General features: G+C 43.9%; 1 long non-coding RNA gene across 2 annotated transcripts; it reads right to left on the bottom strand.

The window, feature by feature from the left end:
* Positions 1 to 38,972: 38,972 nt before the first annotated feature.
* On the bottom strand, positions 38,973 to 40,523 carry LOC127321963 (uncharacterized). 2 transcript variants are annotated; one of them, XR_007864457.1, is made up of 3 exons: positions 40,434 to 40,523; positions 40,224 to 40,348; positions 38,973 to 40,087 (listed from the first exon to the last, which is right to left on the bottom strand). It is a non-coding gene; the product is annotated as an uncharacterized lncRNA (long non-coding RNA). The 2 variants fall into 2 exon arrangements; XR_007864458.1 differs by having other exon boundaries at positions 40,224 to 40,345.
* Between the last annotated feature and the right edge of the window lie 31,566 nt (positions 40,524 to 72,089).

Here is a 72,089-nt window from a genome sequence, read left to right as displayed (position 1 = left end):
TTCAAACCATTGAAACCATTTCAAATGGTCTTGCTCACAGGTTTGTAAGAGTGGCCATAATGCATGAGAGGTAACACGTCAATTTTTCTTATTCTTGTAAGGTGCTCCCCTTGCTTTACTTGAGCAAGGTTGAGGGTCAATTTAGGGTTAGATTAGGTTCAGAGATGGTTTCACACCATTTGGTTAGGGTAGAAGTGCATATGACAAGAATTGGTGAAAATGGCTATGTGTCACATATGCCTCTATGCATATGTGGCATTTGATTTTTAATTTGGCTAGGCTTGACCCAATTGATGTTGTTGAGAGTTGAAATGGTATATAGGAGTGATCCAACCATTCAATACCAGTCTTAGGGTCAAGATCCTCAATTTCACAAATTTGATATTTTGCTCTCATATGCCTCTATGGCATTATTACTTTCTTTTTACAAAACTTTGGATTGGGTTGGAGAAGTTCTAGATAAGGTTTAAGAAAGTTTTCCAATCCTCTAAATAAAGTAGAAAGGCCTAGGGTAAAGTTTTACAAAATAGCCATAGGCACATATGCCTCTTCTTAAATAAGATTTTTCCTTTTTATTTTATTTCTCAAAGATTGATGACAAGAGGGATGTGGTTTAGGGTTTAATAAGTCTTGCAATGGTTCACCACCATTTAGCAAAATAAGAAAAGGTAGGGTTCAATATTTACATATTAAGGCTATAGGCCCACATATGGCTTTTCCTTTAAGTTTCAAAATAGATCCAAATGATTTTTGAAAAGGTTAGGGTTTAGGGTTTTTCTTATTTGATTTCTTTCTCTTTTAGTTTTATTTGGTTTGTGATCTTCACTTGATCACTTCAGGGTTTTAGGGTTTATCACATAAGCATAATAACACTCATCATGGCAAAACACAAATAATAGGTAGGAGCACTAAGCATAGCACTCTATTTAAGAAAAGTTTTTGTTGGTTCTCATTTTTGGAAAAAGGAAATTCATTTTCTCTTTATTTTGAAATTTGGGGTGTTACATATTCCCTCTCGATACTAGGCTTAGGCTAGCAAGGTTATTTGAAACAAACACAAGGATGAACCGGTGCAGCAAAACTCACATAAAAGACATATTGAAAACATTATAAGACTCTACACCGTCTTCCTTGTTGTTCAAACTCAATAATAGAAATTATCTAGACCTTAGAGAGACCAAATATGCAAACCAAATTTTAGCATGCTCTATGTATTTCTTCATTAATGGGTGCAAAGTATATGATGCAAGAGCTTAAACATGAGCACAACAATTGCCAAGTATCACATTATCCAAGACATTTTAGCAATTTACTACATGTATCATTTTGCAATTCCAACCATATAACAATTTAACGAAGAAGAAACTTCGCCATGAATACTATGAGTAGAGCCTAAGGACATACTTGTCCATATGCTACAGCGGAGCGTGTCTCTCTCCCATAAAGTGAATGCTAGGATCCATTTTATTCAAACAAAACAAAAACAAAAACAAACCGACGCTCCAAGAAAAGCACATAAGATGTGATGGAATAAAAATATAGTTTCAGGGGAGGAACCTGATAATGTTGTCGATGAAGAAGGGGATGCCCAAGGCATCCCCAAGCTTAGACGCTTGAGTCTTCTTAGAATATGCAGGGGTGAACCACCGGGGCATCCCCAAGCTTAGAGCTTTCACTCTTCTTGATCATAGTATATCATCCTCCTCTCTTGACCCTTGAAAACTTCCTTCACCCCAAACTTCTCATAAACTTTATTAGAGGGGTTAGTACATAATCAAAAACTCACATGTTCAGAGGTGACACAATCATTCTTAACACTTCTGGACATTGCTCAAAGCTACTGGAAGGTAATGGAACAAAGAAATCCACCCAACACAGCGAAAGAAGCAATGCGAAATAAAAGGCAGAATCTGTCAAAACAGAACAGTCCGTAAAGACGAATTTTTAGTAAATACTTCCGTTGCTCATATCAGAAAACTCAAAACTAATGAAAGTTGCGTACATATCTGAGGAACACGCACGTAAATTGGCATATTTTTCTGAGTTACCTACAGAGAAAACAGCCCAGATTCGTGACAGATAGAAATCTGTTTCTGCGCAGAAATCCAAATCTAGTATCAACCTTCGATTAGAGGCTTCACTTGGCACAACAAAACACAAAACTAAGATAAGGAGAGGTTTTTACAGTAGTAAACAACTTCCAAGACTCAAATATAAAACAAAGTACTGTAGCAAAATAACACATGGGTTATCTCCCAAGAAGTTCTTTCTTTATAGCCATTAAGATGGGCTCAGCAGTTTTAATGATGCACTCGCAAGAAATAATATTTGAAGAAAAAGAGAGCATCAAGAGGCAAGTATGAAACAAATTTAAGCCTAACATGCTTCCTATGCATAGGAATCTTGTAAATAAACAAGTTCATGAAGAGCAAAGTAACAAGCATAGGAAGATAAAACAAGTGTAGCTTGAAAAATTTCAGCACATAGAGAGGTATTTTAGTAACATGAAAATTTCTACAACCATATTTTCCTCTCTCATAATAATATCCAGTAGCATCATGAGCAAACTCAATAATATAACTATCACATAAAGCATTCTTATCATGAGTCTCATGCATAAAATTATTACTCTCCACATAAGCATAATCAATTTTATTAGTAATTGCGGGAGCAAATTCAACAAAGTAGCTATCATTATTATTCTCATCATCAAATGTAGGAGGCATATTGTATTCATAATCAAATTCACTCTCCATAGTAGGTGGAACCAAAAGACTACTATCATTATAATCATCATAAATAGGAGGTAAAGTATCATCAAAGTAAATTTTCTCCTCAATGCTTGCGGGACTAAAAAGATCATGCTCATCAAAGCCAGCTTCCCCAAGCTTAGAACTTTCTATATCATTATCAACAATGGTGTTCAAAGCGTTCATACTAATATTACTACCAGCATGCAAATAAGATTCCATAGGTTTTTTAATTTTTGCATCAAACAATCCATGTTTTAAATCAGGAAATAGCATAAGAAGCTCATTCTTGTCCATTATGCCAAACTAGTGTAAACAAGAAACAAAAAGATGCAATTGCAGGATCTAAAGGAAATAGCTTTGAGTACTTACGGCGCCGGAAAATAGCTTAGTAGCCGAGATCCGGAGTGTGAGTACCTTTTACCTTTCCTCCCCGGCAACGGCGCCAGAAAATAGCTTGATGTCTACGCCCCCCTCCTTTTCCTCAGAGGTGTTGGGCCTCCAAGAGCAGAGGTTTGTAGAACAGCAGCAAGTTTTCCCTTAAGTGGATCACCCAAGGTTTATCGAACTCAGGGAGGAAGAGGTCAAAGATATCCCTCTCATGCAACCCTGCAACCACAAAGCAAGAAGTCTCTTGTGTCCCCAACACACCTAATAGGTGCACTAGTTCGGCGAAGAGATAGTGAAATACAGGTGGTATGAATATATATAAGCAAGAGCAACGGCACTTAAAAGTGCTTTGCCTGTGACAAGAAACAAGCGGTAGTAACGCAAAGTAGTAGTAACGCAAAGAAAAACAAAGAAACAAGCAGCGATAGCAGTATTTAGGAACAAGGTCTAGGGATTAGACTTTCACTAGTGGACACTCTCAACTTTGATCACATAACAGAATAGATAAATGCATACTCTACACTCTTTTGTTGGATGATGAACACATTGCGTAGGATTACACGAACCCTCAATGCCGGAGTTAACAAGCTCCACAATTCAATGTTCATATTTAAATAACCTTAGAGTGCATGAAAGATCAATAAGACTAAACCAAGTACTAACATAGCATGCACACTGTCACCTTCATGCTAAGAAAGGAGGAATAGATCATATCAATACTATCATAGCAATAGTTAACTTCATAATCTACAAGAGATCATAATCATAGCATATGCCAAGTACTAACACGGATGCACACACTGTCACCATTACACCGTGCAGGAGGAATAAAACTACTTTAATAACATCACTAGAGTAGCACATAGATAAATTGTGATACAAAACACATTGCAATCATAAAGAGATATAAATAAGCACTTCACTATGCCATTCATAACAGTGAATAAGTATTCTGTGAAATATAGCCTAAGAGACCCACACGGTGCACACACTGTCACCTTTACACACGTGGGACAAGGAGTCTCCGGAGATCACATAAGTAAAATTCACTTGACTAGCATAATGACATCTAGATTACAAGCATCATCATATGAATCTCAATCATGTAAGGCAGCTCATGAGATTATTGTATTGAAGTACATAGGAGAGAGATGAACCACATAGCTACCGGTACAGCCCCGAGACTCGATGGAGAACTACTCCCTCCTCATGGGAGACAGCAGCGTTGATGGAGATGGCGGTGGTGTCGATGGAGGAGCCTTTCGGGGGCACTTCCCCATTCCGGCGGCGTGCCGGAACAGAGACTCCTATCCCCCAGATCTTGGCTTCGCGATGGCGGCGGCTCTGGAAGGTTTCTCGTACCGTGGCTTTTTCGTCGAACGTATCAGGGTTTTCGCGACGGAGGCTTTAAATAGGCGGAAGAGGCGGCGTCAGGAGGTCGAAGGGGTGCCCACACTATAGGGGGGCGCGGGCCCCCCTGGCCGCACCGGCCTAGGGTTTGGTGGGCCTGTGCCCCTCCTCTGGCGGTTCTCGTGTGTTCTGGATGCTTCCGGGCAAAATAGGAACCTGGGCGTTGATTTCGTCCAATTCCGAGAATATTTCGTTACTAGGATTTCTGAAACCAAAAACAGCAGAAAACAGGAACTGGCACTTCGGCATCTTGTTAATAGGTTAGTTCCAGAAAATGCACGAATATGACATAAAGTGTGCATAAAACATGTAGATATCATCAATAATGTGGCATGGAACATAAGAAATTATCGATACGTCGGAGACGTATCAGGTCTTCATCTATGTTTCTACCCGGATCATTGGAGAACAAGGCATCATCACCTTCATCATCATCCACAACGAAATCATCATTTTCATCCCATCCATCACCCTATATTGTAATCCATTCTCATTGTGGGTTTGTACTTGAATTCACACCGTTATTCATATTCCATTCGCAAGATTATGATGATGTTCTTGATTGTCTCCATGTGTGAGTAGTCCACTACGTTCTTGGGGGAGATAGATAAACCCTAGTAGTGTTATAATATGAATGAAGATCACTTATAGCTTTGCACTATGTTTGTATGTTAGTTCTCTCTTGTGTTCTTGCATGAAGTCGACCATGTAACATTTGCCTAAGGTTCATAGGAGGGAACTACCTTCGGAAGTATGATAGTGTATACAGCAGGAAGTGACATACCGTGTGCGGTGCATTATTGTATGGAAGGAGGGGATAAGAAGGGACACACAACGCTCAACAAATAACCACAGGGTAATCCCTTAATTTTGATGGACCAATAGGTGGCTTGCCAAAGGTCATTGCGGGGGTTGTTCAGGGATGTGTTATGAGATACATATTCCAACTTCGAGCCTTTACCACATACAACGAGAGCTAAGATATGAATTATCAAGTTTATGTTCTTAGTTGATAGTAGTGGTGGAACCGACAACCCCTGAGAATATTTTAATATTATTATAGTTCAAACGTAATCTTTAGTCACATTTATATATTCTTATTCCAATAATTTCTTTACACCGCATCCTACAAAACTCTTTAAATACAAAACCTCATTTGAGATTGGAGAGATCTTTAAGTGATTTTAGATAAATAGCAACAAGGGGCATTAACATCACTACTACCAGCTCCTTGTGGTCCAATATCGTTTTTTGAAACTAGCTACATCTGATCCGTGTTCTTGCAGTTATCACTCCACAAAGGAGTAGTCCAAGCCTCTTCACAATCTTTCCCGAAGAGGTCACCGGTGAAAGAGCATGGAGCCCCCATAAATGGGCCATTTCCATACCGGACCGCCACAATTGGGCCATCCTTTAATGGGCCACTGTACTTACTACAAACATGGGCCTAAAGTTCAGTTTCGTGCCACGTGTGTTCCTGCATGTGGGCCCCAAATGTCCACGTGTCAACTGTTCATTGTGCCACATGTCGAGATGGTAGTGGGCCATCTACACACACATGTTGGTATTCCGAGTGACACGTGTCGACATACCAATGGCCACGCTCGAGGCACGTGTCAGCCTTCGAATGCAATTATACATGGACACGTGGTGGGAGGAGGTTCGTCCGGAGTGGTCAGCTAGACGACAATGATGACATCATGCGACATGACTGACATGCCAATTATTGAACTGACATAACACCTCCAAGGATGCGACCGGGGATAGAAATTCGCGACGGCCAAGGGTGTCATATCGGAGCGGGCCAGGTGGGTTCTGGGCCAGCATAAAGTCGTCATGGATATGTGAAGAACTTCCCTAACCGTCAGCCGGTCCATGTGTGACGCGAGGTTGGTCACGATCTTCTAACCCGTCAGCAACACGACTCTATTACGGTTTTTGCCCATATGGACTTGCGAGTTGTTTGTAGTGAATGTTCCATTGAGCTATGAGCAAGTGCACTATTGTAATATCCCACGTAATGGGGTTACAAAAATAGAGGAAACAGATGTGTGCATTGCATTCATGCATAGAAAATCTGGGGAATTTTCGCGCTTTAAAGTAAAACAGTCACAGTAACTGAAGTTTCACTTGACCTTGGTGGAATTGAAGTAGCTCATCAAGTCAAGCACTATAAACCTCAATGTGACTTTGCTAAAACCTTGTTTTGGGTAGAGATGATTTGATCTAAGGGGTTAGATCAAATGGAATTAAATCTAACACAACAACACTTCAATCAATGATCCATTGCTTGATATTATAACAGACCACATAATATGGTAATCCTTGCCATAACATATGAACATCCATTTAATTGGAAATCAAGTAACAATAATTGGAGAAACTATTCTTCACTTATCTTCTCCATGTCTTAAACTAATCCTTGATCCTACCATGAACCTCATGGTATTCATTCTATTTCAATCTTCAAAACAAGACAAGGAGATCAAATTTAGAAGTATATATTCTTCTCTATTCCAAATAGTTTTACATCAAACCTAAAGAGGTGAGAGTCCTAATTTATTAGAAAAGCAATGACAAACCTTAAGCTAAACCTTGGATATGCATCCAACTATTCAAATCATCATCTTTAAGAGGAACCCTAGGATATGTTCCAAGACATTTCCTAGAGAGAGAACCCATTTATTTTAACCATATATATTGGTGACCACATAATTATCTTTGGAGAATAACCTTAGGTTAGTATTGAAGTCATTCCCAAGTGAGAGAGCCCATTCATATCAATTCTAGCTTTACCTATTAATGAATAAAGGACAATCTTTGAACTAAAGTATTGGGTTGTAAACCATTTCATCTTGGAGTGGTGAGATAACCAAATACCAAGTGGAAAAAGACTATATCCATGAATTAGTGAAATAAGGAGTGGATTAATCCAACTAAGTTAGACAATTGAATCTTTAGCTCAGCAACCTAAATAAATATTAGGAGTACACCATAAACCCTAGAATAAACCATTCCTATATGAGAGAACTCAAGATATAGAGTTACACTCAAGATAGTTGAGGCAACACCTGGATTTGAGGGAGAGAACTATTCTTATAACCAGATGATCATATCATCATTGTTGAGTAGAACCCTAACATAATATCTCAGGCATTCTCCGGGGATATAAACTTTAGAGGCAACCATAGTAGTCCCATCCAAGAAAGTAAATTATAAGTACTATACCTTAGCTAAAGACAATGTTTGATCATGGAAGTGAGAACCCCATTTAATGAGAGATCCTTAGGAAGCCAAACCTTGATCATTATAAATTGAGTGATGATCATAAACCCTAAGAACTTGAGGTAATGATATCAAGAGCAAGTTGATCATGTCTAACCATGATCATGCTCTTGAGTTATGTGAGGATAAGTTAAATCCTAATAGGATAAGTAGATATAATTCACCACATGAAATCATAGGGAGGTAACTAGTAAGCAAACCTAAGATTATATCCCAACCTTAACTTGTGAACCACTGGGTGATCATAAGTAGAATACTACCACATTTAAATTCCATTCATCAATTAAAGAACCTAAGAAAACCTTAGAGTCAAACTCTATACTTTATATGATGAGAAACTATTCATCATTAGAACCAAAGTTAACTATAAAAAGAACCATATCTACTTTAGTTACTTTAACAATGGATTAAGGATAACAACAGTGGAATCAAATAGAACCAATTCTCAAATACTTAGTAATTAAAGGAGAAAAGAAACAACTAAGCAAGAAACCATATCACCTTGGTTAGGGGAGCTTAAACCCTAGCTAATGCAATATAATGTCATCCAAATTCTATAAACTAGAAGTATATCTCAACCCTAGTTTATGCATCACTATGGTGATCATAATATGAACCTAGTGCACATTTGAGTTCCAAACCACATGCCATTAGGTGAACCTCATTAGAACCCTAGAATTTCTCACAAACTACATCTTATATTTAATTATGAACCTAAGATTAACCTAGTGCTAAATTATATTATTAAGACCCATAGGTGTTGATCAACCACTTATCATTATAACCAAGACCAAAGCATGATGAGAGTAATATCTACTCCAAGTAATTCAAAGTGTTATTAAATATAATTCTAGAGCTAACTCTAAAATAGGGTTATGATAAAAATCTAAATGACCTTAACAAATAGGTGCTCACATGAAATCATATGCAACTAACCAACTTCTAAAATAAGAGGTCAAGTCCTAATGATAACTTCTAAAAATAATTGAAGTGGGAATTATCAACCATAACCAGTAAAAAAGGGAGTTGCATTCCAAATGAAAAAGGAACTTAAAGAACACCTATATTCATGCTTAATTGATATTTTGAATAAGCCCAAAAGTATGCAATATCCTCAAAATAAAATACTTGTCCAAATAGAATACTGGTACATTAGTCAGTATACTAGATCTTGATTGAATTAATATAATTACAAATACCTGCAAATAGAAATTGAATTCAAATATGAATTCAAATAGAAAATATAAAACAGGAAAAATAAAAAAACAGAAAAAGGAAAAGAAAAGAAAAAAACTCACCTGGACCTTACCTGGCACGCAGCCCAGCAGCAGCCTGCAGAGAAGCCAGCAGCAGCCTGGCCGTGGCAGCCCAGGAGCAGCCCAAGGCCCAGCCCCAAACCACAACCCAACACTGGCCCGTACCCCTTCGCTCCAGATAAACACGAAGAGGACGAGAGAGTCTTCGTCTCCTTCGTCTCTGCGCCACGAGAGCACCACGGCGCCGGTCAGCTCCACGTCCCGCGTCGTCGTCGCCGATACTGACCGCCAGCGCACGGCCGAGAAGCTATAAAGCGCGCAGGAGCCCTTCTATTTCCCCTACTCTGCTCAAATTCTGTCCCAAATGGAAACCCTAGCCCGTACGGCCTCCGGCCATCGCCGTCGGCTGGGACATCCCCGTGCCTCGCCGTGACCACCATCGGAACCGCCGTCCTCGACATGGTCTCCGTGCGCGAGGAATCGAGCCGAAGCTCCCGCCAGCGACCACGCCTGACCATCTTCTCCGACGCCGGTGGTGGCTCAATCCGGCGAACCAAGCCATCTCCGACCACGCCGTCACGCGCATCATGCTCCTGGTGAGCTCCTCGATCTCGTGGTGTGCTCGCCTAGCTCAATTTCATGCCGTAGCACCGCCGCACCACAAACCTGTCCCCGCCGCCGCGGTACATCGCCGGCGAGCACGCTCCGATGACCTATTCGGAGCGGCGCCGCCACCAAACTGCTCACCGAGTCACCCCGAGTCAAAACCGCCTGGTTCCCCGTCCGCGCGAGCCCCGAATCCTCGCCGTCGTCGGCAACTGGCCGCCGGCCAGGAGCTCCCCTGGCCGCGTCGCCTCTGTTGACCAGTCCACGCTCACGTGGCAGCCAACGTGGATCCTGGCCCACTTGTCTGTGTCTGTGGGTAGCACAGACACGTGTGTGTTTAGTAGTTTAGTTTAAATTCAATTCTAGAAAATTGCTGCAACTTCAACTGAATATAGAAAATTCGATTTAAGTCAGAAAAATGTAAATAAGATATTAAAATTCTTAGAAAAGAAAACTCTATTCAATAAAAATATAAAATGAATTTTTTTATTTTTAATAAAAATTCAATTATTTAATACTTGTTATTTAAGCCTTTAATTTTAATTCTAAATACAATTAAAATTCAGAAATTAAGAAAACATTTATAAAATAAAATAAAACCAGTAAGCAAATAAAGAAAACATGAAAACTCATTTCCTTTATTTGTTATCCCATTCAATTTCTATTAGTAGAAATTTGAACCCTAATTAATAATTACCCTAATTAGTAAATTATTTAAAAATAATAAAAAGTCAAGTTGATATTATTTTATTTTGAAGTTATTAATAACTTCAACTTCATTAATGAAGTTACTAACTTATGAACTAAATAGTAATTAGAAAACCCTAGTTCCATAAGGGAGAAAACTAGAACCCTATCATTTCATGAGGAACCCCTAAAACCCTAACTCCATTAGGAACCCTAGTTCCATTATTACTTGTGAACCCTAATTTTCTTCTAAACCTAAACCCTAGGTTAGATCATGTGATCATACTACTTTGATTTCATAGCCCCATGGTAGCAACTAAACAATTGCCATGTCTTCATAAAATAATAGAGACCCATCTCTAATACATTAGTATTACATGTGTTCATACCTAGCTGATCAAATAGAACCAACCCTAGTTCATATCTTATGAGACACCAACCCTAATCATTCCTATTTAGCACCACACCATTATGATAAACCCTAATAGTAACCATGACTGTTGTTCACCTTACATACCATACTCCACTAAACCCTACTAGTGTGAGATACTTAAGAACCATTCTATTTAGGAAACCACCATTCCTTACTTAGTGAATCCAATAACAAAACCTAGACAACCTCAACCCTAATAGATATACTTCTTATTATTTAAGAAGTATGTTCTTCAAAAGTTATTCTTTTGAAGTAAATAAAGAATCATCATCAATCCTGCTTATAAAGACCTATAAACCCTAGCCAGCTATCACTAGCAAGATAAACCAACCTTGACAACAATCTTGTATGAATAATTGCTTAGAATGCCAGGCTTAACTCAACCTTACAAGCCCTTGGTGTTGATAAATCCAACTAGGTTGTGATCCATCTACTACTTACTCCAGAAAACAATTAGAACCATGGAAAACCATAGAACCCCACAAACCTAATTATCATACTTGTTCTTTATTTAAGAACATGTTGTTCAAAAGTTATTCTTTTGAAGTATATGATAATTAATCATTAACCATGTCATATAGTGCTAAGACCAACCACTATTCATTACATGTTAGGATTATACCAAATGTTATTGTTGTGTGCCATTAGTGTTATTATTATGATATATTACAGCACCTGTTTATGATACCAAGCAACCAATCCTTAATAAGAACCTTGTTTGTGAATCACTCTAAAAGTGCAACACACCCTGAACCAATCATTACAACTCACTGATCCTAAATCATCGGGGTTAGGTCACGCTTAGAGTGATTGCATCTCATACTTATGCATTATTGCATCCTTGCCAATCTTTTAAACATCATCCTTACCGGACGATGATGCTATTTCAGAATTTGGAGTTATTGCGTATCGAAGACCTTGCCTGCATAATCTTGCAGTCAAGAAAGGCAAGTTCATCGCTTGCTCATGTCATTTGAGTATTTTTACCAAATTACTTGCATAGTACTATATTTATCACTATTCCATAAAAAGCAAAACCACTATTTTCATAACTATGAATATGACTATGTGGTGGGCAATGGAACCATGGATTGTGTTGATATGGTGGAGGTTCCATTGCAAGGGTTTATATCCATCTAGGATTAAACAACAAATGTCGTCCAGTGATTCTTGTGCCGTAATACCCGTGTTAACCATAAGATCCGGAGTGGGATGGAGTAGTCAAAAGTGTTTCCACCTCTCGTTCATCAACGGATGCTCATTACTGGGTGCACTTGATCTCGAGAGACAAGATGTAGGTGGGGGGAACCCGTAGAAGTCCCCACGGTAATGAGGTCTATGATGGGTTGCAACTGCCGGCGTAGGAATGTATGGTAGAGCCCTGCAATGTCGTCGTGGTCGGGGTCCATCCTTAATTGGTGTAAGAGGACCGGCGTGGACCCAGGGGCGGAGATTGCAACAAAGGGTGGGCGTTCGAGGTAGCGGAGGAACATGATTGGCTAGACCTTATACCGGGCCTCACACCATAGGAAGTGTGGACGGGAAGATCACCCGGTTGGCACCAAGGTTAAGATCTCTTATGGGTAAAGCAACACACCTCTGCAGAGTGTAATGAACCGTGACCTGTCACTCCCTGTTCCGGGATATGGAACTGCGAACGCTGCCGGAAAGGAACTCCATGAAGTTCTAGTAAACCGGTGAAGGCTGACGGAGATAGTTCTTCTGAATAAAAGCAACCTTTTGAAGAAATGGTTATGAAAATCTGCATTGGTATTAGACTTTCTGGTCTAATGCTGTAGCTAGTGCATTAAACACCTCTTTCCTATAATGAACGTGTTGAGTACGCTCGTACTCATCCCACTCTTAAATCCCCTGCTTAGATATGGAGGCATCAAAGGAGGATCTACAGTGCAACTCGAAGGCCGAGGAGTCAATAACTACTTCAAGGGACAGGACCCTGCCTGTCGTGGATGTGACCACGGCAGATGCTACAGGGGGTAGCACTTCGTTGATGCGAGGGGAAGGGAACATCGCCATCTACGGGTCGAGGTGCAAGAGACGCAAGGGTTTTACCCAGGTTCAGCCCCTCCGGAGAGTAAAAGGCCTACGTCCTGCTAGATCTTTATTGCTCAGTGGAGAATTATAATGGGGTGGCTCAGTCGGCGGCTACGCCGAGAGCTTACAAGGGGAATTAGATCTTGAGTAAGGTGTCCTCTAGGGTTTAAGCTCGGGGGTTTATATAAGCACCCCCGATCTAGGGTTACATGGAGATAACTCCGAATCGTATCAGTTGCTACTAATCCGGGATCCGCTAACCCTCTTGCAAGTAATCTCCCTTATCTAGTCGCGTAGATCACCCCCTTGGGGTTACGGCCCAATCGCCGCGGAGCCCAGTCGCTTGGGCGACTGACGGTCCTCCTGGGCCTTCGTCTTCATGGCGAGTGGGACTGGCGACCCACCCCCTATGGGCATATCCCCATCAGTAGTCCCCGAGCGCGGTGGTGATGAAGCGCAGATCTAGAGCAAGTCTTGGAGAGGCACAGTGAGGGATCAAGATGAATTGCCGCCGGGCTCCCGAAGATAAAGTTGCAAGCTTGGCGCCAGTCTCCAATCGTCAATGCTTGGTCAGTCAGTCGGCGTAGGCCAGTCGTTGTTTGCCAGTCGGCGTATGACAGTCGGCGTCAGCCAGTCGTCGTTTGCCAGTCGGCGCGCATTCGCCATAGAGACACGTGGAAGAGCCAACGGCTAGATTTCACGTTGACCGAGGCACGAACCGTTTGCATGCTGTTGACCGTTGGGCACGACGTGGATCGCTAACGGCTAGCTTAACGGCTATTCAGCCGGAGCCGGCGCAGATCTTGACCGTTGATTGCGGGGCGGCGATTCCGGGGCGAGTTAACGAACGGATTTCATTCTTAATCTGGGCGAGTGCGGGCGGTATAAAGGGTCGCCCCTGGGATTAGGGTTCACCACTCCCCCGCATTCTTCTCTTATCTTCTCCTCATCTCATCCTCACTCCAAGCTCCACACGCATCCATGGCGGCGAAAGGCTGGGGCAAGTCGAAGGTCACGCGGGAGTCTCTCCTCCCGTATGTCGCTTCCGGAATCATCCCGGAGTTCAAGCAAGAGCGGTGGCGAGTTCCGCCGGCGAACGAGGTGGAACCCCTCCCGCGGCCCGGGGAGTTCGTGATCTTCTTGAGCTTCCTTGACCGCGGGTTCGCTCTCCCCACCTCCGATTTCCTCCGGCAGTTGCTAGCTTTTTACAGCATCAAGGTCTCCGACCTCGGGCCGCACAACGTCCAACAGATTTCACTGTTCGTGGCGCTGTGCCAATGCTACTTGGGCTGTCCGCCCTACTTCCCACTGTGGGTGTCAATCTTCCACGGGCGGGCGACTCGGGCCAGCAAGAACAGCGAGGCGCTCATCCCGAACGGTGGGATCACCTTCCAGGTGAAGTCCGGGGAAAGCTTCATCGACATGGCGCTCCCCAAGAAGGCGCAATCGCTGTGGCGCCGCTTCTGGTTCTACGCCAAGGAGTACACTCCCCCCGGCGAGGTCTGCATTCCTCAGTACAGCCCCGAGCCCAGCATCCCGCGGCGCCTCAATGTCCGGTCGCTGCCGCGCGAGCAGGAGGAGGTGGTGAAGGAGATGCGCCAAGCGATCCAGGCGCTGAAGGATAGCGGCCTGACGGCGGTCAATATGTACAACTGCTGGCTCGGCCGGCGGCTGATCCCCCTGCGGTGCCGAGCTCACCCCATGTGGGAATACCGGGGGCAGAACGACTGCACCCGGTCGACAGCGAACGAGTGGGACGAGAGCGAGTACCGGAAGGCGCTCGCCAAGATCACCACGGCCACCTTTACCTCCTTCGAGGACGGCCTGCAGCCCTACTCCGAAGATACCCCGGCGCCTCAGGTAATGCTTTGTATGGTGACTCCGCATGGCTTGGCCGCGTTTCTTCCTTTCTGACTTGTTCTTTTGATTCGACTATAGCGCTGGCAGAAGATCGCTGACCACCTTCCCCCCCTCGCCGGGAAGGAGCCTCCGGAAATGACTGAAGGCGAGGAGGAAGAGGTAGACGACGAGGAGGAGCGCACCGAGTCGGACTCCGAGGCGCGGGATTTCATCAGACTCCCGCGCGGGTCGAAGAGGGGTACCGAGTCCTCGTCCCAGGGCGCAACTAAAGAAGAGGCGACCTCTCGCCCGGAAGTCGAGGCGGAGCCCTCCAAGGAAGGGGCCGAGCCGCTGTCGAAGCGACTGCGCCCCACTCTCCTGGAAGGTTCCATGAGGCTTCAGCGCCCCTTGAAGGACGCGATCGACGCGGGAGCTCGGGCCGGTCCAGGCGTAAAAGCGATCCCCACGGTGAGGTAGGTGCTCCTTGCCGAACTTGTTCTCCTTGCGGCTGGATTGGGTGTCGATTTACCTCGTCTCCCTGTAGGTCCAAGAAGAAGACCTTGGCGAAGCCGCCCGCGGCCGGGGTGGCGGCCACGAGGGCGGCTGAGGCGAAGAAGAAGGCCGCGGAGAAGAAGGCGGCGCCATCCGACCTTGGGGGCGCGGGGTCGGCTCCAGAAGAACCTGTCACCGCGAGCCAAGCTGAGAAGGTGAGCACCAGCCGCGCCGAGCCCACCGCCGAAGTCTTTCCTCTACCCAGCATGGTTCGCGGGGGCATGGCGAGCGCAGCGATGGGACCGGACGTCGTTCCACCCGTGGTGGAGGAGGGGTCGATGGACGTCGGGTCAACCGAGGGGCAGAAGGCGCCCGAGGTCGAAGAGAACATCGTCGAGGAGGGCGGCCTCTCGGAGCCGCTGAAGGAGCGCCGGTCCAAGGCCGCTAGGGACCGAGCCCCGCCCAGTGACGCCGACACGCGGGCGGGCGAGGTGCCGTCGACTGAGGCGGTGATGCAAGCGGAAGAGGTGACCGAGTCACGCCATCCGCCGCCTTCTACCTTGACCTTCACCGAGCTCCACACGGCGCTTGGTGAAGCACACGTGGTGAGTGTCTCTGAACTCGTAGTCTAGTCACCCCCAGTCCCCGAGGGTCGACTTGGTCTGAAAGGGCGAGTCGAGTCTCCTTTTTGTCCGTCTGTTTTTCTTTTGTTGACCTTGGCATTGTTTTTGGATTTCCGCAGGCGGAGGTTAAGCGATTGACCGCGCTCGTGGAGGAGGCGGCGCAGAAGAACCGGAAGCTGATTGCTCTGGGCAGTAAGTCATGCCCGCTCGCCGTCCTCTCTCGGTATCACTGGCCCTGACATTCGTTCTCACCGTCTTCTTTTTTTGTAGCAGAGGCGCAGGCAAAGGCTCTTGCCGAGGCTCGGGAAGGATTCATCAAGGAATCTTTCTACCGTGAAGCCGAATTCCGGGCGCAGCAGGCCGAAGAGGCCCGGTAAAGGGCAAAAGCGGAGGTGGCGGAATTGACGAAGGTCCTGGAGCAGAAGGGCCGGGAACTGGAAGACATCATCGCTGAGTACAAGGTAAAGCTGGAGGCCGCGACGGATGCGCGGGACTCCGCGCGTGGGGCTGCCGCGTCTCTACGGGAGGAGGTTGCGGCCTTGAAGCAGCAGCACGCCAAGGAGCTTGCTGCGGAAAAGGAGGCGTCCGAAGGCATCGTCCTGGCGGTTCAGGCCGAGAAGACCAACTTCGAGGCTTTCGTCAGAGAGATGTCGCGGCAGATTCTTGGTAAGTTCCTGTCTTCGCGCTTGCTGTTTACTTGCCGGGGATTCGAGTCTCCGAGCATGGCGAGCCGGCTTCGGGGGCCAGTCCCCAAGCGTGGCGAGTCGGCTTCGGGGGCCAGTCCCCGAGCATGGCTAGCCGGCTTCGGGGGCCAGTCCCCGAGCGTGGCGAGTCGGCTTCGGGGGCCAGTCCCCGAGCATGGCGAGTCGGCTTCGGGGGCCAGTCCCCGAGCGTGGCGAGTCGGCTTCGGGGGCCAGTCCCCGAGCGTGGCGAGTCGGCGCTGAAGGGGAGTTCTCATTTTTTCTCTTCCTTGTGTTGTTGATTGCAGGTACGTGCGACTTCGTGGAGACGGCGACTCCGCGGGAATGCCTGTCGACCGCGACCGCGCGTATCATCGCCTGTGCGGGGGAGATACTGGCCGCGCTCCAGTACCTGAGTCCGCGGGAGGTGATTCCGCGGGACACGCCGTCCGTCTTCAAGGCCATGTCCAACATTCCGGCCGTTGTTGACTGGCTTCGCCGCTCCTCCTGCCGTGTTGGCATTACCATGGCTCTGAGCATGGTGCTGGCGCACTACTCCGAGGGATTCGACGTGGAGGAGGTCACCGCTGGCTTCCCCTCGGATACTGGCGAGTTCGACGTTGCCGAAGTGCTGCGACTGATGGATGCGGTGCGCCCCTTTGCCGACCGAGTACTGGCGACTGCGGACTTGGAGACTCACATCCCCAGCCAAGCGGCGCCTGGGGACGCGGAGAAGGAGCCAGGCCCGGTGGACTACCCCGCGGAGCGCCTCTTCCATGCCGCGGCCGCCGGCTCGTTGTCTACGTATCCGGTCGTGCTGTACACGCCGAAGTTTCGTCACGGCGATGATGGCGTCGAGCCTGTCGTAGAGGGGGCTCCGGGGTCGTCCTCGTAGTTTTCTGAGTCCCTGCGTAAGAAGTAGCTTGGATTCCCGCGAGCGGGTGTCAGTTGTAAATAAAGTGATAACTTTTGCTTAAATATAATTCGGTGGTTGCTTTTGAATTTGCGTTATTTGTGGCGGCGATGCGTTGGAGTTGGTTCCGACTATCCATGGCCTTCAGGCCAGTCGCCTTGCGACCCCGATGAAGGCTATCGACTTGACTGTTTTCCTTTTCGAGCTGGGCGTCCCCAGTCGCAGTACGTAGTCGTTATAGTACGAATAGTGGCCTCATGGGTGGAGTAGCGGTGAGTTGTAGTTTGCGCTGTTCATATGTAGCGCGCCACTCGTCGTGGCTCGGTGAGCCAGTCGCTAGGCGACTCCAAAGGGGGTCATTGCGGGCGTATTTTCCTTGGCGAGCCGCGGGTCCGTTTTGCGGGGTCCCTAGTCGAAGTACTTAGCCACGCAATTCGCCAGCCTAAGGTAGAGGAGGGCATTGGTGTGCTGTATATCGTAGCACAAGACGGTCGCCGTGGCCCGTGGGGCTGGCCGGGCATGCGGCCCTGCTGTGGGTTCCAGTCGCCGTTTTCACCCGACGGCGTAAGGGGTGGTGGGTGGCCGGACCTGGTGTTGCGTCCGGTCACGCCGCCAAGCCCTTGTTAGCCCGGCTACTTGGCCGATTGTGGACTTCGCTCTTCCAGCAGCGGCGACCGGAGGTCTCTCAGTGCCTAGTCGCTTATCGCGGCGACTGGGCCGGTATGTACCGGGATGAGAGATGGGGATATCTGGCGGGTGAAGGAGAGGCAGTCGAAGCTGGAGATCAAAATGGTCGGCGATTTTTATTAACCTCTGAATTTGCGGGCTACATTTTTGTCCTTAGGTATAAAACCGTCGGAGGAGGTTGACGTTCCAGGGGCGCTCCACCTCTTTGGTGAGTGGCTCGCCTTTGTCGTCCTTGCGGACGTCGATGAGGTAGTAGGAGTCGTTGCCGAGTACGCGGCTGACGGCGAACGGTCCTTCCCAGGGGGGGGGGGACAGCTTGTGCATGCCTTTCTTGTCCTGGATTAGCCGGAGTACCAGGTCGCCGACTTGGAAGGAGCGACTCCGAACACGGCGACTGTGGTAGCGACGGAGGTCCTGCTGGTAGATGGCAGTTCTGGAGAGTGCGAGGTCTCTGGCCTCGTCGAGGAGGTCGACGTCATCTTGGCGAGCTCGCTCGTTGTCTTTTTCGGCATAGTTGGCGACCCGAGGCGAGTCGTAGGCGATGTCCGTAGGCATAACGGCTTCGGCGCCGTACACCAGGAAGAAAGGCGTGAAGCCGGTTGACCTGTTAGGCGTTGTGCGGATGCCCCATAGTACTGAAGAGAGCTCCTCTGCCCAGCAACCGGCTGCGCGCTCCAGGGGCACGACCAGGCACGGTTTGAGTCCGTGAAGGATGCTCTAGTTTGCCCTTTCTGCTTGGCCGTTCGACTCAGGGTGGGCGACTGAGGCGAGATCGAGTCGGATGCCCTTCTCTTCGCAGAAGTCAGCCATTTCCCCTTTGGCGAAGTTGGTGCCATTGTCGGTTATGATGCTGTGAGGGTAGCCATATCGATAGATAAGCTCGCGTAGGAACTTTGTGGCTGTCTTCCCGTCGCACTTCTTTATGGGCTTTGCTTCTACCCATTTGGTGAACTTGTCCACCGCAACCAGGAGGTGAGTATATCCGCCGTGGGCCGTTTTGAATTTTCCCACCATGTCCATGCCCCAGACGGCGAAGGGCCAGGTGAGGGGAATGGTCTTCAATGCCGATCCTGGCATGTGCGACTGGCTTGCATACTTTTGGCACCCGGCGCACGAACGGACGAGGGCGATTGCATCTTCGTGGGCTGTTGGCCAGTAGAAGCCGTGACGAAAGGCCTTGGCGACGATTGAACGCGCGCCTGCGTGGTGGCCGCAGTCCCCTGCGTGGATGTCGCGCAGAATGTTGCGCCCTTCTGCGGTAGCGACGCATCGTTGGAACACTCCCGAGACACTGCGCTTGTATAGTTCATTGTTGATGATGGTGAAGGACTTGCATCTGCGCACGATGGCCCGTGCTTTGGCTTCATCCATTGGCAGTGTCTGGCGCTCGAGGTAGCTTATGTATGGCTCGGTCCAATCGATGCTGTCGGCGGCGAGTGCGACTAAGGTGGAGTCGGGAGCAGGTGGCTCGGCAATGTCAAGCTCGCGGGGTGCGCGTACCGAGGGGTGGCTGAGAATGTCCAGGACGACGCCCGGAGGAGGTTGGAGTCGCTTGGACCCGATTCTGGCTAGCGCATCGGCTTCTTCGTTCTTGCGCCTGTCGACCCATTCGACGACATGGCCGGCGAAGCCAGCGCCGGCTTGGTCGACGGCGCGCTTGTATGCGATCATGTTGGCGTCGGTGGTGTCGCAGGTGCCGGAAGTCTGGCTGGCGACTAGGTCGGAATCGCCGAGGCAGCGCAGCCGTGTTGCGCCCATCTCTTTTGCGACTCGCATACCGTGTAGGAGCGCCTCGTATTCGGCCATGTTGTTGGTGCAGGGCTCGAATCTGAGTTGTAGGACGTACTTCACTGTGTCGCCCTTTGGTGATGTGAGGACGACTCCCGCGCCCGCCCCTTCGAGGTTTTTAGAACCGTCGAAGTGCAGTGTCCAATGTTTGAGGTCCGCGGGGGAGCTTGGCTGCTGGGCCTCTTCCCAGTCGGCGAGGAAGTCGGCGAGTGCCTGAGATTTGATGGCATGGCGCGACTCGTAGGTGATGTTGTGGACGCCGAGCTCGACTGCCCACTTGGCGATCCGGCCAGTTGCGTCGGGGTTGCGGATGATGTCGGCGAGTGGTGTTGAGGCGACTACCTTGATGGGGTGCTCGTGGAAGTACGGGGCCAGTCGCCTCTGGGCCCTGAGGACTGCGTACACCAGCTTTTGGTAGTGCGGATATCGCTGCTTGGATTCGATTAGAGCCTCGCTGATGTAGTAGACCGGGCGTTGTACCAGTTGCTCCCTTCCCTCTTCCTTCCGTTCGACGACCATGACCGCGCTTATGGCGCGGTTCGACGCGGCGACGTATAGGAGCATAGTCTCTTTTGGCAGCGGGGCCGCGAGGATAGGGGCATTCGAGAGAGCGTGCTGGAGTTCCTCCAGGGCCTGCTGCGCCTCGTCTGTCCACTTGAATGATTCCGACTTCTTGAGCAAGCGGTAGAGTGGCATGGCCTTGTCGCCGAGCCGGGGTATGAAGCGACTGAGGGCGGCGACTCGGCCGGCGAGTTTCTGCGCGTCGACTAGGCAAGTCGGCTGCTTGGTGCGCATGACCGCCAGTGTCTTCTCCGGGTTTGGCTCGATGCCTCGTTTGGAGACGACGTAGCCTAGCAGTTGTCCAGACGGAACCCCGAAGGTGCACTTCAAAGGGTTGAGCTTGATCTTGTACCGCCGTAAGTTGGCGAACGTTTCGGCGAGGTCATTGACGAGGTCGATCTGGTGAGTCGATTTGACCACCACGTCGTCGATGTAGACATGCACATTGCAGCCGATCTGGCTTTCCAGGCAGCTGTTCATGCACCGCTGGTATGTTGCTTCGGCGTTCTTGAGGCCGAAGGTCATGGACGTGTAGCAGTAGGCGCCTAGGGGCGTAATGAATGCTGTCTTCTCTTGGTCTTCCTTGGCCATCTTTATTTGATTGTACCCGGAGTACGCATCAAGGAAGCATAGCGACTCGGACCCGGCGACCGCGTCGATAATCTGGTCGATTCGCGGTAGGACGAATGGGTCCTTGGGGCACGCGCTGTTGAGGCTTGTGTAGTCGATACACATTCGCCACGTCTTGTTTTTCTTTAGCACCAGGACTGGGTTTGCCAGCCATTTTGGGTGTTTGATTTCGATGATGAAGCCGGCAGCGAGTAGCCGGTTTACTTCTTCGGCGATTGCGCGTCGCCGTTCTTCTCCCACGGGGCGCATTGCCTGCCTAACGGGTCGCGCGGTGGGATCGACCTGTAATTTGTGCTCAGCAAGTTCTGTCGGGACACCTGGCATGTCAGACGGTTTCCATGCGAAGATATCTCGATTCTCACGGAGGAACTTGATGAGCGCGCTTTCCTATTGGGCGGACAGGCCCGTCCCAATGGTAACTTGCCTACTTGGATCGTTTTCTACAAGATCTACTTGGCGAGTGCCTGTTGCGGCCTTGAAGGTTGCTGCGGACGAGTCGAGCTCGGTTGGCTTCTCCAGGATGGCGGGGTCGTTGCGGTCTACTGGGTACTTGGCGAGCTCGGCGGAGTTGTCTTGTTCGTCGGCGATGACGGCGTCGACGAGCTTGGCGCTGTCGTCCTCGCATTCCAGTGCCATCTCCGGGTCGCCGTGGACGGTGATGACGCCTCTAGGCCCTGGCATCTTCATCATGTTGTATGCGTAGTGGGGGGTCGCCATGAAGCGGGCGAATGCCTGTCGGCCGAGTACGCAGTGGTAGGAGCTGCGGAAGTTCACCACCTCGAAAGTTATCCGCTCGGTGCGGTAGTTCACGGGCGTGCCGAAGGTGACCGGCAACGTCACCTTGCCGATTGGGAAGGCCTTCCGCCCAGGGACGATGCCGTGGAACGTAACCTTGGTGCTCTCGAGGCGCGAGTCTGGTAGACCAAGCCGCTGGAAGGTTTCGTAGTACATAATGTTGATGGAGCTTCCCCCGTCCATCAGGGTTTTTGGGAGCCAGTAGTCGGCGACCTTGGGCCTGACGACTAGCGCCACTCGCCCAGGGTACTCGATGCGGGGGGCGTGATCTTCGCGGCTCCAGGTGATGCTTTGCTCGGACCAGTTAAGCCACCGAGGCACATCAGAAAGTATGACTGCGTGTACCGCTACTGCCCTTGCGAGGACCTTCCTGTCCCGCCGGTCGCCGACCCCAGTGAAGGTGTGGAGCGAGCCGGCGCTGCGACCGAAGCCCTCTCCCTTGTGCTGGTCTTGGTCTTTGGCGCGGTCTTTGTGCTGGTTACCGCCGTCGTTTTCCTTGGCGCGGCGGGCTCTTTCTATCTGCTTCAGGGAGTAGCAATTTCCCGTCGTGTGATTGGCGGGCTTGCCCTCCTTGCTGTGATAGATGCATGGTGCATCTAGGAGGCTACGGGCGTCGAAGCGCTTTGGCTGAGGCCGATCCTCCCGAGGTGCGCGAGTGTCGCGCCGGAACGATTTTGGCTCGCGCTGCTCGTAATCGGTGGTGGCGACCAGCTCGTTGTGTCCTCCCTCTCCGCGGCGCTTGCCGTTGTTGGACCGGCCGGCGAATCGGCAGTCGCCACGCCGAGGCTCCGTGTGCGCAGGGCGGCGATTGCGTCGCTGACCGTACTCGTCGTCCGAGTCGACTGTAGGGTCTTCGTCGTCGTAGCGGGTGGCGATGTCGAAGAGCTCGGAGATTGAGATATTATCCCTGCTGACGCGACGGAGCTTGGCGCTTAGTGGTTCGTACCGGCAGCAGCGTCGGAAGCAATAGATTGCCGTGTCCGTGCTGATGCCGCTGGAGGTCGTCCACATGTCCTGCAAGCGCTGCACCCACCGGCGGGTCGACTCGCGCGGGCCTTGGACGCAGCGATCCAGGTCTTCTATGGTTGTGGCACGGGTGTATGCGCTGGCAAAGTGCTGGATGAATGCGGCGCGGGCTTCTTCCCAGGAGTCGATGCTGTTGACGGTGAGGGTGTTGAACCAGTGGCGATTGACGCCGTCCATCATAAGAGGCAGGTAGCGTGCTGCGAGCAGCTCGGAGTGGCCCTGGATCCCCATTGCCATGGCGTACGAGTCGATCCAGACGGTAGGGTCGATGTGTGTGTCGTACTTCTCGATGTCGCGTGGTCCCTTGAACCCCACAGGGTACGGCTCGCCTCTGATCATTGGCCCGAAGCAAGCGGGGCCGATTCGAGTGAACGCGCTCTGGCGCGGGGCTTCATCGGCGTGGCGGTCGTTCAATCGATTACGCGCCCGCCATTCTTGGTCGTTGACGATGTGGGTTCGGGCGTCGACTGGCTGTCCGTTGGCGGCGACCATCACCCGCGCGGGGCGCGGCTCGATTCGGTTGTTAGACGAGTGGGCCGCGCGCGGTGCTGGTGGCGGGCCGTTGTTGGCGTTGACGATTGCGCGGTTTGCCGCGTCCGACGACGCCGCGCGACTGACGGATGTGCGCGAATAGAGTCGCCCTTGCGAGTCGGCTGCGGCGTGCTGCTGCTCCAATGCCTTGGCTACCAAAGCCTTGGCGTGCTGGACAAGGATTGCACCGTCTCCCGTTTCGGGGATTCTTGCGAGGACGGCCTGTGCAGCTGCAACGTTGTCGGCTGGAGACGAGTGCAGTGGTAGGCCGTTGGCGTCGACTTCTGCCCGAGGAACTTCGGGTGGTGGCGGTGGGGGTGGCGGAGGTGCTCCGCGCGCCGCTCTATCTGCAGCAGCCCGACTTCCTTCCGGGATGTCAGGGTTCTTTATTCGGGCGACCCGGATTTCTCCGTCTGGGTCGTCGAAGTTAAGGCGCGCGCTGGGGAAGTCGTTTGCGCAGGCGCGCTCCATGCGCCGGTGGTTTCGCTGCTGACGATAGTGGGATACGGCTATCACTTCATCTTGCTCGAGGCGAAATTTCTGCCTTTCGGCGAGCTCCTTTTTCCTCTGCTCCTCGAGGGCCGCCCGGTGCGCCTCGATCTCGGTCGCGGTGGCGGTTGCAGGGAGGGGAGTGGTGAAGGCGTCGATTGGGAGCTCTTCTTCACCCCCTGCCATGAAGACTGCGGTCGGGTAGCGGTAGCGCGGTGCCTCGACGGAGTCCGAGTCGGAGTCGCTGCCGAAGAGGGAGAGGATGGAGTCGTCCTCGAAACCACCTTCGAAGTCGCTTGGGTGGGAGACCAAGGAGATAGAGTCCTTGGTTGACGCCGTGGCAACAGAGCGGGCAGTCGGGGACGCGGCGGTGGACCCAGCAACCGACGTTATAGCGATGATGTCGGTGAAGTCGGCGTCAATCGCGGCGATGACGGAGTCGATGGCTGGAACGGTGTCGGTGGAGTCGGCGGCTGGGACGGTGTCGGCGGAATCGGCGGCTGCCGAGGCAACGGTGGAGTTGGCGGTTGGCGTCACGACCGCCGACTCGGCGTCGTCTTCCAGGGCCGTCTCAGCCTCCGCGTATACCTCGCCGGTGACCGGGCGAGTAGCAGTGAGGAGCTGCCCCGGCGCGAAGGGGTCGTGCGACCGACCGGGGCGAGGCTCGAGAGGGTCGGCGACGCCGGCGAGCCCAACGAAGAGGTTGATGGAGCCGATCGGCACCATCCAGGCGTGCTTGAGAGGCGACGAGGCGGGCCGGTAGGTGCTCGGTTGGATGTGGAAGAAATTGCCGGTGGCGATCATCCTGCCGGAAGCAACCGGCCGCCGCACTGGCGAGTAGGGCCTCGCCGTAGCTCGGAGGCTTGATGTCCCATGCCCCACGGTGGGCGCCACGGTCGTGGATGTGACCACGGCAGATGCTACAGGGGGTAGCACTTCGTTGATGCGAGGGGAAGGGAACATCGCCATCTACGGGTCGAGGTGCAAGAGACGCAAGGGTTTTACCCAGGTTCAGCCCCTCCGGAGAGTAAAAGGCCTACGTCCTGCTAGATCTTTATTGCTCAGTGGAGAATTATAATGGGGTGGCTCAGTCGGCGGCTACGCCGAGAGCTTACAAGGGGAATTAGATCTTGAGTAAGGTGTCCTCTAGGGTTTAAGCTCGGGGGTTTATATAAGCACCCCCGATCTAGGGTTACATGGAGATAACTCCGAATCGTATCAGTTGCTACTAATCCGGGATCCGCTAACCCTCTTGCAAGTAATCTCCCTTATCTAGTCGCGTAGATCACCCCCTTGGGGTTACGGCCCAATCGCCGCGGAGCCCAGTCGCTTGGGCGACTGACGGTCCTCCTGGGCCTTCGTCTTCATGGCGAGTGGGACTGGCGACCCACCCCCTATGGGCATATCCCCATCACTGCCAGAGGAGTCAGATACCACATCCAGCAAGGAGAAAACCTAGATTAGCAATAGAAAGGAACCAGCTTCCTAAACCTAGCTCCTATTTAGCTAGAATCTATTCACAGCCCTATAGATAGTCAAATACTCTACAAATAGAGTTCGTGATAGGAGTAGACTACGAGTCGTTCTTCTGGAATTTAATTGCAGATTTACCTCATTGTAAAGTAGGAGGCTGTGCTGATCTTATGTAACAGAGTTTGTTGTAATTCTATAGACATGCCTTGGACCCGCATATGTTTCTGTTGTACCACTCTGAGCGATATAATACTAGTGGAACTGTGTTTCATTGGTGTTATATCAGACTTGCATACTACACCATGCAGTGGTATGCCGGGTCACCACAACTATGCAGCTCTATACGCCCGCCTGGGCTTCGAGATGACTAGGAGGTTTTGGAGGCTACTTAGCTACAATAGCCAGGTTGATCGTCTCAATATTATTGATGATGAGTAGATGGTGATGTGGTGTGTGGCGTGTGGTGTGTGTGCCTTCTATATTTGTATGAACCTATGAATCGTCTCAATATATCAAATCTTTCTATTGTTATTCAAATTTCCCATATTTTTCTAATAATAATAAAAAATGAATAAAAATAAAAATATTTCACATTCAAATTCCCCACATTTTTCTAATAATAATGGATATATTATTTGTCCAATTGCGATTTACAGATTTAAAGATAATAATTATGACATATTATATGAATAATGCATATATTATTTGATAATAATTATAGTAAATGAATAAAAACTAAACTATTTCATATTAAAATTCCCCAAATTTTTCTAATAATAATGGATATATTATTTGTCCAATTGCAATTTACAGATTTAAAGATAATAATTATGCCATATTATATGAATAATGCATATATTATGTGACGATAATAATAATAAATAAATAAATAATCATATTCAAATTCCCCACATTTTTCTAATAATAATTAATATATTATTTGTCCAATTGCGATTTACAGATTTAAACATAATAATTATGCCATATTATATGAATAATGCATATATTATGTGATGATAATAAAAAAATGAATAAAAAATTCATATTCAAATTCCCCGCATTTTTCTAATAATAATGGATATATTATTTGTCCAATTGCGATTTACAGATTTAAAGATAATAGTTATGCTATATTATATGAATAATGCATATATTATTTCATAATAATTATAAAAATTGAATAAAAACAAAATTATTTTGATATACAAATTCCCCAAAATTTTCTAATAATAATGGATATATTATTTGTCCAATGATTTACAGATTTAAAGATAATAATTATGCCATATTATATGAATAATGCATATATTATTTGATAATAATAATAATAATAATAATAATAATAATAAATGAATAAAAACAAAATGATTTCATATTCAAATTCCCCACATTTTTCTAATAATAATGGATATATTATTTGTCCAATTGCGATTTACATATTTAAAGATATTAATTATGCTATATTATATAAATAATGCATATGATAATAATAAATAGTTTCATTACTTATTTTATTTTCATTGGAATTCAATATTATTATCTTATTCATTATTGTTTACTTAAATAATTGTTTTTGGTTTCAAAAAATACAAAAATGTGACATAATGGTATAAGAGTTAATATGATTGATATTGTAGTATTTACAACAAGTACAATCACATTCACGCGAGCACAGTAGGAAAGAACCGAGGAGTTAAGCATGCTGAGGGTGGACTAGTGTGACGATGGGTGACCGACCGGTAAGTGACAAAGTCTAGAATTTGACCAAAGATTAAGTGTAATTAGTGTTAAAAACGGTTCAAGTGAGAGAGTAACGAGTCAAATAATTAGAAAAAGGGAATTAGGAAAAAGAAAAATAATTTTAGAAAATAATCGTTATTCATGGTTGGGCTTACGAGCCGGGACTAAATGTCCTCCAGCTTAAACGCTATATCGCAGCCACGTAGAGGGTCGTTTGTCCCGATTCATAAGCAAACCGGGACTAAAACTTTTTTGACAGTCCCGGATGGGGAACTGGGACTAAATACTCTTCCAAACCGGTAATGAAGACTTGTTCTCTACCAGTAAAGGTCAGGCTGGTCAGCTTCGGCAGCAAGCACTTCCATATCATGCATCGACACGCTTTGCTTTGTCTCTTGTAAAGCTGGTAAAAGATCACAAGAGGATTGATGGACCCTAGATCAAACTCAAAACCTTGGACCCTAGATCAAACTCAAAACCTCACAGTAGAAACTTTTTTTTTGGAAAACGAACAAGAAACCCAAGCCAACTTCTTCTGGAGATGGCAATATCCCGCCGACAGTCTGATAGACTATTTTTGCACAGCATGGATAAATATCCAAGTATATAAGGGCGATGGACTAGCGGGGTAACGCAGTTAAAAGATGCTTATATTTGTTTGAGCAATACACCAGTACAAGCGAGCACTGGGAATTGGAAGTTCTGAACAACTTCTGACATATTCAGTCAAATAATGTATTCACATTCACTACATATGTGTAAACTCACTTGGCAATCTTTCGGTTCACTTACAAGACAATAAGCAAGAATACAAGATATGATAACTATGCCATTGATGATGCATTGTTTTCACTTACAAGACTATAAGAAAGAACACAAGGCATCATAACCATGCTTTTGCCGATGTGTTGATTTCTGTGTTTCAAATCAACAAACTTTTATTTCTACTTTTAAAGTTAATTATTTTTTGCTCTTTCGCAGCAGCGCGCGGACATTTGACAGGGATATGAATGATTTATATCCACATGTTTTAAACCCAAAGGGGGGAGGCTTGGTTATGAGGTGATTATGGGAATGGAAAGGCAGAAGTACTAAATTATGATTGTTGCACACATGTCTTAAACTGAGAAGTTGGTCCCATTCCTTAATAAAAAACTACTCCCTCTATTCACTAATATACAACGTTTTGGCAAGCTAATTTAGTATCAATACATTTTATATTAGTGAACAGAGGAAGTTGATTAACGGAAATTCAATTCGGCTCCCGGGTGCGTATGCTCCCTCTACTAAAAATATATATTTCAAAACGTCAAAAAATTTGGACAAAAAATTCTACATGTACATCTTCATAATATACGTGCGTTCGTCAAGTTTCACGAAAAACCAATATTTTGTGTGGTCTATATAAAAAAAGAGAAAGTTTATCTTGTGAAAAGCATTATTTTTAGCACTGAATTTTGTCTTTTTTACACACGTCACATGATAAGTCGATTTTTTATGAAACAATTTTGTGAGCATGTAACACGTGAAGATGTATGTGCGAACTTTTAGTTTCAATTTTTTCTAAAATTTAAAATGTATGTAAGATGCATTTCAAAATATAGAGAGCATATGGACCCATGTTCCAAAACCGCTCCCGTTGGTTAATGATTATATAGGAGGAACTTGGTAGTTTCTCCTTGATTTAAGAAATATGCACCCAAATGCTTTCGATAAGATCGGTCTTCCTTCTCTTCTCTTCTATCTTCTTCTATCTTCTACAAATAAGATTGCAATGCGACCGTGGTAAGTCACTCCAAATCTAGACCACATTTTCTGACTATTTACATATGACAGCCAGCGCCTTTTAACTTACCGGTTCGCTACTTTTCCCTCCGGGCCCGACTGAACAACTTCTCGAATAAAAAACGTAGGGCATGACATGGTCAAACCAGAAAACGAGAGGGTCCTCCAATCCCCATCCCTTTGCCACCATCGATCTCCGGCGAGCGATGCCGCTTCCCTCATCCGGCGATAAGAACGGAACCACCTGCCGCCGATCTCGCCTTCCTCAAGATCCGGCCAGTCCCCGTACCCAACCCCTTCCGATTTGGGGATACTAGCACGCGCTCGACTGTGGTATGCGGGCGCGGGGAGATGCAGAGAGTAGCGGCGGGAAGCAGAGAGATTGAGGAGATCCGGCTCGCCGGGGAGAAAGGACTTTTGCATGAGCGCAAAGTGATGCTGCTGTCGCAACCTATGGATTTTCGGGCCACATGTCTCGTTCTCTTGGCAGCTCATGAGCTCAACTAGAACAATCCAGTGGAATCGGTGATCCATAATGGACCCTAGCTAGGAGAACCATTAGATAGAGATGAGATTCAGATTAAAAACAACACAGCGATTTTTTTTTTTTGCGAAGAGGGTGATATTGATATTAACCAAGCATCTTACAGATAAACCCAGAAAAACACAGAAAAATACAAATAGGCCCTTGTCCTGGATTCCAGCTTCTTCTCCGACGAGATGCACGCGCCGCCGGCATGGGCCTCCGCTGCTCCACCGCCAAACCTTGAACTGGGTGGGCTCCCCAAACGGAGGGGGGGTCGACGAACCTCGGCGCCACCGCGCCTCCATCCACCCCGACGAGAACAGCCGGCTTGATCAACAACAACACCAACCTCAAGGACGTCAACGCCGACACCGCCATCACGGCCACCGGCGAGGGGAACACACAAACCGCAACTCCCCGAGCTGCAGACACACAGAGGACGACGGATTCGGCCTGGAACTCCACCGGAGCCGCCAGATCGAAGAAGAGTGCCGCCGTCTTCAAAAGGCCATCCAACCGCGCCACCTCCTCCGCAGCGCCGCCAGCAGCCACCCCACGCACACCTAGACTATGTACACGTCTGGTATTGCTCAATAGAACATGCTATAGTACATTGTTTTTCTTTTATTTCTTCTATATGTTTTTGTTCTACTAGCTTGAGTTGCCTACAACCTGTTTTTCGGCAACGTTTGCGGCAAGATTTTGCTTCGTGGTGGATCTAGGTAACATCCGTCCCATGTGATTTTGTTATGAATTATTGCATAGTTTTAAATGTCTGATTTTAAAATTTTGAACATGTGTAACTGTTATAAATGGCACTACGTATTTTGTTCACGATGTGTGGCGGGGCATTCTTATGATGAAACACTAAATTCATGTTTTCCGAAAAAAAGTAAGATCTAATTAGCACGATCTTACCTCGGAAAGAAGCGGGCAAAGTTTACAAGTTCACTATGGTGAACCAGGATCATAGTCTCATCTATGGATTTTCTTCTGAAAATTTAAGGCACTAATTTACTAATTATCATGTTATAAATTTATTAGACCGTAGCAATGCACGGGGATTTGTGCTAGTTTGTACTTAATATGGAAAAGTTGATCTATAGAAATAAATGCAAGATATAGAAAATATATGAAATTATACAATGATTGAATCTATACGAGAACGAGCATTAAATACTAAAATAGAGGAATATGAAATGAATAGTGTATACAAAAGTGGGTGTACATAAGTTTACGTATGATCACAAAAAAAAGTGAACATTAATTAAATATATGAATATAAAGACTAGTTGATGAATATCAAATATTTTATTTTGGCTCAACGTAAAGTAATTCTACGATTATAAACATGTAATAAATAGACGGCACAAAAGAATACCATTTATTTACTTTGTGTAAGATTTTCGTGGAACCTATACAAGCATCATCAATTAATATGGTGCCAAAGGAAAATCAAAAAATTAATAGATAGTGTGTGCACGGATATAGCAATAATAGAAGATGTGACATTTATCCAATATGGTAAAATATCTTACAATAAAAATAATATTAGCTATCAGCCAGATTTCCGAGGAAACAAATGCATGGCACAATCAATGCATGAAAATTAATCATGATTCCTTCTACATAATAAAACACCATTAAATACCGTATACATGAATTTAATATAGATATAGAGTATATTACTTTATATCAAAATCATATGACAACATTAATTCTCAAGGTATGCATAAATGCAATAAGTAATCGATCTATACATATGATCTTATGGTGGATCAATAAAAATACGCTCAGATGAGACTAGTAGAAAGGATATCAAATAGGGGACAGAAGAATCATATAAAGTACAACTAGTGTTTTCTCATAATATGGCACCCATCACTAGCAAAACAAGGATGATCCTCAACAAAGTTGCAATTTCTCTCTTTATTGTTGTGGTGATGTCGTCCATGATTCCATCCTCTCAAGCATGTATGAAGTGATTTCCTTGTTTACTCTACATTTTGTATATATGAAAGAAAAAAATTCTTGCTATAGTCTTTGTTTTTGAAACTTTTTTTACAAGATAACTAACTAAATTGTTTATGTTGTAATGTATTGCATTTGTAGTGGGACCATGGAAGTGTGAGGCTTTAAAAAATTGCAATGCTCAGTCATGCATCGATGATTGCAGAGAAAGAGGATTTAATGAAGGTGGTCAAAGTTTTGCTTCCCAGTGCACTAGAAATCTGGATAAGTGTTGCTGCCAAAGTTTGGCTATGATGCAAACAAAACATCACCGGTAGTTATATTGTTTGTGTGAAACAATGTTGATGAATAAAATCGTTTCATGTAATTGATAAATATGCAATTTATGCATTAAGTGATCTTAAGGAATAATTTATGTTTCTTATTGGACTTGGCTTTACTAGTACTTCATTATCTATCTAATCGTAATGGATTTGTATTTTACATGCTGAAGGTTCTAGTAAAAATTTAGTCAAACTCGACATAGTTTGAGTTTCTAAATATAATATAAGCCTTATATATGCTTGGGATGGATGTAGTAGGATACATGGCCATTTTCTAGTAGTTTGATGACTTTTGTCTCGATTTTCAATTATATATATAATTTATTTTTGCGCATTGAATCGTGTGTGATGTAAATCTAGAAATTTGAAGGTTCTAGCAAAAATATTTCTTCACAAATATTCGATGTACTTGCTTGGGCTTATCTGTATATTCAGTGAGCATATATGGATGCCAAATCCTTAACAAACTTATATTTAACATATATGACCCCATTTTTTAAGAGATCGGTGTGCATGCAGCTATCTCGCCATGGTTAATTAATAAAACAAGTTGCATATTTGCTAGAATTCCAAACTTCGTGAGTAGTATAGGTCAAGACCTTAATTAATTATTATGGGTCGGATGCATGCATGCATGGCCATTTTCTAGGGTTTTAAAGGATACTAGCTTTTCTCGGCTAATTTGCAACTATATGTATTTATTTTCTAGTATTGGGTTGATCATTAAACTCAACATTGAGTTGTAGATTATGTGTAATTAGTACATGCCGTAAAATCTAGTATTTTTTTGGATGTTCCCTACGAGGAAGAACGTGTGGTGTACCCTTAATTATTAATTGGTAGACATGTACTATTGGTATGTTTGAAGCAACTTTAAATTTAGAAGAAGATCTTTTAAGTAAAATTAACATACACATAAAATCATATGTGACGATGAAATTTCTATAATAAATTAATACAAACCTCGAAATATGAGTTTGCTTGGCTTTCTGCCCAAGTGAGCATTGTGTGCATGTACTTTGATGCAAAATCTTACCATACAAAACTTTTTAGTTATCATATGACCCCAGGTTTGGAAGAGATCGATGTGCATCTCGTATTGTAATCAATTTCACAAACAAGAGATTCTAACAATTATATGCATGCATGAAAGAATGATTTCTCTTTTTATTACTGTACAAAAATATTTAAATGTGTGTTATTTGTGAAGGAGGGCTACCAAATTTTAAAATTTACACATTTTTGTCATAATTCCACCTTTTGCAATCAATAGTGTAGACCTGCTTTCAGCTTGCTAGGATGCGTTAGTGCCATCAATTTTGTAGATATAGGTTCAAGGATTTGTCGATCTCAATTTGCAACTAAATATGGATTTGTTTTTTTAGCTTTTTCCTAGTAATTAAACTCAAAATTTAAATAATGTAGGCTATGTAACTACATACATGCCATAAATTCTGACATGACATACTTGGAAATGCTTTGCGAGTGTGTTAACAAACAAGAACACAATGACCAAACTTCAAGTATCAATCCATCCACTGAGCTATACGATTGGCATGTACAATTGACTGACTACTTCTAATCAAATTTGAATATAATAGAAGAAGTTTAAGAAAACCCCAAAATAAGATCAACTTGTGCATTGAGTCATCCGATATTATTTATTTGCTAGCAAAAATAGAAACATAGGCATGAAGGTATCCGAAGAGAACACTTCACAATTTGCTATTGTGCGTGTATGAGTTTGCTTGACTTTCTGCCCAAGTGAACATGGTGGCATGCAAAATTCATCCTACTAAACATCATGCATGACCCTATTTCATGAAGAGAGGTGCATCTCGTCATGGCAAACAGCTTCGTGAGCTAGAGTTTCAAGATTTTATGCATACGAAAAACGAGTTTTCAGTTGTTTAGTCTCCCAAAATAGAAATCAACTTTCCATTTTATTGGTGCATTACTTTGTCAAGGGGATACGAAAAATGGAAAACCTGTCCAAAGTTTCCTTCTATAGGGCGCAGAAGTTTGCGTGGATGGTTGTACTACCATCAGACCATTATATAATCATTGCGCGATAGCTTATACGAGAAGGAAAAGAGCCGAACATCTATGTATAATAAAAGTTTTTCATTCTTCGAGGATCATTCTTCTACTGCCTTCTCAAAGGAGTAATACTATTGTAATTTTGTTGTTGTTCTAGGACCTTCGGGTCCTTTCTCCCGTTCAAAAAAGGAGTAGTATGGCAAATTTTGCAGCCTGCTAATGGCATGTGAAGATTAAGGTTACTAATTTCCCTGGTTTCTGTGTTAATGCCATCTCTCTGTATACATAGTCAATGAATTATTTTGAGCATATTTTTTCACTACTCCCTACTATACTACTACCTCAATCCCAAAGCTTAAGACTTACGAAGTGCTTTTTTGAATTTGTATATTATATGTTAATGCTTTTTGGTTAAAACTTGTCAAACTTCACATAGTCTGACTTTTTAGAAATACAATATAAGTCTTAAGATCTGGGATAGAGGTATTACTACTCTACATTTGTATCAGTAGCCAAAATTTATGTACCTGCATAATCCAAAATTTGAAACCCAGCACACCCCGCCACACACTCACCAGTTCCCTTACTTATATCTCTACCTATGGAGCTCTCAGAACGGACGCTCTAAGCCTCCAATTAACGGCACAAACACCAAACACAGTTCCATTACGAGCTTACAAGCATCCCACCTACATCGCAAAACACAAACTCAGCCGCACCGTCTAAACTGGCACCGGCGACGTGCACCTCGCCGTCGCGCACCTGCTTCGACCGGCGAGAACCACCCCGCATAGCACTAGAGCATTCACTGGTACATACCCAACCTTCTGAATAGTGGTTTAGATAATTGGGAGTCTAGGACTGATGTATGCAATAGATCCTTAGGGCACTTAAGGAAGTTGGGATCACCATCAACCGCGCCATTGATCGCGCCACTGAAACAATGAAAGCTGAGAGTACCTAAAGAGAAAGATGTTTCGCCAAGAACGGTCCTTCGCAGCTGAACAATTCGGTGGTAATTTGCTGCATATTTTGCTATTTTTTCTTTATAAAATATGTACAACCCAAGGCCTCTGCATCACATTGACGCACAAAACCTTCTTTTATGGAAAATCCATTGTGTTTTTTTTGTAAGACATTAATATCTTGCTCCATTTTGTTTTGCACCATGCTCATGACCTACTGTAGCTAGGAGGCATTCCATTCGTTGATTTCTTGCTCCAATGTACACAAATTTAGTTTAGATTAATTTTAGATGTCCTACGAGTATTTTGCTAAAGCTGACGTACTTAATTCTTTGCACTGTGATACGTTGCAAATGTATCTATAATTTTTGATGCTCAATGGTTGTTTTACACTAATTCCTATATGTTTTGTTTACACTTCGTTGCACTTTTATACATTTTCTGACACTACCTATTGACAAGATGCCACAATGTCAGTTCCATGTTTTCTAATGTTTTGTATTTTAGAAAAATTGTACAGGAAATATTCTCGGAATTGGACGAAACAAGCCGAAGTTCTTATTTTACCGCAACGAACACGGAGTCCAGAGGAGAGACGGAGAGGCACCACAGGGCGGCCACACTAGCCTTCGCCGCGGCCTAGCCCCTAGCCGCGCCATGGGATGGTGTGGCCCCCCCAGGCGTCCATCGACCTCGCCCTTCCGCCTATTTATTCACGATCTCGGGAAAAACCTAAACACCCAAGCCTCCATACACGGAAAGTTCCATCACGGCCGCCATCGCCAACCCTAGCTCGGGAGGGTTCTGAAGCTTTTCCCGGCACCCTGCCGGAGGGGGAGATCTTCACCGGAGGCCTCTACATCTCCATGCCCGCCTCCGAAGTGATGCGTGAGTAGTTCATCTCTGGACTACAGGTCCATAGCAGTAGCTGGATGGTTTTCTTCTCCGATTTGTGCCTCATGTTTAGATCTTGTGAGTTGCCTATCATGATCAAGATCATCTTTATGTAATGCTACATGCTGTGTTTGTTGGGATCCGATGAATATTGAATACTATGTTGAGATCGATTATATACTTGTCAAATGTTATTCATGATCTTGCATGCTCTCCATTGCTAGTAGATACTTTGGCCAAGTAAATGTTTGTAACTCCAAAAGGGAGTATTTATGCTCGATAGTGGGTTCATGCCTCTAGTTTTCTGGAAGAGTGACAATAACTTCTAAGATTGTACATGTGATGTTTCTACTAGGGAGAAAACAATAATTTTTTGTCTAAGGATAATTCTATTGTTTACTTTACACACATTTGTTATTGCGATAATCTATTGGTTGCAACTTAATACTGGAAGGGGTTCAGATGATAACCTGAAGGTGGATTATTAGTCACTAGTTGAATACCCGTGCGTTGCCACTATTCTTATGTTCTTTTTCATCGCAAATTGTCTATGCATTGCAACAAATATAAAATTAAATTGATCTAAAATATATTGGTACGTGTTCACAATCCCAGAAATAAGGTAATTTGTATCACTCAAAATCTTTCAAATTTGGCTTTGATAATTCTGTTATACCTTATGAAATATTCGGACTTAGTTCCCTTGTTTGTTATAGTACAACAGTCCTCTCGAAAGAGAGATCCCTGGTTTAGCTATGTAAAAAATAAACATACATTCAATTGACAATCTTAATACTGAATAACAAGGACGACGGGTCAGCAGCGTGGCACCATCTTGCCTGCATGTAGCTCACCGACACAGATCATGTTGCCTTCCAGTCTGATGATATCAGCATCATCCCCATCTGATTAAATAGCAAAGGGCCCATGCTTTGCAAAGTATGTCAAACCAAATTATATGTTCAAATAACTGATAAATGATGTTCAAATGTAATTTGTTCCATTAAGAACACTTTTATAGTTCACACAAATTACACTATCAAACTCGTCAACCGAGAAAATATGATGCAAATATGATCTCACAAACAAGATAATCGAGTGTAAATTTTTATAGGAAAAAATATGGCAACTTAGAAATATTACAATCCATCACGGACAATTGCACAAAAATGCGGCCGTAGAGATGAATAAATACTTTCTTCTTTAGAAGACAAAGGTAATCTGAACCAATAGGGTAATTGCAAATACAGTTAACTGAAACCAACTCGCAAGCCAGGGTATACTACTAAAAAAATACCATCCTAACGTACTCAGCCCAAGAGTTACATTGGGACAATGTTCTCTGAACATAAACAGCTTATGACAGCAAGGCGTTCTGGATTTTCCATAGATCTGCAATCATCAGTAATAATAGTCTAAGTTGACGAAAGAACAGAGAGATTTCTTCTTGTCCCTATACCCACCCCAGATGAAGAAAATTAGCTCTCCCTGTTGTAGCAACAAAATTACCTTCAACCATTCATTAGTTCGTCGAACCCATTTGTCTACATGCACATTCATCATTCGTGCCTCTAATCCTCGTAGCTTAGAACTTGGACTTTCTTATACAGTTGTACAAGTATTGAACATATAGTAGCTCACTGATATTCTATCTCCTTATGACACATTGCGCTGCAAGTTGTGATGTGGTGAACATAACTTCAAAAAAATAGGAACAGTGAAATCACATGAGGCCTCATAAATCAGAACCATATCTTTGTATAGGACATCCAACATCAAAATAATGTATGCTATTTTATGAATACCAAAACTAAATGAAGCGGATGGTACATGAATGCAATTTTTTTCTTAGACCAAATCCAATTGATTTTTGTGTTTCTCGAGAGTGCTTGCTATCATACTCCCATTTTTATTAGAAACCTTTTTAGCATTCAAGCCAGATACCTGAATCTGTACATGTTTCGACTATCTACTGTTCTTACATTAAATAACTTCATAGCTAAAATTTGAGACTGGACCATATTTAAAATTATATGTGGTAAATAAGATGGCAAATAGATCATGTTCAGTTATACAACTAAGTTTTTGCATAATAATTGCAGTATAAATCATTCATATTAAAAATCAGATGAAACTGTCATTTTCAAGGTTATCAATAACAAAACAAAGGTCTACTGGCATGGTGTGGGTCTACAGGGAGACAGTTACAACTTACCAGAAAGATGAACCCTATAACAACTACAGACTATACATTTGTGGATATTGCCATAAAATTATTCTAGTTCGCACCATGTTGAACATGCAATAGTATCATGGAAAGAAGGTGCCTCTTATGTAATTAGTGAGACAAAATGTGGATAATATGATGAGTGATTAGTAACCTGGTGTACCGCTGGTGCAAATCCAAGAACAGGCATGGCGAGGTGAGGCAGAGGAGGCTGCATGATCCAGATCTGCATCATGAATCAAATTTGCTTGACTTTCATGCTGCCATGCCGGGAAACAGAGCAACTGAGGATGAGAAGAAGAAGTTTGTCTTTGCTCTATATCAGGAACACGCGGAGGGTAGAGAACCAACCTGAGGTTGGGTGGTTAGGAGGGTGGTTGTACCCCCAGCCCACCAGAGTTCAAATCCCAGGTTTGACATCTGTGTGTCTCATAAAGGCGGAATATTCATTCAGTGGAAGACGACGTTCCCGTCGACAGCGAGGCGTCTCTGGTGACTTCGTCAATTTCAAGATCCAATCCGCCAGCTCAGTCTTCCGGAGGTGCTCATAGGGGTAGGGTGTGCGTGTGTGCGTTCATAGGGGTGAGTGTATGCGCGTGTATGTGAGCGTCTGCGTCTGTACTGTGTTTCTCAAAAAAAGGAACACGCGGAGGGTCAATGAGGCCCGTCGTTCCTAGAGGACAGAGTCCCCCATCGACAGGCATGGCATCATTTACTTGTTGCAGTGCTACCTACCCTATTCCAAACCGGTCATAGAAGATGAATACAATGCTCATCAACTAAAAATGCAATATGTGAGTTATTAGTCAGAACTCGGAAGGGCCACACCATTTATAAGTGCTCCATCAAAGATCCAACCAACATTTGAGCCTCCACTATAGTGTCTTCCCATAAAAAGAAAATAACTGTAATCAAAGAATATATGGCATGATTCTTATGTTAAACTGGTTCAGAACAACCAAAGTGTACATTTAACTTGATGATGGTAGGATTCTGCCTAGCGATCATGGTTCAACGAATGTAATCAACCTTCGCTTACCCTGAATCTTGACTCCTTGAAAAAATGGCATCACCTCAATTTCATAATCTTTTAGTACAAAAGTTAACTTTCTCACAATCTCAGACTACGGCAACTTACAAATTCAGAATCAAATCTGACTCAATAATCAACAATATTGCAAATCAAAACCAAACACTCGCTGGATGTTGAGCTACCTGTACTATTCCATTCTCCAGCGATAGAGGCCAGAGGTGTGTTAGGCGGAGAGGCTCATGTCATGTTTATCTGCCAATGGACTGCCCTACCCAGTTGCGCGTTGTGGACTCGCGAGGAACGCACGATCCATGGCAGCGGAGGATCCAGCTGTGGTCTCAGACCAGCAGGAGTGGCGCAGGGTCAGCGGGGGCCATGCGCCGGCGAGAGAGGAGCGGTGGGTCGTTGTCGGCGAGGCGGTGGGGAGAGAGCAGGGTGGGTGCGGAGTCTTCGCTCTGGTGGTCTGGTGATGGAGAGTAGGCTCGGTGCGGCGGCCTCGCGCTGGTGGGAGCATTGGAGACTAGAGTGCTCAAAGGGGGAGTTGAAGGACGCGGTGCTGGCGTCGTGTGTGCATGGGCAGTTTTTTCATGTCAAATAAACTACCCGGTTTTTTCCGCATCGGCACGATTTTTCGGTGGGCGCATTGGAGCCCCAGAGCCACCGAAGTATCTGGGGTTTCACTTTGCCACTGTCGTAAGTCTCCTGGACCAAGGCTGACGACCACCAAACTATAGCTTGTCGACCTCGAAGGGTGCTTGGGTTAGTTGCAAAGGAGCTTAATGGGGAACGGATAAGTGAGAGGGTATAGCAGCACTCAGGAAGTTGCTGAACATGTGTTGGCAGAGCTTGTTGAAGGTCAAAGTACCTTAGTTAACAGAAGGTTGGAGGGTTTTTATTTGTAGCAGTCATGTTAGTAAATAGCTTTTGTAGATCTATTGTGTTTGTATGCATGTCAGAATTTGATAAACAAAGTTCATGGTGCTTAGATATAATGCAGGTGAATCAATGTTTTTAGTAATCTGCTGTTACGATGCAATCTATCACATGCAATGCAGCACTGGACAATACCACATTGAGTCACAACTAATTCTATAAGAATCAATGTAACTTCAGGTTTGTATACACTTGATCACCCCAAAGTCTTATCCCAGCTCCAACTGAGAAGATTCATCCGTGAACCCAACCTATGAAACATGGATATTCGCAAAAGTATATGAAAGAGAGACCAGAAAAGAATCATGAGCTTCAGCTAAAAGTTAAGGTAGTCTCGCAAAGGCTAGCGAGAAGGAGTCAAAACTAATAAAGCTTTCAGATATGTACCTTCTTCTGAAGCAAGATAGTGAGAGTCCTTGGCTACTGGTTCACTCTTTACCAGGATAAATAACTAATACGCTTCTATGGTGAAACAACCCACTTGATGTATCAGCTTCTTGGCCTGCAACCTTCTTCACGATTGTGAAGCATTATTGTTCGATGAATAGAAACAAAATGTTATTCATTTAATTATGAATTATAAGCAGTAAATTATACCTTATATTTTTGTCCCTGGGATGAATTTAGATGCATATGGATTGCTCTGGTGGCACTTCGTTCTTTGAAATGATTCTATTTCATCAAGAAGGAAGCTGCTGAGCTGCTAAAGTCAGAGCCCAAAAAACTTGATACGGAAGAGAGCGCACACATCTCTCCTCCCTCCCGCACCCCACCTCCCAACCCTAACCGCCGCCGCCGGTAGCGCCGCCGGGGCGAAGACCCACGGGGCGTGGCGGCGGCGGGGGCCCTTCCTCGTCGCTGCGTGATGAACGGCGGCCGGATCCCACCTCCTCGACGCATGGCGGAGCAGGCGCAGATCGGATGGGATGGGCAACGGCGGGCGCTGTGACCCCTCCTCCCGGCGGCTGTCCCCTGGCGGACCGGCCGGCGGGGGTGGGTTGGGCGGTGGCGGCCTGTCTCCCTCCTTCCGTCGGCTCTCCCCCGCAGCACTCCGGCATGGGCTGGTGGTGGGCGGCGGCCAGGCCCTCGGTCTGCGCCATGCCCTCGCCCCCGCCTCTCGTCGGTGCGTGGAGGCGATCTCGGGATTCTTCTACGGCACGAGGGCGCCCGGGGCAGCAGCCTTGGGTTCGACGGAGGAGGTGGCCATCTTCTTCGCCGAAGAGGGCCGGCCTGCGGTTGGTGGTGGTGGACCTTTGATCTATCACTGCGATCCGGCGGCGAGATGGAGGGCATGGAAGCCGGCGATGGTGTCGCCGGTAGAGGGTTGGATTGGCCAGCCCGGGATGGTCGCCGACGTGGGGTCCGACCTGAATAAAGGCGGCGGTCCTAGGGCCTCTCTTGCGTGAAGAGGAGGACGTACCGGAGGCCTGGACTCGTGATCTGGCCGGGGGGTTGAGTTCCGGAAGGCTCAGCCGGCGAATGTAACAGTGCTTTGCCTGGAGTTTGCTGGATTGGAGGTATTCGGTCGTGCGTACCCATACTTTTATTCCGACCGATTGGTTCTGGAGGGAGCGGCGCGAAGCTCTTTTTCTGTGTTGACATCAAGTGACTATGGATCCATGATGAAAGTCGGAAGAAGAGAATTTCATGAAGGCCGGAGGGGAGGACTAGCTAAGGGAGGTTCAAGTCTCCGCGCAGTTGAGGGGTTTGCTTGGTGTTCCGGGCTTCACAGCAGCGGTATGAAAGTGGGGGCGACAACACAGGTGAAGTGCAGAGTCTTACCTTTCAGGGTGAAAACCCAAGGTCTGGCCTTAACTGGTTGTGCCTGGCAATGACCTTGGTGGAGGCATTGTTTTGAGAGCGGGGACTATCTTCAGGGTGAAAACCCAAGATCTTTGATCAGGCGATGACGGTGTTTGAGCACTGTTCCCTTCTTGGAGACGTCGTTTTTTGAAGAGTCTGTAATTCAGGTGTTATCATGGCGGTGGATGTATTGCTGTTGTTAGGCCCGAGATACTGTAGCGGGACTTTTGTTTCTTAGTTTTCTTTTTCTTTTTTTGGCTGTGTGCATCCGTGGTGCCATTAGGGTGGTGCGTTGTTGCAGAGGCTGGGTGTAATTGGTATCTCTTGATATTAATATATTCCCTTTATCGAAAAAACTCACCAGTTGACACAACTCAAATTTGGGCTACAGCGGCATCTACAAAATTATTAATGCTATTATAGAATCTGTCAACTCAAGAGAAGTGCAAATAGTGGGAGATATTCCTGTTTAAGAAACTGAACTTTTACCTGCGTGGAAACTGCTGAAGAACAACATTGTGAGCAGAACCAAGGGCCACACATCGAATCTGAAGCAAAAGTTGTGACCAATGATAGAAGTCCCATGGCTTACACGCTCTATAACCGAGCTATAACAACGGAGTAAAAAAGCAACCATTGGAGATCTCAATCTGATGTGTTTCTTTTGCCATGTCGTGAGCACACGTCATGTTTTCTATAATACTCACAAACTAACTTTGACAGGTTCTTTTGAAAAGAACAATTGTATAACGCACATTGCAGCAGTGTCAACTTCAGGCAAAAGATTTCAGAGCAGATGGCTGGGGAAAATCCATAAAAACATGCTTTAGTGTACCCTTTTTTTATTCATGTTTTCAATTCCATCCAATAATTTAAACCACTGTTTGCTCTGTGATGATTAGATACAGTATCACCAATCTGCTGTTGCATCTATACGATGGGACACAATGTTTCACAGTACTGAATTTTAGATGGTAACCGGAATATCTAGAAGAGATTAACACCATTTAGAACAGATTTCAAAACGAATCATGTAGAGAAGAAATAGATGCAGAGCAGTTGATCCAATCGAGTAACATAGATAGATGAGCTTACAGGCTGGAGGAGGTTGGACTGGTATAGATGGCCACGGTGGACAGGAAATGGAGGTGTGGCACTCTACACCAGGGTTCTGGTGTCTCGTCCTCTCCAAGCCAGCAGAGGCCGATGCAGCCTTCCGTCCTGGCACCAGCGGCCGTGGCCCTTGGGACGGTAAAATTGATGATAACCCCCCCAGTTGGCGCGCCTTTGATCATAACCCCCCTTTTGTGTCGCTGACATGTGGGGTCCGCCCCCCCGGCGAACTGGCGAGATGGCTTCCCGCACGGAGCACACGTCAGGCTTCAGCTCGGCTCCGGTTCTCGAGCCGTGGCCCCCCACGGAGCCGACGACGGCGACAGCGCCCACTCTCCGGCGGTTCTCGACTCGGTGGTTCAGGCGTGGCGTTAGATGGAGTCACCGCAGAGGAAGGAGGTCTATGGTTGGCAGTTTGGGGATTTTTGCAGAGCTTTCAGATTGAGGAGTCGTGTGTGCTAGGTGGTAACTGCACGATTCGTGCGGGATAGTTGCTCCTTGACGGTTTTGTTAGTATGCGTGGCTCACATTGTTGCGCGGTGTGGAAGCCTTGGACGACGTACCATGGACACCACCGCTAAAGATTTAATTTAGTAGAGATAGACGCAGTTGGATTACGGTCTATGTATTATGTTGTAATGTCCAAATAAATCTCATAGTAATCATCTTGTCATGTATGGTTTTTATTCTGTCAATTGCCCAGCTGTAATTTTTTCACTAACCATGTTATTCATCTTTATGGATAGACACCTCTAGTGAACTGTGGACCCCGATCCTTTCTTTACACTGATACAATCATCATGTTTTCTTTACTTACTGCAAACATTGTTATCTTTAATTCCACTGCAAACAAACCACACTATACAGTTAATCCTTTGTTTTCAGCAAAACTGGTGAAATTGACAACATCACTGGAAGTTGGGGCAAAGTATTTTGGTTGTGTTGTGTGCAGGTTCCACGTTGTTGCTAACGTCGGTAGCGCGCCCTACAACAAGTCAGCTAGCAACACCTTCAGAAGTCACGCCTTTCTCATACTGGTCGATTAAACCTTGGTTTCTTACTGAGAGAAAACTTGCTACTGTGCTCATCATACATTTCTCTTGGGGTTCCTGAATGGTGTGCAATCTGCGCTCATCAAGCTACTTTTCTGACGCCGTTGCCGGGAGAAAGAGGATTTCTGCAAGGGGGGTCTCTCACCTCCAATCTCTTTACTTTGTTATTGTTTTTGCTTAGTTTATTTTACTTTGTCTTGTTTGCTTCATTATATCAAAAATACAAAAAAATGAGTTCCTATTTTAAGTTGCTTCTATGTCTAGTCTTGTTACTATGTCACCTAAGGAAATGATTTTCACTTTCAAACAAGGGACCGAGGAGAGTTTTAAGGAAGCTTGGTCTCGAATTAATAATTCTTATGATAAAATTGAACCCAAAATGACTCTAGGCCTGCTTCTTAGTAGCTTTTACTTTGGTCTTGTTCTTTGTTATAAATATGTTTTGGATACTGTAGTAGGAGGAGATTTCCTTCATTGTGATGGAGATCAAGCTTTTAATGCCATAAAAAATTAGATTGCAACATATAGCTCGCCTAGTAATTTTGATTAATTCATCCCTTGTGAGCATTTATGCTAGATTAAATACTCTTGAGACAAGCACAACTTACTTAAAAGAATGTTATAGCTTGCTTAGTGAAAATTATGATCATGTTTCAATAAATTATGAACCCTCAAGTTGGCTTCCTACAGTAAAAGTTGATATAAATAGTTTTTATGTTCATTGTGATATTATGTCTGAGTTTTGTCTTATGCCTAAAGATATTTATGAGTCTTTAAATCTTTGAGAACTTTCTGTGGGTGGAGAAGAAATACCTCTTACCAATAATGTTGTTATATTACCCATCGGAGTAGCTGAAGCAGTGTATACAAGAATCCTAAGAAGGATGGTATCTACTTATTATCTCGTTATTGAATGTGCAGGAAAGGGACAAATCACTTTTGGACCATCTCTGCTAAAACTCCTGGGAGCAAAAATAGATGTGGGGAAAGGCATCATGACTTTCACCTCCCCACCACGTACTTCTCATTCTGACCCCGCGTTGCTCGGCTCGACTGCTCGAGGTGGTGATGGCCCCGGCGAACTGGCAAGATGGCTTCCCGCACGGGAGCACACGTCAGGCTTCAGCTCGTCTCCGGTTCTCGAGCCATGGCCCCCCACGGAGCCGACGACGGTGACAGCGCCCACTCTCCGGCGGTTCTCGACTCGGTGGTTCAGGCGTGGCGTTAGATGGAGTCACCGCAGAGGAAGGAGGGATCTATGGTTGGCAGTTTGGGGATTTTTGTAGAGCTTTCAGATTGAGGAGTCGTGTGTGCTAGGTGGTAACTGCACGATTCGTGCGGGATAGTTGCTCCTTGACGGTTTTGTTAGTATGCGTGGCTCAGATTGTTGCGCGGTGTGGAAGCCTTGGACGACGTACCATGGACACGACCGCTAAAGATTTAATGTAGTAGAGATAGACGCAGTTGGATTACGGTCTATGTATTATGTTGTAATGCCCAAATAAATCTCATAGTAATCATCTTGTCATGTATGGTTTTTATTCTATCAATTGCCCAGCTGTAAATTGTTCACTAACCATGTTATTCTTCTTTATGGATAGACACCTCTAGTGAACTGTGAACCCCGATCCTTTCTTTACACTGATACAATCATCATGTTTTCTTTACTTACTGCAAACATTGTTATCTTTAATTCCACTGCAAACAAACCACACTATACAGTTAACAACCTCACTGTAAGTTGGGGCAAAGTATTTTGGTTGTGTTGTGTGCAGGTTCCACGTTGTTGCTAACGTCGGTAGTGCGCCCTACAACAAGTCAGCTAGCAACACCTTCAGAAGTCACGCCTTTCTCATACTGGTCAATTAAACCTTGGTTTCTTACTGAGGGAAAACTTGCTACTGTGCTCATCATACCTTTCTCTTGGGGTTCCCCAATGGTGTGCAATCTGCGCTCATCAAGCTACTTTTCTGACGCCGTTGCCGGGGAGAAAGAGGATTTCTGCAAGGGGAGTCTCTCACCTCCAATCTCTTTACTTTGTTATTGTTTTTTCTTAGTTTATTTTACTTTGTCTTGTTTGCTTCATTATATGAAAAATACAAAAAAATGAGTTCCTATTTTAAGTTGCTTCTATGTCTAGTCTTGTTACTATGTCACCTAAGGAAATGATTTTCACTTTCAAACAAGGGACTGAGGAGAGTTTTAAGGAAGCTTGGTCTCGAATTAATAATTCTTATGATAAAATTGAACCCAAAATGACTCTAGGCCTGCTTCTTAGTAGCTTTTACTTTGGTCTTGTTCTTTGTTATAAATATGCTTTGGATACTGTAGTAGGAGGAGATTTCCTTCATTGTGATGGAGATCAAGCTTTTAATGCCATAAAAATTAGATTGCAACATATAGCTCGCCTAGTAATTTTGATTAATTCATCCCTTGTGAGCATTTATGCTAGATTAAATACTCTTGAGACAAGCACAACTTACTTAAAAGAATGTTATAGCTTGCTTAGTGAAAATTATGATCATGTTTCAATAAATTATGAACCCCCAAGTTGGCTTCCTACAGTAAAAGTTGATATAAATAGTTTTTATGTTCATTGTGATATTATGTCTGAGTTTTGTCTTATGCCTAAAGATATTTATGAGTCTTTAAATCTTTGAGAACTTTCTGTGGGTGGAGAAGAAATACCTCTTACCAATAATGCTGTTATATTACCCATCGGAGTAGCTGAAGCAGTGTATGCAAGAATCCTAAGAAGGATGGTATCTACTTATTATCTCGTTATTGAATGTGCAGGAAAGGGACAAATCACTTTTGGACCATCTCTGCTAAAACTCCTGGGAGCAAAAATAGATGTGGGGAAAGGCATCATGACTTTCACCTCCCCACCACGTACTTCTCATTCTGACCCCGCGTTGCTCGGCTTGACTGCTCGAGGCGGTGATGGCGCCGGCGAACTGGCGAGATGGCTTCCCGCACGGAGCACACGTCAGGCTTCAGCTCGTCTCCGGTTCTCGAGCCGTGGCCCCCCACGGAGCCGATGATGGCGACAGCGCCCACTCTCCGGCGGTTCTCGACTCGGTGGTTCAGGCGTGGCGTTAGATGGAGTCACCGCAGATGAAGGAGGGATCTATGGTTGGCAGTTTGGGGATTTTTGCAGAGCTTTCAGATTGAGGAGTCGTGTGTGCTAGGTGGTAACTGCACGATTCGTGCGGGATAGTTGCTCCTTGACGGTTTTGTTAGTATGCGTGGCTCAGATTGTTGCGCGGTGTGGAAGCCTTGGACGACGTACCATGGACACGACCGCTAAAGATTTAATGTAGTAGAGATAGACGCAATTGGATTACGGTCTATGTATTATGTTGTAATGCTCAAATAAATCTCATAGTAATCATCTTGTCATGTATGGTTTTTATTCTGTCAATTGCCCAGCTGTAATTTTTTCACTAACCATGTTATTCATCTTTATGGATAGACACCTCTAGTGAACTGTGGACCCCGATCCTTTCTTTACACTGATACAATCATCATGTTTTCTTTACTTACTGCAAACATTGTTATCTTTAATTCCACTGCAAACAAACCACACTATACAGTTAATCCTTCGTTTTCAGCAAAACTGGTGAAATTGACAACCTCACTGTAAGTTGGGGCAAAGTATTTTGGTTGTGTTGTGTGCAGGTTCCACGTTGTTGCTAACGTCGGTAGTGCGCCCTACAACAAGTCAGCTAGCAACACCTTCAGAAGTCACGCCTTTCTCATACTGGTCGATTAAACCTTGGTTTCTTACTGAGGGAAAACTTGCTACTGTGCTCATCATACCTTTCTCTTGGGGTTCCCCAATGGTGTGCAATCTGCGCTCATCAAGCTACTTTTCTGACGCCGTTGCCGGGGAGAAAGAGGATTTCTGCAAGGGGAGTCTCTCACCTCCAATCTCTTTACTTTGTTATTGTTTTTTCTTAGTTTATTTTACTTTGTCTTGTTTGCTTCATTATATCAAAAATACAAAAAAATGAGTTCCTATTTTAAGTTGCTTCTATGTCTAGTCTTGTTACTATGTCACCTAAGGAAATGATTTTCACTTTCAAACAAGGGACTGAGGAGAGTTTTAAGGAAGTTTGGTCTCGAATTAATAATTCTTATGATAAAATTGAACCCAAAATGACTCTAGGCCCGCTTCTTAGGAGCTTTTACTTTGGTCTTGTTCTTTGTTATAAATATGCTTTGGATACTGTAGTAGGAGGAGATTTCCTTCATTGTGATGGAGATCAAGCTTTTAATGCCATAAAAAATTAGATTGCAACATATAGCTCGCCTAGTAATTTTGATTAATTCATCCCTTGTGAGCATTTATGCTAGATTAAATACTCTTGAGACAAGCACAACTTACTTAAAAGAATGTTATAGCTTGCTTAGTGAAAATTATGATCATGTTTCAATAAATTATGAACCCTCAAGTTGGCTTCCTACAGTAAAAGTTGATATAAATAGTTTTTATGTTCATTGTGATATTATGTCTGAGTTTTGTCTTATGCCTAAAGATATTTATGAGTCTTTAAATCTTTGAGAACTTTCTGTGGGTGGAGAAGAAATACCTCTTACCAATAATGTTGTTATATTACCCATCGGAGTAGCTGAAGCAGTGTATGCAAGAATCCTAAGATGGATGGTGTCTACTTATTATCTCGTTATTGAATGTGCAGTAAAGGGACAAATCACTTTTGGACCATCTCTGCTAAAACTCCTAGGAGCAAAAATAGATGTGGGGAAAGGCATCATGACTTTCACCTCCCCACCACGTACTTCTCATTCTGACCCCGCGTTGCTCGGCTCGACTGCTCGAGGCGGTGATGGCCCCGGCGAACTGGCAAGATGGCTTCCCGCACGGGAGCACACGTTAGGCTTCAGCTCGTCTCCGGTTCTCGAGCCATGGCCCCCCACAGAGCCGACGACGGTGACAGCGCCCACTCTCCGGCGGTTCTCGACTCGGTGGTTCAGGCGTGGCGTTAGATGGAGTCACCGCAGAGGAAGGAGGGATCTATGGTTGGCAGTTTGGGGATTTTTGTAGAGCTTTCAGATTGAGGAGTCGTGTGTGCTAGGTGGTAACTGCACGATTCGTGCGGGATAGTTGCTCCTTGACGGTTTTGTTAGTATGCGTGGCTCAGATTGTTGCGCGGTGTGGAAGCCTTGGACGACGTACCATGGACACGACCGCTAAAGATTTAATGTAGTAGAGATAGACGCAGTTGGATTACGGTCTATGTATTATGTTGTAATGCCCAAATAAATCTCATAGTAATCATCTTGTCATGTATGGTTTTTATTCTGTCAATTGCCCAGCTGTAAATTGTTCACTAACCATGTTATTCATCTTTATGGATAGACACCTCTAGTGAACTGTGGACCCCGATCCTTTCTTTACACTGATACAATCATCATGTTTTCTTTACTTACTGCAAACATTGTTATCTTTAATTCCACTGCAAACAAACCACACTATACAGTTAACAATCTCACTGTAAGTTGGGGCAAAGTATTTTGGTTGTGTTGTGTGCAGGTTCCACGTTGTTGCTAACGTCGGTAGTGCGCCCTACAACAAGTCAGCTAGCAACACCTTCAGAAGTCACGCCTTTCTCATACTAGTCAATTAAACCTTGGTTTCTTACTGAGGGAAAACTTGCTACTGTGCTCATCATACCTTTCTCTTGGGGTTCCCCAATGGTGTGCAATCTGCGCTCATCAAGCTACTTTTCTGACACCGTTGCCTGGGAGAAAGAGGATTTCTGCAAGGGGAGTCTCTCACCTCCAATCTCTTTACTTTGTTATTGTTTTTTCTTAGTTTATTTTACTTTGTCTTGTTTGCTTCATTATATGAAAAATACAAAAAAATGAGTTCCTATTTTAAGTTGCTTCTATGTCTAGTCTTGTTACTATGTCACCTAAGGAAATGATTTTCACTTTCAAACAAGGGACCGAGGAGAGTTTTAAGGAAGCTTGGTCTCGAATTAATAATTCTTATGATAAAATTGAACCCAAAATGACTCTAGGCCTGCTTCTTAGTAGCTTTTACTTTGGTCTTGTTCTTTGTTATAAATATGCTTTGGATACTGTAGTAGGAGGAGATTTCCTTCATTGTGATGGAGATCAAGCTTTTAATGCCATAAAAAATTAGATTGCAACATATAGCTCGCCTAGTAATTTTGATTAATTCATCCCTTGTGAGCATTTATGCTAGATTAAATACTCTTGAGACAAGCACAACTTACTTAAAAGAATGTTTTAGCTTGCTTGGTGAAAATTATGATCATGTTTCAATAAATTATGAACCCCCAAGTTGGCTTCCTACAGTAAAAGTTGATATAAATAGTTTTATGTTCATTGTGATATTATGTCTGAGTTTTGTCTTATGCCTAAAGATATTTATGAGTCTTTAAATCTTTGAGAACTTTCTGTGGGTGGAGAAGAAATACCTCTTACCAATAATGCTGTTATATTACCCATCGGAGTAGCTGAAGCAGTGTATGCAAGAATCCTAAGAAGGATGGTATCTACTTATTATCTCGTTATTGAATGTGCAGGAAAGGGACAAATCACTTTTGGACCATCTCTGCTAAAACTCCTGGGAGCAAAAATAGATGTGGGGAAAGGCATCATGACTTTCACCTCCCCACCACGTACTTCACATTCTGACCCCGCGTTGCTCGGCTTGACTGCTCGAGGCGGTGATGGCCCCGGCGAACTGGCGAGATGGCTTCCCGCACGGAGCACACGTCAGGCTTCAGCTCATCTCCGGTTCTCGAGCCGTGGCCCCCCACGAAGCCGACGATGGCGACAGCGCCCACTCTCCGGCGGTTCTCGACTCGGTGGTTCAGGCGTGGCGTTAGATGGAGTCACCGCAGATGAAGGAGGGATCTATGGTTGGCAGTTTGGGGATTTTTGCAGAGCTTTCAGATTGAGGAGTCGTGTGTGCTAGGTGGTAACTGCACGATTCGTGCGGGATAGTTGCTCCTTGACGGTTTTGTTAGTATGCGTGGCTCAGATTGTTGCGCGGTGTGGAAGCCTTGGACGACGTACCATGGACACGACCGCTAAAGATTTAATGTAGTAGAGATAGACGCAATTGGATTACGGTCTATGTATTATGTTGTAATGCTCAAATAAATCTCATAGTAATCATCTTGTCATGTATGGTTTTTATTCTGTCAATTGCCCAAATTGTAATTTTTTCACTAACCATGTTATTCATCTTTATGGATAGACACCTCTAGTGAACTGTGGACCCCGATCCTTTCTTTACACTGATACAATCATCATGTTTTCTTTACTTACTGCAAACATTGTTATCTTTAATTCCACTGCAAACAAACCACACTATACAGTTAATCCTTCGTTTTCAGCAAAACTGGTGAAATTGACAACCTCACTGTAAGTTGGGGCAAAGTATTTTGGTTGTGTTGTGTGCAGGTTCCACGTTGTTGCTAACGTCGGTAGTGCGCCCTACAACAAGTCAGCTAGCAACACCTTCAGAAGTCACGCCTTTCTCATACTGGTCGATTAAACCTTGGTTTCTTACTGAGGGAAAACTTGCTACTGTGCTCATCATACCTTTCTCTTGGGGTTCCCCAATGGTGTGCAATCTGCGCTCATCAAGCTACTTTTCTGACGCCGTTGCTGGGGAGAAAGAGGATTTCTGCAAGGGGAGTCTCTCACCTCCAATCTCTTTACTTTGTTATTGTTTTTTCTTAGTTTATTTTACTTTGTCTTGTTTGCTTCATTATATCAAAAATACAAAAAAATGAGTTCCTATTTTAAGTTGCTTCTATGTCTAGTCTTGTTACTATGTCACCTAAGGAAATGATTTTCACTTTCAAACAAGGGACTGAGGAGAGTTTTAAGGAAGTTTGGTCTCGAATTAATAATTCTTATGATAAAATTGAACCCAAAATGACTCTAGGCCCGCTTCTTAGGAGCTTTTACTTTGGTCTTGTTCTTTGTTATAAATATGCTTTGGATACTGTAGTAGGAGGAGATTTCCTTCATTGTGATGGAGATCAAGCTTTTAATGCCATAAAAAATTAGATTGCAACATATAGCTCGCCTAGTAATTTTGATTAATTCATCCCTTGTGAGCATTTATGCTAGATTAAATACTCTTGAGACAAGCACAACTTACTTTGAATGTTATAGCTTGCTTCGTGAAAATTATGATCATGTTTCAATAAATTATGAACCCTCAAGTTGGCTTCCTACAGTAAAAGTTGATATAAATAGTTTCTATGTTCATTGTGATATTATGTCTGAGTTTTGTCTTATGCCTAAAGATATTTATGAGTCTTTAAATCTTTGAAAACTTTCTGTGGGTGGAGAAGAAATACCTCTTACCAATAATGCTGTTATATTACCCATCGGAGTAGCTGAAGCAGTGTATGCAAGAATCCTAAGAAGGATGGTATCTACTTATTATCTCGTTAGTGAATGTGCAGGAAAGGGACAATCACTTTTGGACCATCTCTGCTAAAACTCCTGGGAGCAAAAATAGATGTGGGGAAAGGCATCATGACTTTCACCTCCCCACCACGTACTTCTCATTCTTTCCCTAAGAGAAAGAGTAAAGGTAAGAGAGTTAGACGTAAGGCTCCTGCCATTTATGATGTTGATGCTTCTTCATTTGAAAATACTTGATGCTAGCTCTTTTTTTGCGCCCAGCTAAAAGACGTTAAAGAAAAGCACTCTTGGGAGATAACCCATGTTTATTTTTGTAATTTTTATTTTATTGAGTCCTGGAAGTTATTACCTCTGTAATAACCTCTACTTATCATTTTTATTTCGTTTTTGTGCCAAGAATAACCTCTAATAGGAAGAAAGTAAGATTTGGGGAAATTGCTATCCTGAAACAGATTCTGTGCTGTCACCATAAAAATTCGTATTCCCAGCCAGAATGTAATTTTGAGCTGCAAAGTTTTGAGCATATGCCCCAGATTATTATATAACTTTCATTAGTTGAACACTTTTCGATCTGAACAACAGAAGATTTTCGAAAAAATCGATATTTACTTGTTGTTCTATTTTGACATATTTCTGCCACTATTTGCATTTGCCTCTTAATCTCTTTCTTTTTGAGTTCTTTTGATGGAAGAGGTTTTTGAAGAAGTTGCTACAGTAGCTAATGTTTTCATGGATGTCTGATATATGTTAGAACTGAACCCAAGTGGATTTGTTATTTTGATTGCACTAATGCTGCTAATAAGAATTGTGTGAAGTTTTGTATGAAGGAAGTTTTCAAGTGTAGGGAGAGAAGAATGATGTAATGAGATGAAGTATGGATGAAATCTCAAGATTGGGGATACCCATGTCACCCCAAGAACTATCCAAGAGGTACAAGCATCAAAGATTGGGGATGCCCAAGGCATCCCCTCTTCATCAACAAAGCATGAGGTCATCTTTCTAGACGCTATATTTTTATTGCTTCATATGCTATTTGTTGTTCATGGAACATCTTTATTTTTGTTTTTTTTTTATTTGTTTAGTGTAGCATATGGTTGGATCCCATCATATTTGTTTTGGAGAATGTCACACTCCGTTTTAATTGCATAGAACACTCTAGTTTTTGCTCTTATTGTTCTACGAGTGTTCTCTTTTGCTAGTACTGCATTTAGCTCTTGGTTTTCCATTCTTATTTTATTTTAGAGCTTGTTAGTTTTATTTATTTAGGTATGATTAGCTCTCTAGTCTTTATTGATTATTAGCTACGAGAGTTGTTTAAAATAAATTGATTGGTGTTGGAGACGAGTAAAATGTTTCACACTTATAGTGATGCAAAAGAAAGCTTGTTTAGACTGTGGCATAGACTTTGGCATGTCATGTTGGATGTTATTCTTATCATATGCTTAGTAGCTATTGTTTTAGCATGACTTGTCTCAAATAGCTGAGAGTGCTTAATGTGCCATTGAAAAAAATCATGTTTTGTTTCCATCATACAAAGCATAATATTGTGATATTCTCCTTTGATGCTTTATTGAGTTGACTTGGCACATGTTTACATCATGATATGGCTACAAATCAGTCAACTAAAGCCTCTATGATCATTTAGTTTTTAACTTGTAATATCACTTTATGCTTTGATTAATAATATTTTGTCGCTATGCATGATTATGGCCATTATTGCTCTCTTAGTTGGTCGCTCCTAGTCTTTTGCTAGCCTTTGCCTATACTAAGTATGAGCTCTACTCGTGCATCCAACTACCAAAAACCAAAGTTTTCCAATTGTGTCCACCATACCTATCTATATGTGGTATTTCGCCGCCACTCCAAAGTGAATTGCTTGTGTGCTACCTTTAAACCTTCAAACATTAATACTTGTTTTGTGTTTTGTTTTAGCTCATGAGGAAGTATTGAATGGTTTATTGTCTTTTCATGACTTCATTTTGTGACTAGCATGAATAATGTGCTGGTCCTTAATATTGCAAAAAGAGCAAGGCAACTAGGTTCCCATCCCAAACAAAATATAAATAAACAAATAAAGCTCCGCACATTATGTACTGGAGAGATCCTAAATAATGGTGTGCAATGGAGAAGTACATGGGAGCTGCTCTTGAGGTCACTATATGAAAGGATGATAGATCATTTGATGCCATTCGTTGACATAGACATGCCTACCTCTAAAGATATATTTTCAACACTCCTATTGCATTCAAAATAAAAAAGCTCTAGCACATGAGTAATCTTGCTTCCCTCTGCGCAGGGCCCTTCTTTTACTTTTATGTTGAGTGTTCATTGATATGTCTCCGACGTATCAATAATTTCTTATGTTCCATGCCACATTATTGATGATATCTACATGTTTTATGCACACTTTATGTCATATTCGTGCATTTTCTGGAACTAACCTATTAACAAGATGCCGAAGTGTCAGTTGCTGTTTTCTGCTGTTTTTGGTTTCAGAAATCCTAGTAACGAAATATTCTCGGAATTGGACGAAATCAACGGCCAGGGTCCTATTTTGCCACGAAGCTTCCAGAAGACCGAAGAGGAGACGAAGTGGGGCCACGAGGTGGCCACACCCTAGGGCGGCACGGCCCCCCCTTGGCCGCGCGGCCCTATGGTGTGGGCCCCTCGTGCCGCCTCCTGACCTGCCCTTCCGCCTACTTAAAGCCTCCATCGCGAAACCCCCAGTACCGAGAGCCACGATACGGAAAACCTTCCAGAGACGCCGCCGCCGCCAATCCCATCTCGGGGGATTCAGGAGATCGCCTCCGGCACCCTGCCGGAGAGGGGAATCATCTCCCGGAGGACTCTACGCCGCCATGGTCGCCTCCGGAGTGATGTGTGAGTAGTCTACCCCTGGACTATGGGTCCATAGCAGTAGCTAGATGGTTGTCTTCTCCCCCTTATGCTTAATTGTCGGGTCTTGTGAGCTGCCGAACATGATCAAGATCATCTATCTGTAATTCTATATGTTGCGTTTGTTGGGATCCGATGAATAGAGAATACTTGTTATGTTGATTATCAAAGTTATGTCTATGTGTTGTTTATGATCTTGCATGCTCTCCGTTATTAGTAGATGCTCTGGCCAAGTTGATGCTAGTAACTCCAAGAGGGAGTATTTATGCTCGATAGTGGGTTCATGTCTCCGTGAATCTGGAGGGGTGACAAGAACCTCTAAGGTTATGGATGTGCTGTTGCCACTAGGGATAAAACATTGGTGCTATGTTCAAGGATGTAGTCACTGATTACATTACGCGCAATACTTAATGCAATTGTCTGTTGTTAGCAACTTAATACTGGAGGGGGTTCGGATGATAACCTGAAGGTGGACTTTTTAGGCATAGATGCATGCTGGATAGCGGTCTATGTACTTTGTCGTAATGCCCAACTAAATCTCACAATACTCATCATAATATGTATGTGCATGGTCATGCCCTCTTTATTTTTCAATTGCCCAACTGTAATTTGTTCACCCAACATGCTGTTTATCTTATGGGAGAGACACCTCTAGTGAACTGTGGACCCCGGTCCAATTCTCTATACTGAAATACAATCTACTGCAATACTGTTCTACTGTTTTCTGCAAACAATCATCATCCACACTATACATCTAATCCTTTGTTACAGCAAGCCAGTGAGATTGACAACCTCACTGTTTCGTTGGGGCAAAGTACTTTGGTTGTGTTGTGCATGTTCCACGTTGGCGCTAGAATCTCTGGTGTTGCGCCGCACTACATCCCGCCGCCATCAACCTTCAACGTGCTTCTTGGCTCCTACTGGTTCGATAAACCTTGGTTTCATACTGAGGGAAAACTTGCCGCTGTACGCATCACACCTTCCTCTTGGGGTTCCCAACGGACGCGTGTTGTACGCGTATCAAGCTCTTTTTCTGGCGCCGTTGCCGGGGAGATCAAGACACGCTGCAAGGGGAGTCTCCACTTCCCAATCTCTTTACTTTGTTTTTGTCTTGCTTAGTTTTATTTACTACTTTGTTTGCTGCACTAAATCAAAATACAAAAAAATTAGTTGCTAGTTTTACTTTATTTGCTATCTTGTTTGCTATATCAAAAACACAAAAAAAATTAGTTACTCGCATTTACTTTATTATCATGTCTAGTCTCGTAGTTGTTACTCTATCACCTGAGGAATCGATCTTCACTTTTAAACAAGGAGGTGAAGAGAATTTTAAAGAAGCATGGTCTAGAATTTTTGATGCTTATAGTAAAACTGAACCTAAAATGACCTTAAGTTTGCTTCTTAGTAATTTCTATTTCGGGCTTATTCTTCGCTATAGATATGCCTTAGATGCTGTAGTGGGAGGAGATTTCCTTCATTGTGATGGGGATCAAGCTTTTAATGCCATAAGGAAATTGATTACATCATTTAGCTCCGATAATAATTTTGATCCATCTCATGCTAGCATGCATAATAGATTAAATACTATTGAAACAAATATATCCTGTTTAAAAGAAGTGTATAACCGAATTCGCGAATACTATGATTATGTTCCATTAAGCTTCGAACCTTCAATGTGGGTGCCTACCGTTAAAGCTACTATTGGTGGTGAAACTTTTCCTGCTCGTTGTGATATTATGTCCGAGTTTTGCCTCATGCCTGAATTTTTTTATAAATCTTTGACACTTTGGGGACTTACTGAAGGGGGAGAAGAAATAACTCTTACGGATAACTCTGTTGTAATTCCTAAGGGTGTAGCTGAAGGTGTTTTGACAACCTTTCTTGGAAGGAAGGTACCCACTGATTATCTCGTTATTGAATGTGTAGGGACAGGACAAATCACGCTTGGAAGATCCCTGCTGAAACTCATGGGAGCAGTCATAGATGTTGGGAAAGGCACTCTAAATTTTACCTCTACACCCGGATGCGGTCATGTATTCCCTAGACCAAAGAGTAGGAATAAGAGTAAGAAAGGTAAGAGCAACACCCCTGGTAAGAATGCCGACACATCATCTCTTGATAATACTTGATACACACTTTCTGCGCCTAGCTGAAAGGCGTTAAAGAAAAGCGCTTATGGGAGACAACCCATGGTTTTTACTACAGTACTTTGTTTTTATTTTGTGTCTTGGAAGTTGTTTACTACTGTAGCAACCTCTCCTTATCTTAGTTTAGTGTTTTTTTGTGCCAAGTAAAGTCGTCGATAGAAAAGTTCATACTAGATTTGGATTACTGCACAGAAACAGATTTCTTTGCTGTCACGAATCTGGGCTGTTTTCTCTGTAGGTAACTCAGAAAATTATGCTAATTTACGTGAGTGATCCTCAGATATGTACGCAACTTTCATTCAATTTGAGCATTTTCATTTAAGCAAGTCTGGTGCCTCGATAAAATTCGTCAATACGAACTGTTCTGTTTTGACAGATTCTGCCTTTTATTTCGCATTGCCTCTTTTGCTATGTTGGATGAATTTCTTTGATCCATGAATGTCCAGTAGCTTTATGCAATGTCCAGAAGTGTTAAGAATGATTGTGTCACCTCTGAACATGTTAATTTTTATTGTCCACTAACCCTCTAATGAGTTGTTCTAAGTTTGGTGTGGAGGAAGTTTTCAAGGATCAAGAGAGGAGTATGATGCAACATGATCAAGGAGAGTGAAAGCTCTAAGCTTGGGGATGCCCCGGTGGTTCACCCCTGCATATATCAAGAAGACTCAAGCGTCTAAGCTTGGGGATGCCCAAGGCATCCCCTTCTTCATCGACAACATTATCAGGTTCCTCCCCTGAAACTATATTTTTATTCCATCACATCTTATGTGCTTTTCTTGGAGCGTCGGTTTGTTTTTGTTTTTTGTTTTGTTTGAATAAAATGGATCCTAGCATTCAGTTTATGGGAGAGAGACACGCTCCGCTGTAGCATATGGACAAGTATGTCCTTAGTTTCTACTCATAGTATTCATGGCGAAGTTTCTTCTTCGTTAAATTGTTATATGGTTGGAATTGGAAAATGATACATGTAGTAATTTGCTATAATGTCTTGGGTAATGTGATACTTGGCAATTGTTGTGCTCATGTTTAAGCTCTTGCATCATATGCTTTGCACCCATTAATGAAGAAATACATAGAGCATGCTAAAATTTGGTTTGCATATTTGGTCTCTCTAAGGTCTAGATAATTTCTAGTATTGAGTTTGAACAACAAGGAAGACGGTGTAGAGTCTTATAATGTTTACAATATGTCTTTTATGTGAGTTTTGCTGCACCGGTTCATCCTTGTGTTTGTTTCAAATAATCCTTGCTAGCCTAAACCTTGTATCGAGAGGGATTACCTCTCATGCATCCAAAATACTTGAGCCAACCACTATGCCATTTGTGTCCACCATACCTACCTACTACATGGTATTTTCCGCCATTCCAAAGTAAATTGCTTGAGTGCTACCTTTAAAATTCCATCATTCACCTTTGCAATATATAGCTCATGGGACAAATAGCTTAAAAACTATTGTGGTATTGAATATGTACTTATGCACTTTATCTCTTATTAAGTTGCTTGTTGTGCGATAACCATGTTCACTGGGGACGCCATCAACTACTCTTTGTTGAATTTCATGTGAGTTGCTATGCATGTTCGTCTTGTCTGAAGTAAGAGAGATCTACCACCTTATGGTTAAGCATGCATATTGTTAGAGAAGAACATTGGGCCGCTAACTAAAGCCATGATCCATGGTGGAAGTTTCAGTTTTGGACAATATCCTCAATCTCATATGAGAAAATTATTGATTGTTGTTACATGCTTATGCATAAAAGAGGAGTCCATTATCTGTTGTCTATGTTGTCCCGGTATGGATGTCTAAGTTGAGAATAATCAATAGCGAGAAATCCAATGCGAGCTTTCTCCTTAGAACTTTGTACAGGCGGCATAGAGGTACCCCTTTGTGACACTTGGTTAAAACATGTGCATTGTGATGATCCGGTAGTCCAAGCTAATTAGGACAAGGTGCGGGCACTATTAGTATACTATGCATGAGGCTTGCAACTTATAAGATATAATTTACATGATACATATGCTTTATTACTACCGTTGACAAAATTGTTTCATGTTTTCAAAATCAAAGCTCTAGCACAAATATAGCAATCGATGCTTTTCCTCTATGGAGGACCATTCTTTTACTTTCATTGTTGAGTCAGTTCACCTATTTCTCTCCAACTCAAGAAGCAAACACTTGTGTGAACTGTGCATTGATTCCTACATACTTGCATATTGCACTTGTTATATTACTCTACATTAACAATTATCCATGAGATATACATATTACAAGTTGAAAGCAACCGCTGAAACTTAATCTTCCTTTGTGTTGCTTCAATGCCTTTACTTTGAATTATTGCTTTATGAGTTAACTCTTATGCAAGACTTATTGATGCTTGTCTTGAAGTACTATTCATGAAAAGTCTTTGCTATATGATTCACTTGTTTACTCATGTCATACACATTGTTTTGATCGCTGCATTCGCTACATATGCTTTACAAATAGTATGATCAAGGTTGTGATGGCATGTCACTCCAGAAATTATCTTTGTTATCGTTTTACCTGCTCGGGACGAGCAGAACTAAGCTTGGGGATGCTGATACGTCTCCGACGTATCGATAATTTCTTATATTCCATGCCACATTATTGATGATATCTACATGTTTTATACACACTTCATGTCATATTCGTGCATTTTCTGGAACTAACCTATTAACAAGATGCCGAAGTGCCGATTCTTTGTTTCTGCTGTTTTTGGTTTCAGAAATCCTAGTAACGAAATATTCTCGGAATTGGACGAAATCAACGCCCAGGGTCCTATTTTGCCACGAAGCTTCTAGAAGACCGAAGAGGAGACGAAGTGGGGCCACGAGGTGGCCACACCCTAGGGCGGCGCGGCCCCCCCTTGGCCGCGCGGCCCTATGGTGTGGGCCCCTCGTGCCGCCTCCTGACCTGCCCTTCCGCCTACTTAAAGCCTCCGTCGCGAAACCCCCAGTACCGAGAGCCACGATACGGAAAACCTTCCAGAGACGCCGCCGCCGCCAATCCCATCTCGGGATTCGGAGATCGCCTCCGGCACCCTGCCGGAGAGGGGAATCATCTCCCGGAGGACTCTACGCCGCCATGGTCGCCTCCGGAGTGATGTGTGAGTAGTCTACCCCTGGACTATGGGTCCATAGCAGTAGCTAGATGGTTGTCTTCTCCCCATTGTGCTTAATTGTCGGGTCTTGTGAGCTACCGAACATGATCAAGATCATCTATCTGTAATTCTATATGTTGCGTTTGTTGGGATCCGATGAATAGAGAATACTTGTTATGTTGATTATCAAAGTTATGTCTATGTGTTGTTTATGATCTTGCATGCTCTCCGTTATTAGTAGATGCTCTGGCCAAGTTGATGCTAGTAACTCCAAGAGGGAGTATTTATGCTCGATAGTGGGTTCATGTCTCCGTGAATCTGGAGGGGTGACAAGAACCTCTAAGGTTATGGATGTGCTGTTGCCACTAGGGATAAAACATTGGTGCTATGTTCAAGGATGTAGTCACTGATTACATTACGCGCAATACTTAATGCAATTGTCTGTTGTTAGCAACTTAATACTGGAGGGGGTTCGGATGATAACCTGAAGGTTGAATTTTTAGGCATAGATGCATGCTGGATAGCGGTCTATGTACTTTGTCGTAATGCCCAACTAAATCTCACAATACTCATCATAATATGTATGTGCATGGTCATGCCCTCTTTATTTGTCAATTGCCCAACTGTAATTTGTTCACCCAACATGCTGTTTATCTTATGGGAGAGACACCTCTAGTGAACTGTGGACCCCGGTCCAATTCTCTATACTGAAATACAATCTACTGCAATATTGTTCTACTGTTTTCTGCAAACAATCATCATCCACACTATACATCTAATCCTTTGTTACAGCAATCCGGTGAGATTGACAACCTCACTGTTTCGTTGGGGCAAAGTACTTTGGTTGTGTTGTGCAGGTTCCACGTTGGCGCCGGAATCTCTGGTGTTGCGCCGCACTACATCCCGCCGCCATCAACCTTCAACGTGCTTCTTGGCTCCTACTGGTTCGATAAACCTTGGTTTCATACTGAGGGAAAACTTGCCGCTGTATGCATCACACCTTCCTCTTGGGGTTCCCAACGGACGCGTGTTGTACGCGTATCATTCATCTTCTTGCTTTATGCACCAATAAAGAGAGCATAGTTGTCATTCTGAGTATAATGTGCATAGTCCCAAAATTTATTATTGATTGATTCATGATTATGCTATTGCTTGTTCTGAAATTACTTGTATCCCGTCACCCTTTGAACTTTAAAGGTGTCCTAGCATTTATGTTTTTCTACTCCATAAAGGACAAGCTGAGTGCCACTTTGTTATGTTTTGTCTATGCTAAAAAAATAAATAGTTACTTTCAGTGCACAGTTATTCATGATCCTTTGTTTGAGTTATTTTTATGTTATAACATAGTTGCTAAGTTCTATTGTTAGAATTATATCTATCATGCCTATGTGTAGAGTACTTTGATCCCAGCTCACAATGCTTTTACAATAACTTGATCAAGATTGTGTTGGCTTCATGTCACCTCAAAATTTATTTTTGTTATCACTTACCTACTCGAGGACGAGCAGGAGTTAAGCTTGGGGATGCTGATACGTTGCAAACGTATCTATAATTTTTGATGCTCTATGCTTGTTTTACACCAATTCCTATATGATTTGTTTACACTTTGTTGCACTTTTATACATTTTCCGGCACTAACCTATTGATAAGATGTCGCAGTGTCAGTTCCATCTTTTCTGCTGTTTTCTATTTCAGAAAAGTTATACAGGAAATATTCTCGAAATTGGATGAAACAAAAGCCGAAGTTCTTATTTTACCGTAACGAAGACGGAGTCCAGAGGAGAGACGGAGAGGCGCCACAGGGCGGCCACACTAGCCCTTAACGCGGCCCATCCCCTGGTCGCGTCATGTGGTGGTGTCGGACCCCCCAGGCGTCCACCGACCTTGCCCTTCCGCCTATTTATTCACGATCTCAGGAAAAAAACTAAACACCCGAGCCTCCATACACGAAAAGTTCCATCGCGACCGCCATCGCCGACCCTAGCTCGGGAGGGTTCGGTAGCTCTTCCCGGCACCCTACCGGAGGGGGAGATCATCACCGGAAGCCTCTACATCGCCATGCCCGCCTCCGAAGTGATGCGTGAGTAGTTCATCTCTGGACTACGGATCCATAGCAGTAGCTAGATGGTTGCCTTATCCAATTTGTGCCTGATGTTTAGATCTTGCGAGCTGCCTATCATGATCAAGATCATCTTTATGTAATGCTACATGTTGTGTTTGCTGGGATCTTATGAATATTGAATACTATGTTTAGATCGATTATATACTTGTCATATGTTATTCATGATCATGCATGCTCTTCGTTGCTAGTAGATGCTTTGGCCAAGTAAATGCTTGTAACTCCAAGAGGGAGTATTTATGCTCGATAGTGGGTTCATGCCTCTAATTTTCTAGAAGAGTGACAATAACTTCTAAGATTGTAGATGTGATGTTGCTACTAGGGAGAAAACAATAATGTTTTGTCTAGGGATAATTCTATTGTTTACTTTACACATATTGCTTAATGCGATAATCTGTTGCCTGCAACTTAATACTGGAAGGGGTTCGGACGATAGCCTGAAGGTGGCTTATTAGTCATAGACGCAGTTGGATTACGGTCTATGTAATATGTTGTCATGCCCAAATGAATCTGATAGTAATCATCTTGTCATGTATGGTCTTTATTCTGTCAATTGTCCAGCTGTAATCTTTTCACCCATCATGTCATTTATCTTTATGGAGAGACACCTCTAGTGAAGTGTGGACCCCAATCCTTTCTTTTACACTAATACAATCGTCATGTTCTGTTTACTTACTGGAAACAATGTTCTCTTTAATTCCACTGCAAACAAACATCTCTTTTCACACTATATAGTTAATCCTTTGTTTTCAGCAAAACCGGTGAGATTGACAACCTCACTGTAAGTTGGGCAAAGTAATTTGATTGTGTTGTGTGCAGGTTCCACGTTGTTGCTGACGCCGGTAGTGCGCCTTGCCACAAGTTAGCTAGCAACACCTTCAAAAGTCACGCCTTTCTCCTACTGGTCGATTAAACCTTGGTTTTTTACTGAGGGAAAACTTGCTAATGTGCTCATCATATACCTTCCTCTTGGGGTTCCCCAACGGTGTAAAATCTGCGCTCATCACACTACCATTTGCAGCGTCCATATATGTATTTCCAATCTCCTAGGACTTAAGAAGCATGTAACAACTTACCAGAAGTTTCAGACAATTAGGCATTTCACATATTGAGAGATGTCTCATGAAGGACACATTTTCAATATGGTTAGCTCTTTTGGCCATGATGTACTCAGTTGAGTTAATTTATTTGATTTTAGATGTTTTGTTTGATACTATATATATACCCTGCCAACTGAAAGTGTTGCACTACCCTCCATGTTATTCTAATTTCTCAGGACGCATGAAATAATTTACTGTTGAGTGGGACTAGACAATTAGGCGTCTCCGGGACAAAGAGCAAGTTCATGATCACATGATTTTGCTTCATCCGCTTAAAGATGATTATCAGAATGAACAGATTAGGCACGTTGAAGATGAATTGGCTACATCTATTAAGCAGATTACTAATTTTACCGCTGGATGGAATCAAAAAAATTCAGTTGCTTATGATGTTTTTTTGATCTTCGAAAGGTTGTGGCTGACAACTTTATCCCTACCTTGCCTGATGTAGATGGCCAAGATCAAGTGAACCTTGTTACAGGTGGACATGCAAGCCTTAGATCTTTTGCAGTCAGCTGAAGAAGCAGATGAAACCTTACTGGCAATTCAACACCCCCATGGTCATACAAACCCGACTCCGCAGAAGATGATCCTGAACTTCACCTAGCCTTACGATCTGAAAAAGAGAAGTCATCCATTACCAGCACGACTGCGATACTTTATTATGGGGAGAGTTTGGGATCTCTTCTAAGGATGACGTTTGTTGAGTCAGCAGCTAAACAAGTGTTGTGTTATGTGGTGTTGCTACTAGTTTGTAATATTGATAGCTAGGTTGTTCCATTATGACATAATGTTCGATCTGTTTATATGATGATATTTTGCAATAATTGTATTTTATTTGTACTTGTGCTCTGCTAGCCGCGCTGCCTCATTTTGACCAGACTGTCTTCTTCGCATATACGACCTTTACTCCAAAGATTAAGGCTTCATTATTTTTAGAAGTCAAGTTTGACTAAGCTTTCACCAAATATCATTAACATGCAAAATACAAAATTAATATCATTAAATAGATAATGGAAAATAGTTTACGTATGGTATCTACAAAACATTATATTTGTTGATAGATTGTTCTAAAAGTTTGACTTAAAAAAATAGCCTTAAGCTTTGGGATGGAGGTAGTACTACTATAAAAAGGTTGTCCGCCGTGGTTTGATGACCGCACCGTTGACCCTCTCTGAGCCGCCTTTTCGGGCTGTGCCACCATCCTCCCCGCCGCGCTCTACCCCGTCCCAGACGCACCACCGTCACCGACCTTCGCATGTATGTACATATCTAACATCCAGCAAGTAGAGGTTCAGATGTCATTTTTTTCAATATAACACCTTTATTTGGCTATTGCAGTGTAAGTAAGTCCGTGGTTTTTCTATGAAATGGAGACGACATCGCTCGATGCTTGTCTTGAACCGACATTGGAAAATGTCGGTGCGTGCTATGAGAGTTTTGTACATCATTATTCGGATTTCCACAGAATGCATCAAATTTGGATGGGATGCCACACTGACAAGAGTGGTTGAAACAAGCCCATCATTATTATATTACTACAATACTACAAGGTAGTACTAGTAGCCTTCGGTTGTGCTCTCCTAGCCGCGCTGCCTCATTCGACCAGACTATATTCTTTTTCTCATATATATATATACATATATATAAATATTGTTCGCTAAAGTTCGCTGACCGCACCGTCGCCCCTCCCCGTGCCGCCATCTTGGGCTGCGCCACCGTCCTCCCCTCCGAGTTCTCCCCCATCCCCGACACACCACCGTCAAGAACCACCGCATCAACCTTCGCAGGTATGTACATCTCCAACCTCCGGCGAGTAGAGAGGTTCATTGGTCATTTTATTCAATATAACCTTAATTTGGGAATTGCAGTGTGAGTAAGTTACTGGGTTTTCTAGGAAATGAAAACGGTGTCGCTCGATGCCTATATTGCATCGACGGATACATGGAAAGTGGAGACGGATGCTCTATATGCATCAGCGGAGACATGTAAGGCGGAGGCAGAGGCAAAGGCGAACGTGGTGGCTGGGCCGGGCCCGGGCGCTGTGGCGCTGGCAAATGCTCGTATTGAAGCGACATTTTTTTGGAAAGTTTTGGCGCGTGCTTCAAGAGTTTCGGCAGCGCAGCTGAGAGAACCATTGGAGGCTTCGAAGCTTCCTGCGTCAAAGCTTGGACGGAGACTTCATCTAAGGAGGCGCTTGTTGCATATGATCATGACTCGTCAACCCCTTTGTAAGTTCTACCTTCCCCAACTGCAATGAGGTTAGATTTGGTGGATTGGGTTTTTTGCCCAACCCAGACGTGATGATGCATTGAGATGTTTTTGTAATTTTGATGATGCATTGTGCTTCTTATGTAATTTGGATGATTCATTATGCTTTTTAGGTACTCCCTCCGATCCATTTTAACTGACTCAAATTTAGTACAACTTTGTACTAAATCCTAGTCAACTAAAAGGGATCAGAGGGAGTAATTTTTTCTGATGCACTGTCTAGTTCAAGATTTTTTGATGGTGATTTTTTTGATTTTTTCTGTCAACCTAATTAATGCTCTCTGCTGTTTAGCAAAAAGTTAGATGATGCATTGTACCGTTTACATATATATTTTACTCCGATGATGCATTTTGCGCTTTTAGCATTTTAGGTAATTTTTGCTGATTCCGCGAGCAATGTGGAAAATTTCGATGAAGAATTTTGCTATCAACTTAGATGATGCATTGTGATGTTTACATTATTTTAATTTTGCTGATGCATTGTCCTGTTTACATTATTTTGATTTTATTGATGCATTGTGCTATTTACATTATTTTGATTCTGCTGATGCATTGTATAGTTTAGGAAATTTTGAGGATGAATTAGATGATGCATTTTGCTGCTTAGTCAAGTTAGATGATGCGTTTTGTATACATAATTGTGACGATGCATTGTGTGATTTGCATAATCCTACCAGCTTCAGTCGAGAACACCCACAAAAATCAACGATCTGCGTGAAGATGTAGTCTCTCAGATTCTTGTCAGGCTTCCTCCCCATCCAACCTGCTTACTAACTGCATCAGGCACCAAGAAAGCATGGAGGCATGATACGTCTCTGACGTATCGATAATTTCTTATGTTCCATGCCACATTATTGATGATATCTACATGTTTTATGCACACTTTATGTCATATTCGTGCATTTTCTGGAACTAACCTATTAACAAGATGCCGAAGTGCCAGTTGCTGTTTTCTGCTGTTTTTGGTTTCAGAAATCCTAGTAAAGAAATATTCTCGGAATTGGACGAAATCAATGCCCAGGGTCCTATTTTGCCACGAAGCTTCCAGAAGACCGAAGAGGAGACGAAGTGGGGCCACGAGGCGGCCAGACTACAGGGCGGCGCGGCCTAGGTCTTGGCCGCGCGGCCCTGTCATCTGGGCCCCTCGTGACGCCCCTTGACCTGCCCTTCCGCCTACAAATAGCCTTCGTCGCGAAACCCCCAGTACCGAGAGCCACGATACGGAAAACCTTACTGAGACGCCGCCGCCGCCAATACCATCTCGGGGGATTCAGGAGATCGCCTCCGGCACCCTGCCGGAGAGGGGAATCATCTCCCGGAGGACTCTACGCCGCCATGGTCGCCTCCGGAGTGATGTGTGAGTAGTCTACCCCTGGACTATGGGTCCATAGCAGTAGCTAGATGGTTGTCTTCTCCCCATTGTGCTTAATTGTCGGGTCTTGTGAGCTGCCGAACATGATCAAGATCATCTATCTGTAATTCTATATGTTGCGTTTGTTGGGATCCGATGAATAGAGAATACTTGTTATGTTGATTATCAAAGTTATGTCTATGTGTTGTTTATGATCTTGCATGCTCTCCGTTACTAGTAGATGCTCTGGCCAAGTAGATGCTTGTAACTCCAAGAGGGAGTATTTATGCTCGATAGTGGGTTCATGTCTCCGTGAATCTGGGGAAGTGACAGAAATCTCTAAGATTATGGATGTGCTGTTGCCACTAGGGATAAAACATTGGTGCTATGTTCGAGGATGTAGTTACTGATTACATTACGCACAATACTTAATGCAATTGTCTGTTGTTAGCAACTTAATACTGGAGGGGGTTCGGATGATAACCTGAAGGTGGACTTTTTAGGCATAGATGCATGCTGGATAGCGGTCTACGTACTTTGTCGTAATGCCCAATTAAATCTCACTATACTCATCATAATATGTATGTGCATGGTCATGCCCTCTTTATTTGTCAATTGCCCAACTGTAATTTGTTCACCCAACATGCTATTTATCTTATGGGAGAGACACCTCTAGTGAACTGTGGACCCCGGTCCAATTCTCTATACTGAAATACAATCTACTGCAATACTCGTTCTACTGTTTTCTGCAAACAATCATCATCCACACTATACATCTAATCCTTTGTTACAGCAAGCCGGTGAGATTGACAACCTCGCTGTTTCGTTGGGGCAAAGTACTTGGTTTGTGTTGTGCAGGTTCCACGTTGGCGCCGGAATCCCTGGTGTTGCGCCGCACGACATCTCGCCGCCATCAACCTTCAACGTGCTTCTTGACTCCTACTGGTTCGATAAACCTTGGTTTCTAACTGAGGGAAACTTACTGCTGTACGCATCACACCTTCCACTTGGGGTTCTCAACGGTCGCGTGTTGTACGCGTATCAAGCTAAATTTCTGGCGCCGTTGCCAGGGAGATCAAGACACGCTGCAAGGGGAGTCTCCACATCCCAATCTCTTTACTTTGTTTTTGTCTTGCTTAGTTTTATTTACTACTTTGTTTGCTGCACTATATCAAAATACAAAAAAATTAGTTGCTAGTTTTACTTTATTTGCTATCTTGTTTGCTATATCAAAAACACAAAAAAATTAGTTACTTGTATCTGCTTTACTTATTTCAACATGTTTCCTTTTAATTTTACCGTAAAAAACATGCCAGTAGGACGTGGGTCTATAGTTGGGAGAAATAATATAGAAGAATTCTTCAACCATGTTAGTACTGTTGACGATTTTGAAGATAGACACTTGGTAGATCTTGCTCCTACTTATGAAATTGCTGCTGCTGCTCTAGTTCGCATGTTGGAAACTAAATTTGTTAATCTCAATCCTATAATCCAACACATGTTTCTTACACTCGGCGATATGGAAGAAGGAGAAAAGAAAGATTTTGTTTTAGAAACCCTTCTTAGAGAATTTGGTGGAATAGCAAGGGAGGCTAGAAAGGTCTTTGCTAAATATGATATGCTTGGTTCTTATACCAATTTTGTTAGTCTCCTTGAAAAGATGGATATGGATAGAATAAAGTACACTAATAATATTAATGATGGTGGGGAGATCAAAGCACCAATACCGTGCAAGCTCCTAGCGATGAATGATGCACTAGAAAATAACTATGCTTGGCTTGTTCCTGTAAATTTGTTTGATGAGAGTAGCAAGCCTAAGACTAATGAAAAGGGAGATGCTAAAACTTATGTATCCAATATACTATGCTTGGCTGAGAAAACTCCAAACCCCGCTGTAGGTGCACCACTCTCCGATAATACTTGATACACACTTTCTGCGCCTAGCTGAAAGGCGTTAAAGAAAAGCGCTTATGGGAGACAACCCATGTTTTTACTACAGTACTTTGGTTTTATTTTGTGTCTTGGAAGTTGTTTACTACTGTAGCAACCTCTCCTTATCTTAGTTTAGTGTTTTATTGTGCCAAGTAAAGTCGTTGATAGTAAAGTTCATACTAGATTTGGATTACTGTGCAGAAACAGATTTCTTTGCTGTCACGAATCTGGGCAAAATTCTCTGTAGGTAACTCAGAAAATTATGCCAATTTACGTGAGTGATCCTCAGATATGTATGCAACTTTCATTCAATTTGAGCATTTTCATTTGAGCAAGTCTGGTGCCTCGATAAAATTCGTCAATACGAACTGTTCTGTTTTGACAGATTCAGCCTTTTATTTCGCATTGCCAGTTTTGTTATGTTCGATGGATATTTCGATTCCGTTGACTTTCAGTAGCTTTGTGCAATGTCCAGAAGTGTTAAAAATGATTATGTCACCTCTGAACATGTATATTTTGATTGTGCACTAACCCTCTAATGAGTTGTTCTAAGTTTGGTGTGGAGGAAGTTTTCAAGGATCAAGAGAGGGAGATGATACAACATGATCAAGGAGAGTGAAAGCTCTAAGCTTGGGGATGCCCCGGTGGTTCATCGCTGCATATATCAAGAAGACTCAAGCGTCTAAGCTTGGGGATGCCCAAGGCATCCCCTTCTTCATCGACAACATTATCAGGTTCCTCCCCTGAAACTATATTTTTATTCCATCACAGCTTATGTGCTTTGCTTGGAGCGTCGGTTTGTTTTTGTTTTTGTTTTGTTTGAATAAAATGGATCCTAGCATTCACTTTGTGGGAGAGAGACACGCTCCGCTGTAGCATATGGACAAATATGTCCTTAGGCTCTACTCATAATATTCATGGCAAAGTTTCTTCTTCGTTAAATTGTTATATGGTTGGAATTGGAAAATGATACATGTAGTAATTGCTAAAATGTCTTGGATAATGTGATACTTGGCAATTGTTGTGCTCATGTTTAAGCTCTTGCATCATATACTTTGCACCCATTAATGAAGAAATACATAGAGCATGCTAAAATTTGGTTTGCATATTTGGTCTCTCTCTAAGGTCTAGATAATTTCTAGTATTGAGTTTGAACAACAAGGAAGACGGTGTAGAGTCTTATAATGTTTTCAATATGTCTTTTATGTGAGTTTTGCTGCACCGCTTCATCCTTGTGTTTGTTTCAAATAACCTTGCTAGCCTAAACCTTGTATTGAGAGGGATTACTTCTCATGCATCCAAAATACTTGAGCCAACTACTATGCCATTTGTGTCCACCATACCTACCTACTACATGGTATTTCTCCACCATTCCAAAGTAAATTGCTTGAGTGCTACCTTTAAACAATTCAAAATTTATTACCTCTGATTTGTGTCAATGTTTTATAGCTCATGAGGAAGTATGTGGTGTTTATCTTTCAATCTTGTTGGGCAACTTTCACCAATGGACTAGTGGCTTCATCCGCTTATCCAATAATTTTGCAAAAAGAGCTGGCAATGGGATTCCCAGTCCCAAATTAATTAATAAAAATAGACACTCCTCCATGGTATGTGATTGATTGGACGGCACCCGAAGGATTCGGTTAGCCATGGCTTGAGAAAGCAAAGGTGGGGAGGAGTGTCATCATAATAAAACTAAAATAAAAAGGCACTCCTTCATGGTATGAGATTGTTGGCAGGCACCCGAAGGATTCGGTTAGCCATGGTTTGTGAAAGAAAGGTTGGAAGGAGTGCCACACAAAAATAAAATAAAATGGGAGCCGCTCTTTGAAGGTTTGTCTGGCAAGGGGGTTAGAGTGCCCACTACCATTCGTTGACAACAACAAACACCTCTCAAAATTTTACTTTTATTGCTCTCTATATGTTTTCAAAATCAAAGCTCTAGCACAAATATAGCAATCGATGCTTTTCCTCTTTGAAGGACTTTTCTTTTACTTTTATGTTGAGTCAGTTCACCTATTTCTCTCCACCTCAAGAAGCAAACACTTGTGTGAACTATGCATTGATTCCTACATACTTGCATATTGCACTTATTATATTACTCTATGTTGACAATATCCATGAGATATACATGTTACAAGTTGAAAGCAACCGCTGAAACTTAATCTTCCTATGTGTTGCTTCAATGCCTTTACTTTGAATTATTGCTTTATGAGTTAACTCTTATGCAAGACTTATTGATGCTTGTCTTGATGTACTATTCATGAAAAGTCTTTGCTATATGATTCACTTGTTTACTCATGTCATATACATTGTTTTGATCGCTGCATTCACTACATATGCTTTACAAATAGTATGATCAAGGTTATGATGGCATGTCAATCTAGAAATTATCTTTGTTTATCGTTTACCTGCTCGGGACGAGCAGGAACTAAGCTTGGGGATGCTGATACGTCTCCGACGTATCGATAATTTCTTATGTTCCATGCCACATTATTGATGATATCTACATGTTTTATGCACACTTTATGTCATATTCCTGCATTTTCTGGAACTAACCTATTAACAAGATGCCGAAGTGCCAGTTGCTATTTTCTGCTGTTTTTGGTTTCAGAAATCCTAGTAAAGAAATATTCTCGGAATTGGACGAAATCAACGCCCAGGGTCCTATTTTGCCACGAAGCTTCCAGAAGACCGAAGAGGAGACGAAGTGGGGCCACGAGGCGGCCATACTACAGGGCGGCGCGGCCTAGGTCTTGGCCGCGCGGCCCTGTCATCTGGGCCCCTCGTGACGCCCCTTGACCTGCCCTTCCGCCTACAAATAGCCTTCGTCGCGAAACCCCCAAAGATGAGAGCCACGATACGGAAAACCTTGCGAGACGCCGCCGCCGCCAATCCCATCTCGGGGA

This window comes from Lolium perenne, chromosome 2 (genome assembly GCF_019359855.2).
Source record: "Lolium perenne isolate Kyuss_39 chromosome 2, Kyuss_2.0, whole genome shotgun sequence".
In the NCBI taxonomy this organism is placed as follows: Eukaryota; Viridiplantae; Streptophyta; class Magnoliopsida; order Poales; family Poaceae; genus Lolium; species Lolium perenne.
Note: the sequence above shows the minus strand (reverse complement) of the source record. Positions and strands in the feature narration are given on the sequence as shown.